This window comes from Chiloscyllium plagiosum, unplaced genomic scaffold (genome assembly GCF_037043375.1).
Source record: "Chiloscyllium plagiosum isolate Xiang-an unplaced genomic scaffold, Cpla_swu_hap1 HiC_scaffold_11, whole genome shotgun sequence".
NCBI lineage: Eukaryota > Metazoa > Chordata > Chondrichthyes > Orectolobiformes > Hemiscylliidae > Chiloscyllium > Chiloscyllium plagiosum.
In genome coordinates this window covers 73,870,188-73,942,276 of record NW_028270149.1, presented here as the reverse complement: position 1 = coordinate 73,942,276, position 72,089 = coordinate 73,870,188, and the positions used below count along the sequence as shown (strand labels likewise).

The following is a 72,089-nucleotide window of genomic DNA, read 5'->3' as shown; positions in this document are numbered from 1 at the left end:
GACAATAATGAAGGGCCCAATCACTTGTCAGCTCAAGCCTGAAAATGGACTTAGCCTGCTACAGGCTGGTATTGACAGCTCTACAAGTGGAGGAACAGTGAATGAAATTGAACACTATGGGACGGACAACAGCTAACTCTGCCGTTAACTTGGGAGCAGGAAAATACGACTGATGAAGTAACTGATGATGAACCGTGTACACTTCTATGAGTAATGCCTGGGATAATGATTGACCTCTGACAATTACAAGCATTGGTCTTTGTGTCAAGAATGTATCCAGGTCCTGGAAGATTAGACCCACCTCCGTTCACCTCAGTATTGATAGAACTTCCCAATGACCAACTTGGTTGTCTTAATTATGAGGGCAGCCTCAGTTTGAGCATTTGACCTTTACATTTTTGATCTGAACAAGGTTTTGTTAGAGTCTGGAGCCACTGGTTCACATTGAACCAAAACTTTAATGTCAGTTTGTCAGTGGGTAGGTGTCACTTGATGGCAGTATTGATGACTCAGTTCAGTACTTTACTGATGATTGGGAGGAAGTTAATAGAGTGGGAGTTTGGCAGGGTTAATTGTACTGAGGTAAAAGAATGTCGCAGAAATATATCTAATTTGATACCTTCCGCTTGGTACATCAAAGTAAAAATAGCAGACCTTCAGAACTTTGATCAAACCGCAGAACACTAATGTTACAAAACAATCATCTTATGTCTTGAAATCTCAGGCAGCTAATGGAAATGTTCATCTCTAAAAATAGTAAACTGTGAGATGGTATAGTGAATAATACTGAATTAAAATGTTGTTCAGATTTCCCAGTAAGAATGAAGAACAGTTTCAGTTTTCTCATTAAGGCATTGCCTGCAGCAGTACTGTTTCATTATATTTGTGTGATATTTATTTTTTAAAAAGTCATTTTTCAAGAGCCTGGTGTGGTTTAAAGTACAAGTGGGCTCGGTACAGAGTTTAACTGCTGCCCTTTAGCCTACACCCCCACCAAAATTACCTTGCATCACAATGTTTCTTTTTCTACCCAAATAAAGGAAGATGTGGCTGTCTGGTTTAAGTGGTTGGTCATTTGACTTTCAAACAGAACCAGCCCCTGAAACCTTTGATAGAAATTTGTTTGGTATTTAGCCAATCTGCGCAATTTAACATCATATGACAATGATGTGTTCCACCACGGGTAAAAGGGTACTGCTACCTTTGTCTGCCTCTCAAATCATGCTTCCTGCAGTCTATATGTGCAATAATTTACATCAAGTTGTCATCCCAGAGCATTGTTGTACAGATATAATAGAAGCAAAAGAAAGATAATTGTCCTTTCATCTATGAGATGGGATGACATTTGGCTGCTTTGATACTGTTAAGGGCCCTAAGTAAAATACGTTTTGACAATTCCAGAGGACTGTAGACCATAAGAGGAATGCAAGTTTTGTGTAATTCATGCATTTAACTGCTGCCAATATCAAAAACAGGGTGAAGAATAGAGGTCAGAAACATAAATATAAAAAGCACATTCCTGATGTTGACTCCTGCTGGAAATTTAGATCTCTATTAGAGCAAATGAGTGAAACAATGTCTTCAAAAATTGTGAGGTTTCTTAAAATCTGACCTTATGTACAAGGGGGGAAAACATTCTAACCATATTACAATAATCTTCAAATTAAAGACACCACATTTGAAAGCCTAACTTTTGCCAGGTAAGGTATTGTGTGTGCACTGCAAGGTATAAACAGCAAAAGCTGATAGAAATATGTTACATTTATCAACTACTGCTTGATTAGGAAAGTTATGCCACCAATCCACATTCTACTCTTTTAAAAGTAAGAATTAAACAAGTTAGACAATCCCTGATGTGACACTGTAATGAAACAGAAATCAAAGACTTCATGGAAATCTTCCTTTCCATTGGGTCTCAGAGCCAATTTGGTTAACAGTGGTAAAAGATGAATCACTCTTATGTATTAGAGTCATGGAATCATAGACATATACAGCACAGAAACAGTTTGGCAAACCTCATCATATCCTAAATAAGTCTAGTCCCATTTGCCAGTATTTGGTCCATATCCCTCTAAACCCTTCCTGGTCATATAGTCATCCGGATGCCTTTTAAAATGTTGTAATTGTACCAGCCTCCACCACTTCTTCTGGATGTTAATTCTATACATACACCAGCCTCTGTGTGAAGAGGTTGTGCATTAGGTCCCTTTTAATTTTTCCTCTCTCATTCTAAACCTATGCCCCCTAGTTTTGGATTCCCTACCCCAAGGAAAGGACTTTGTCAATTTACTCTATCCATGCCCCTCATGATTTTATACCTCTATAAGGTCACCCCTCAGCATCAAGGGAACACAGCCCAGGCCTATTCAGCCCTCCAGCATCTGGCATCATCCTTGTAAATCTTTTCTGAACCCTTTCAATTTTCACCACATCCTTCCAATAAGAGGGAGACCAGAATTGCACACAGTATTCCAAAAGTGGCCTAGCCAATGTCCTGTACAGCCACAACATGACCTCCCAACTCCTGTGCTCAATGCACTGACCAATAAAGGCAAACATACCAAAAACCTTCTTCAATGTCCAATCTACCTATGACTACATTTTCAAGGAACTATGTACTTTCACTCCAAAGTCTCTTTATTCAGCTGCACTCCCCAGGATCTTACCATAGAGTGTATAAATCCTGCTCTGATTTGCTTTTCCAAAATGCAGCACCTCACATTTATCTAAATTAAGCTCCATCTGCCAGTCCATGGCTCTTTGGCCCATCAAATCAAGATTCTGTTGTACTTGTTTGCTGTCCACAACACCTTCAACTTTGGTGTCATCTGCAAACTTACTAAGTAAAGGCACTTGTTTAACAAGCTGAAGTTTTTGTATCGTAGCAATAGGCATAGGTTACATTGGCTCATTAGGTAAAATAATTAAGATTATAACCAGATAATAATGGGACATCTTTCTCCATCAGAATCCCAAGTTAGGTGCCTCTTTTTCCTCACTAAGACAGCAATAACATCATCAGATTGGGTGGAGCTTAATGCAGGCTCAGAACCAACATGGACCCTGTCAGAAATATTACCTTATATAACATCTCCCCAAGCATTTCACCCAAAGGTTAACACTTATATATTCAGATTTGCATTTATCACAAGCCTCTGATTCACAAATTCAAACAGTCTGGCGGTCTCATTACTCTTCCAGATAGTGTTCACTTTGGACTTGGAAAATTATTAGGTCTTTAACTTGTGGACTGTTGACTGAGATTTTGATCTTTACCTTGATTGGTCTGTAAAGCATTTCTCCACCAGATGATCTTTTATTTCTTGGATTTCCTTTGCAGAGGATGCTGTTCCTTCTAAACCTAATAGTTGCTCCATTGTCCTGCCTAGAGAGAATGAATCTCTGGTCTGATCATCATGGAAGATAGCTGCTCCATCGAAATAAGGACTTCATCTTTTGTAGTATCCTGGATATCTGATCTGGGCAATTTCTTCTTAAGTAATAGCAAAATGCTGTGGATACTAAAAATCTGTACTAAAGATAGGATATGCTGGAGAAACTCAACAGATCTAGCAGCATGTGTAGGGAGAGAAAAGAAGCTAACTTTGCAAATCTCAGCAGAAGTCATATCAAGCTCAAAATGTTAACTCAATTTCTTCTTAACCATGTTCTGAATCTGTTGATGTTGGTCTCATTTCCATGGAATAATATACAGCTCATCTTGCAGCTTCCAGGTTAATATTCTTATGGTGATGGCCACGAGGCCATCATCCGCATTATTTTGCTATTTCATACCATGGATAATGTAAATACTTTTCAGAAACTATTCTTCTTTGTGAGTTTTTAAAGGTTTTCTAATTTCAGATAAATAATGTGTCCCATTATGTTGGTAATGGTAAATATTGCATATTACCAAACACCACAGAAGACAGAACGTACATGTATTTGGAAAGGCAAGGACTAATTAGGGATAGTCAACATGGCTTTGTGCTTGGGAAATAATTTCTCACAAATTTGATTGAGTTTTTTGAGGAAGTAACAAAGAGGATTGATGAGGGCAAAGCGGTAGATGTGATCTATATGGACTTCAGTAAGGTGTTCAACAAGGTTCCCCATGGGAGACTGGTGAGCAAGGTTAGATCTCACGTAATACAGGGAGATCTAGCCATTTGGATACAGACTGGCTCAAAGGTAGAAGACAGAGGGTGGTGGCGGAGGGTTGTTTTTCAGACTGGAGGCCTGTGACCAGTGGAGTGCCACAATGATCGGTGCTGGGCCCTCTACTTTTTGTCATTTACATAAATGATTTGGATGCGAGCATAAGAGTATAGTTAATAAGTTTGCAGATGACACCAAAGTTGGAGGTGTAGTGGGCAGCGTAGTGGACAGCGAAGATGGTTACCTCAGATTCCAACAGGGCCAATGGGCTGAGAAGTGGCAGATGGAGTTTAATTCAGATAAATGCGAGGTCTTGCATTTTGGGAAAGCAAATCTTAGCAGGACTTATACACTTAATGGTAAGGTCCTAGGGAGTGTTGCTAAACAAAGAGACCTTGGAGTGCAGGTTCATATCTCCTTGAAAGGGGAGTTGCAGGTAGATAGGATAGTGAAGAAGGCGTTTGGTATGCTTTCCTTTATTGGTCAGAGTATTGAGTACAGGAGTTGAGAGGTCATGTTGCGGCTGTACAGGACATTGGTTAGGCCACTGTTGGAATATTGCGTGCAATTCTGGTCTCCTTCCTATCGGAAAGATGTTGTGAAACTTGAAAGGGTTCAGAAAAGATTTACAAGGATGTTACCAGGGTTGGAGGATTTGAGCTATAGGGAGAGGCTGATCAGGCTGGGGCTGTTTTCCCTGGAGCGTCGGAGGCTGAGTGGTGACCTTATAGAGGTTTACAAAATTATGAGGGGCACGGATAGGGTAAATAGGCAAAGTCTTTTCCCTGGGGCCGGGGAGTACAGAACTAGAGGGCATAGGTTTAGGGTGAGAGGGAAAAGATATAAAAGAGACCTAAGGGGCAACTTTTTCACACAGAGGGGGGTACGTGTTTGGAATGAGCTGCCAGAGGAAGTGGTGGAGGCTGGTACAACTGCAACATTTAAGAGGCATTTGAATGGATATATGAATAGGAAGGGTTTGGAGGGATATGGGTCGGGTGCTGGCAGGTGGGAGTAGATTGGGTTGGGATATCTGGTCGGCATGGACGAGTTGGACTGAAGGGTCTGTTTCCATGCTGTACATCTCTATGACTCTATGCCTTTCTCATGACAAATGTGGGCTAGCATTTTACATTACACACCACTTATAAAAAACGAGTGCTAGTTCCTGAATGTAGACAGGAGCACTTCCTGATCAAGTTCTGTGCATTCCTGTTTCCTGTAAAACTGTGATAGTTTTGTTTCTACTGGCTATGACTTAATGCAATTTTCTCAAGTAGCTTTCAGAATTTAACTTGGACTCATGCAATCTAGTTCCACTATTTTCTGGCACAGTTGAGTTTATCAGGAGTTGAGTAGCAAAGGCATTGGATTTGAGTTTGGACTGTTGTTGCACATTGACAGCTCCCAGGCAGCAGAGGAATTCACCCCTTTCAGCTTGAGGGTGTGAAGTCATTTCCCTTCACTGTGTTCTGCCACCTTACGTGGTGACCTTCACTTTGTGTCTTGAGGAGTGGTGTTGCCACAATAGGGTTTTCATTATTCCTATATTGTTCCAGAAGCTATTCTGTGGATTTTGAGAAGTCATAGATATCCACAAAGGCATAAAAAAAGTCTCCTGAGCAAAGAGCTGATGAAGTGCACCCATTGACCTAGGATCCCTCCCCCAGAACAAAACAACTCATCCATTTGAAATGCCATAGCCTCTACTGGAACACATTTCACAATGTACAAACTGACAGCAGCCCACCCCTTAGTGGCATACTTCTTGGTTGATAGTAAGCTCTCATTCTGTGACTGTGGCCATCCTAGTTAGACCATCACCGACACACTGAATGTCTGCCCTGAGGGAACCATTGCCGCTGGCATCACAACCTGTAACAAGGTCTTCCAAGTGGACCTCATACAATATGAGTTTCCTGATTGGGAATGCTAACCTAGTCCAATCAGGGAACCCTGGCTGACAGATATAAACAGGAGAAGGTGAGGACTGCATATTCCTGATGAAGAGCTTATGCCTGAAACATTCTCCTGCTCCTCGGATGCTGCCTGACGTGTTGTGCTTTTCCAGTGCCACACTTTCTGACAAATGTAAACGGGAGTGTCAGAGGTTGGGCGGCACGGTGGCACAGTGGTTAGCACTGCTGCCTCACAGCGCCAGAGACCCGGGTTCAATTCCCGCCTCAGGCGACTGACTATGTGGAGTTTGCACATTCTCCCCGTGTCTGCGTGGGTTTCCTCCGGGTGCTCCAGTTTCCTCCCACAGTCCAAAGATGTGCAGGTCAGGTGAATTGGCCATGCTAAATTGTCCGTAGTGTTAGGTAAGGGGTAAATGTAGGGGTATGGGTGGTTTGCGCTTCGGCGGGTCGGTGTGGACTTGTTGGGCCGAAGGGCCTGTTTCCACACTGTAAAGTAATCTAATCTAATCTAATCTAATGAAGGTTCTATTTACTCTGAGAGCCGGTTCTGTCAGAGCTGCATCAGTTTCATGTATAAATAAATAAAGGGTAACTTGGTACTTTTCCAGTGCCACACTTTTCAACTCTGACTCTCCCACATCTGCAGTGCTCACTTTCTCCTTTGTAACAGAAGTAGGAAAGGACCAAGATGAAGTGGCCAATCACACAGACAGGGGAGTAAGTTTTAGAAACGGGAGTAGTCATTAAACCCTTGACCCTGTTCCATTATTCAATTGCACACCTTAGTTCCATATCCATTGATATGCTTGTGTAACAAAAATCATGATCTGAGTTTGAAATCTTGAATGAACCGAGCTAGGTCTTTGGACAAAGTGTTCCAGAAATCTGCCACCTCTTGTGCGAAGGATTGCTTCAAACACTCACCCCTGAATGGCTTGTTTCTAATTTTAAGACCTGTCCTTCAGTTTGAACTCTTCTGTCAGGGGAAATATCTAACCCCATTAATTCATTAAGATCCTCACCACAGTTACCTTAGTGAAAAATACAGCAGTTAAATTTGCTGCCACCATCTCCTTTAAAGTTGGGATCGATAAGGCCTGACTGGTCTAATCTCGAAGAGGAAAACTACTGTGTAGGCTAACGAGAAGAGCAGAAAGTGAGGACTGCAGATGCTGGAGATCAAAGTTGAAAAGTGTGTTGCTGGAAAAGCACAGCAGGTCAGGCAGCATCCAAGGAGTAGGAGAATCGACATTTCAGGCATTAGCCCTTCTTCAGCCCTTCATCCTGATGAAGAGCTCATGCCTGAAATGTTGATTTTCCTGCTCCTCGAATGCTGTCTGACCTGCTGTGCTTTTCCAGTGCCACACTTTTCATGTCTAATGAGAAGAGGCTTTTGTATAAAACACAATGTAATTCTTTGCATGATCAAAAGCAAGTTATATAGCTGTAATAGAAATTGCATCTCAGACTACAAATGAGACCTAAATGGTAGGTTGTTCTCCTTCATGACTCAAAGCTGTTTTCCCATCCATCGTCATTTTGAGCAATATTATTCATTATTCATTCAGGGGACATGAGTTTTGCTGGCTGGGCCAGTATTTATTGCTGATCCCTAACTGCCCCTTGAAAGGCAGTGGTGAGGTGGCTCATGTGGTCCAGGTACGCACCCAAAATGCTATTACGGAGAGAGTTCAAAGATTTTGACACTGAGACACTTGCAGAATGGCAACCTTCCAGGTCAGATGTACAGCTGGGAGGGAAGTATACAGTTGGTGGTGCTCTACCTTACCTGCTAACTTTGGTTATGGATTTTGAAAATACTTTCCAAAGAGTCTTGGTGAATTTCTGCAGTGCATCTTCTCAGTGGTCCACACTGCTGTACTGAATGTCAATGGTGGAGGGAGTGAATACCTGCGGATGTAATGACAATCAATAGGGTTGCTTTGAGCTGGATGGTGTCAAGTTCTTCAGTGTTGTTGGAGTTACACACATTCAGGCAAGTGGAGTCTATGATAAGGTTAGGGTTAGGATGCAAGAGTTGGACAGACTTTGGGGAGCCAGGAGGTGAGTTATCTGCTGCAGTATTCCTATTGTCTGACCTGTTCTTGTAGCCACTGTGTTTATATGGCCAGTCTGAATCAGTTCCCGATCAATAGTAACTCTCATGGGGGATTCATTGATGTTAATGCTGTTGAATGTCAAGGCGGCAATAGTTAGACTGTCTCTTGTCAGCCCAAGCATAGATATAGATGTAGAATAGGTCTTATTGCTTTTGGACATGGTCTTTTCGGTATGAGAGGAGTCGTAAAGGTGATGACCCTTTTTCAATCATCAGTGAGCATCACACTTCAGACCTTATGATAGGTGGAAGGTCATTGATAAAGCAGCTGATGTTAGTTGAGACTAGGATACTGTCCTCAATAACTCCAACAGAAATGTCCTGGGACTGAGATGATTAACCTCAAACCACCCCAAGCACAACCACAGCATTAACCGTTTCAGAGTTTGTCACATTACGCAACAAGATTCTAGATTAGAGTGGTGCTGGAAAAGCACAGCAGGTCAGGCAGCATCCGAGGAGCAGGAAAATCGATGTTTTGGGCAAAAGCCCTTCATCAGGAATAGAGCTCTATTCCTGATGAAGGGCTTTTGCTCGAAATGTTGATTTTCCTGCTTCTCGGATGCTGCCTGAACTGCTGTGCTTTTCCAGCACCACTCTAATCTAGAATCTGGTTTCCAGCATCTGCAGTTCTTATTTTTACCTACATTACACAACAAATTCATTGAGGAAATTACCTCTAAACCTTTATGCTCAATCTTATAACGTAGTCCTTTATGCCCAATATGACACTGATGAATCCATAAAGTGCTCCTTACAAATCCTATATATTTTTCCTGAGAGGCCGGGCCTGGAATTGAGAGCAGTATTTCAGATTACTGGAACCAAAAAAGGTTTTCAACTGGAATGAAATATAGATAGATCAGGAGCATTGAGGCAGAATAGCTGGAGAGAATTTGTGATTGTAGAGAGTGAATACACATTAAAATTTATGACTTGGCCTCTAATTTGTTAACAAATGTTTGGGTTAGTCAATGCCATTTATTATATGTTGTATTTATGGACTAACAATTTGCTTGAATTTCTTCAAGTGGCATGCTTTACTAGCATGATAGTTTAAACAGAGTGCTTAGCATTTTGGCAACATGTTAGAACTCACGGAATAACATCGCCTTCCACATGGCAATGCTTCCCTGTGAAACCGGTCTCTTTCCCTGAAGATGGCTAATTCTATCATGAAATAAAATCAACTGACAACAATCCACTCTTCCCTCCCCCACAGGCAAAATTCTCTCTTCATTACGTACTTCAGTCCCTTCCCGTAATCAGTCCATGTACTTTCATAACATCCCTGATGTACTGGATTTTTTTTTCTGCTCAGTAAATTCTAAATAAAGTAAAAGGCGCCAATCTTCTTTGGCTGGACACTTGCCTGTTTGATCTATCATTTTTCTGTGCTGAACCAAAAAAATCGTCTTTGTCCCTCACGTTTTGTAGACTTCCTAATTCGAACGTAAAGATTTGAAGAAGGGTCACTGGCTTCGAAATGTTAACTCTGTTTTCTCTGAACAGATGCTGCCAGATGTGCTGAGCTTCTCCAGCAATTTCTGCTTTTCTTTGTTTCTTATTTACTGCAAATTATAAACGATGATCACTGAAGAACACTGCAGTGCTTGAAGTTTCTCATAATTTTTATACACTTTGGTTTTTTACAGTATTTGTTTAATATTGTTCAATTAAATGGCATGTAATACAAAATACTGCAGACTAACTAACTGTCTGAGGTTTATAGAATCCATCTGCGCAGTCATATATAAAATATGTCTATTAGGTCCAAGAATCTTAGTACATTCCTCAAAGTACTTAGCAGCTGTTGAAACAATGTATCTACTTAGTTCAAAGCCTGAACTTCAAATGTATGAAAAAAGTTGATGTCATTGGAGATGTTTCATTTTATTGACAGGCCACAGTCCAGTGATTGATATCCTCAAGTGTTCTCAGACACTTTACTGATAAATTATAATTGTACATATAATGCAGCATGTACACTAGCACTAACTTCAAAACAGTGGAACCATGCCAACCATATGTTATTTTGATGAGTGGTTTATTATTTTGGGCTTTACAATCATTCTTCAATAAATATGTGCAGATGTTCAGTCACTGGCATTTCTGCCAATTACAGAGATCTAACAATCTCATGATACTGGCCAAACTTCTCACAGATTTAAGGGAAATGGTAGCAACGACTTGAGGATATATGGCTATTTCAGTAATTTAGCCTCCCAGAGCCATGTCACACCACTTCAATAATTAACATAGTACAACTGGACTGACGTTTGAGCTTATTTGAAAGTCCAGCATAAAAGAAGATTATTTCACATTAACTGCTTAAGCAGTTTGAATTATTTTTTTGTTTAACAAAGTATTAGTATGCTATATACATCTATTTTTCTCATAGTCTAATCGCCATCCTGCAATGTTGTCATAGTAACAAAAGTAAGTGTACTTAATTATGTTCATTATCATCAGGATTCAAACACTTTATGGCTAGGCTGGGCAGAGGGAAGATGAGCTGCTGCTGTATTAATCCACCTTTAAATAGTTCAATTGTAAAATGTATCTATAGTGTTCCTGCTCGCAGTAGAAGGAAGTTCTGTTTGGATGATCAGTTTTCATATTCAAAACACTGTACTGTAAAGGGGGATAAAAAGGCAAGAGAAGTTTCACTTGAACATTACTTTCACTTTCTCAGATGCACAATAATTACACAACAGTATCCCCCAAACTGTAAAGGAGCAATGTGAACAAAGAATGTATCTTGATGGTGTTAGTTAATTCGTAAGTAATAGTCGGGAATATAAGAGACTTACTTGACTTTGAAAGGATCATAGTACAGCTTCACTGGCACAGAACCAGGATTTCAAGAGTTAAGTATGAAAAACAGAGAAAAAGGGCTTGCATTCCTTTGAATTAGATTAGATTAGATTACATTACAGCGTGGAAACAGGCCCTTCGGTCCAACAAGTCCACACCGACCCGCCGAAGCGCAACCCACCCATGCCCCTACATTTACCCCTTACCTAACACTACGGGCAATTTAGCATGGCCAATTCACCTGACCTGCACATCTTTGGACTGTGGGAGGAAACCGGAGCACCCGGAGGAAACCCACGCAGACACGGGGAGAACGTGCAAACTCCACACAGTCAGTCGCCTGAGGCAGGAATTGAACCCGGGGGAATTGAACCCGGGTCTCGGGCGCTGTGAGGCAGCAGTGCTAACCACTTTGTGGTTAGGCAAATGGAACTATGTTACAGATCGGCCATGATCCAATTCAATGACGGAACAGGCTTGAGGGGCTGAATGACCTCCTGCTGTTTCTGTATTCCCAAGTCTCCCTTTGAATCATCCATGGAATCTTGGATGTCTACCTAAACAGGGACCTTGATTTCAAACATTATCTGAAAGATAGCGCTTCTAACAATGCAGTACTGTTTGTGCTGCACATAAGGCTTACATTATGGCCTCAGATCCACAGTGGGTCTTAAACTCATTACTTTCTGAACCCCAAGTAATAACACAGTTATGTCTTATTGGTGGTACAGAGGAACTTGTATTTTGGTGGTTAGCGTTAGATTTTCAGATTTTGCTTGACGAAACATTTGCCTAGGAAGTCCATCCACAGAATGTACCTAAAAATCCAATGATGTTTGAGGGGCCAAGTAAAGAGCATTTCTCAGAAAAGTATAACCAGACAGGAAAACCATAGCATGTGTTCCATGGAGAAAACACAGTGAGGAAAGGAAAGCAAAATTTACTTTTGATTGAGTGCAGATTCAATGTGTTAAGTAACAGTGATTAAGGTATTTTGGCCACCAATAAAGCAATGGATCCATGCTGTTTCTGAAAGAAAAATTGAGAGGGATGGAAACCTCTCAGGTTATAAATATCTGAGGTACTCATGAATCATAAACTGCACCATAAATGTCAGCGTTTTGGAAACCACTATTATGTCAAGTGTATTTTGACTTTATGACACTTTCTGCTGGCTATGTTTGAAAACTGAGAATATCTCTTGTTACTTTACATCTAATTTTAAATTTATAGAAAGAAGTGGACTGTTTTGCACAGATAAGGGCAGGTCAAATCTTATAGGGGTCTGAGTGGCGTGAGAATTGTGGCAGGATCTATTGAGGTACATTTCATTGTTGTGGACACCTCACTCCACCTTTTACACTTCTGGTAAGTAGCAAGGTGAGTACTAAGTAAGCAATTAAGAGAGATTATTGCTTGTTAAATGCCTTGTTGATAACCTAAGTTAGCTAATTAACATTCAGCTTTCTGTCTGAGCAAACTCATCAAATAAACTACACGTTGAGAAAGCTTGACATGGAAGCCAGAGCAGGTACCTGGTGAATTCAGGACATCTCTTGCTCTAAAAGCTCTCTACAATGGACACCATGCTCCATGGGCAACAGCCAAATGCACACCAAATCCTTCAACACTGGCACCCAATCTGTGCCAGCCTTATGACATATTTCTGATCCACTTACAACACACTTCTGTACTTAAATGCTTCACCTTGGGCTATCCCGGTTGCTCTCACTGTAACACTGCGGCAAGGACACTGTGTGCTCAGGGACATGCACTGAGCTCATGGACTGGGCAAGGTTCCACCTCCACTTGCTCTCAAAATGTATGCTCACTCTAAACCTACCTGGATGCTCACGGCAACCCTGGTTTTCAACACCTTACCTTGCCTTTTTGTGAACTGCTCCTTTAGTTCCATGCATTCTGTCATGCTTTGCTGTTTAACTCAGAAGGAACCTTTAATGCTTGTGAACTAGCCTCAGCTGCTTCAAGATGAGTAGGGAGGTCCCAGCACAGTAAGTCAAGGGAAGCCTCTGATACCAGTCCAGAGGCTTGGGACATGGCCGATCAGCTGCTTCAGTGTCAGAGCCCGGATGCTTTCCAGGTAAAGGAGAAGGTCTTGAGTCTTTCTGCCCTGTTGCAGGCTGGAGTGAGAAAGAGGAGAAGGTGAAGGTTGTAGATGCTGGAGATCAGAGTCAAGAGTGTGTTGCTGGAAAAGCACCTGATGAAGGGCTTTTGCCTGAAATGTCGATTCTTCTGCTCTTCGGATCCTGCCTGATCTGCTGTGCTTTTCCAGCACCCCACTCTAGACTCTAGAGTGAGAAAGAGGCAAGTATTACAGGAGATGAAAGTGGGTGGCACAGCTATCACTCGGTGCCAGGGGGAATGGGAGGTGCTCCAAGCAAGTGAGGAGGCAGTAGAAAGATCATACGAGGTTAATGGTGTCAGGGGTTGAGAGGAGTGACAGTGAGTGAGGGACGATATTCGAGGTAATAGTGAGAATGATCGAGCATGGTGGGAGGAAGGTACAGTATTAAATATGCAGTGAGCGTGTGGAGTGCGGAAGGTTACTGACCTTCTCCCAATGGTGCTGGGCTTAAACTGCATTGAGCCTCAGGATAGGCTATCACAGTCTGGTGTCGTGATCTCTACTGCTGCTACAGAGGGAAGGACAAGAATCACTTGGACACCACCCCAGCCAACTGGAATTCCAGGTTCCTGTCCACACAGGGGGCTGCTGATTTTTTTCTTGTCTGCCACATCCAGGGCAAATAGGAACCATGTGAGTCAGCTCCAGGCTGGCAGTGATTTTTCGGGTTCACAGTGGGCTTTTGAATTGGCAAGGGAGCAAGGGATGGTGCTGGTGAACCCGCTAAATTATTCTGGGGATAGCGCATGGTAAGATGGGTTTAGCATCAGTTATAAATGAAGGCAGACTAAGTAGTTAATGAGGAGAGTTTGGAAAGATTTGGTGGATATCCCTTCAAAAACCTAGACAGACTCAGACCTAGCCAAAAAAAAAATGTATGACTCAGCCCATTGATTCTGAATGTAAGCCTGCAACAGGTTTGAATTTATGCTAGCTCTCCATGAGGTTCGTGGAGTCAATCACTCCCTTTAAAATCATGAGGGTTCTGGATGGAGTCAAAAAGGATAAAAAGCTCCCCCTCATGAAAGGATTGAGAGTCCAGTGTAAACGAAAAGGATGTTGAGCTAAACTAACTATTCCAGGGTGTGAAGTTTTGATTTAATTTCATTTGATTTATTACTGTCACTGTACCGAGATACAGTGAAAAGTATTGTCTTCTGTGCTTTACAGGCAAATCGTATGATCCAAGTGCATCAGGGTAACAGAACCGAGTGTAGGATACAGGGTATAGTGTTATGCTGCCAAAAAGGTGCAGAAAGAGATCAACATTAACATTAAATAGGTCCATTCAAAAGTCTGAAAACAGAGTTTACTGTGGATGCAAAATCTAGATACTGTTCTGCCAACCTCGAACATCTTTATTCAATTTCTAAGCTATGGAATATTTAGATATATTCACTGCATCCAAAAGGTAATTGGACTGTTATCTGAGAAGGAAGAATGTTAAGGACACAGAGAATAGACAGGACAATAGCATTAAGTGAATGCTCATTTGGAAAACAGATGCTGATATAATGGGCCAAATGGCCTCGTTCTGTGCTATAACATTTATTTGATTTTGTAATTCATTTACTTCAGCCATTATTTTGTTTTAATAGATAGTTGTCTTTGTTGAAAGCAATGATTGTATAAACTAAAGCAGGAACAATAGTTTTCCTTGTGATATGTACCAGATGATTAGATTCTCCTGCATTTAACTTGCACAAAGGGCTAAAACCTTTTTTTCAGTCATTTTCAGGTTCAGACTAGTCAGCTCAAAGCACCAGATGGAGTTCTGATGCTCATCTGAAATTGGACCACAAACTGATTTAAACATGACTTTTCGATATTACTCTTCAGCTACAAGTACCTGACGCAATTCACGAGTTTGGGAGATCCCAGTTTGTTTGACTCAATGAAAGCAGCATACTTTGTGCTACTTTGTAGATTTAAATCTGCAATTTTATCCCACATGGAACCTGACTACCTTGGGATTCCTGGGCATTGTGTACACTGTATATTTATGGTTACTCCATCTGATCCTGCTTTGAATCTGCCACATCTCCATCTTTGCCTTAACTAATAATAACTCTCACTCTCTCTCTCAGTATGTCCTGCAAACCTTTTATTTGCACCCTAATATGGAGAATACTGATTATAACTCTTCAGTTAACTGTTTCCATTCCTCTCCTCTTAAAGAGTGCTGATAATTTGATTGTTGATGTCAGAGTAACATCATCGTGTATATCTTTATAATTAACATTTTAATTTCTCTTTATGATGCACAGCGCTCAGCTGGGTTTACACTCCTGCTGAGTTTAAGTAAATAATTTGGACTCAAATGAGAAATGAACACCACTTCTTAACAGCAAACTACAAAAGTTAGAAAGTCAAATGCCATCATAATCACTCCCACACTCTGCCTCCACGGCCTAGTTTCTGCTCATCAAGTAAGAAAAGTTATAGACAGAACCACCATGCTTGATAGGCAATCTTCAAAATCTCCATGCAATTTGAATTCCTAATAATTTGAATTCCGAATAGCTTTGCTGTTGGAGTCTAAAGTACAAAATGTCGATGCAAAGGGAGTGGCAACTTGAATAAAAAAATAGTGAAACTGAACTATTTTGATCACTGGTGACTCAGTAAGATATTACCCTTTGTTATGTCAATATTGTTTCAATTCCTTGTCATTAAGCAATAAAATAGCTGGAACCATGTAAAAATGTTTCACACTGGGCAGTTACTTTATTAACACATTGAACTCTGCAAAGATTCATCAATACAAAGTTAGAAGTAGGGATGTTCATTAATTACAACACAATGTTCAGTTCCATTTACAACCCTGCAGATAATAAGGTAGCTATGCTGACATGCAGTGAATTTACAATATTCAAATTTAGACTGATTTAGTGGCTAGTAATATTTATAATGGCTCTCTCCAACAAAAGAGAAATGACCCACCATCTGTAGCCATTCACCGGCATTACCATCATTGACTTTTCCACTATCAACATCCAAATGACGATTGACTTGAAATTTGACTGGAACAGGTGAGAGGCAGGGCATTCTGCTGCAAGTATCTCACTTTCTGACTTGCCCCAATCTATAAGGTGCAAGTCAGGAGTGTAATTAAACAGTCTCCACTTGCCTACTTGAGTGCAGATCTAATAACATTCAAGGAGCTCAACACCATCCAGGCCAAAGCAACCTATTTGATCATTTAAGCTACTGGATGAAGTTCCATCAATTCTCTCCAACATTGGCTACACGTGTACAACTTTCCAAGATGCACAGCTGCAATTCCATAAGTCTCCTTCAACAGGACCATCCAAACCTGTGACCACTACCATCGAGACGAACAAGGGCAGTGAGTGTTTGGTAGAAGGTTCACGTGAAAGGTTGGGCTTGCGCTTATTCGAGTTTAGAAGAATGAGAGGAGACCTTATTGAAATTTAAGATTCTTAGGAGACTTGACAGGGTAGACATGGAAAGACTATTTCCCCTTGTGGGCAAGTTGAGGACCAAGTCAGAAAAAGGGGTCACCCATTTAGGACAGAGATGAGGAGGATTTTTTTTCTTCTCTGAGTGTAGCGTATCTGTGCAATTCTTTACCGTCAAAACTTGTTGGTTAAGTATATTCAATCTTGAGATAAACATATTTTTAATTGATAAAGGAATCAAGGGTTATAGTGATAGGGCAGGAAAGTGGAGTTGAGAATTTTCAGATCAGCCACGATCTCATTTAATGACAGGGCAGTCTCAATGCGCAAAATGGCCTGCATTTGCTCCTACATCTTAGAGTCTTATGATCTTATGGATACAGAGGAATGGCATCACTTGCAAATTTCCCTCCAAGGCATACCTCATCCTGACTTGGAAATAATATCACCATTCTTTCATCATCACCGGGTCAAACGTTTGCTGTCCTAAACAGCTATACACTGCATAGGACATAGTGGTTGAAGAAGATGGCTTTCCACCATCTTTCCAAGGGCAGTTAGAGATGGGAAACAAGTACTAATCTTGACAGGGATGACCACATCCCATAAATGAATTATAAATAGTTCTGGCTGAGGAGGGAACTTGCAGAAACCAATAATGCAAAACAGGGGAACTGTGGTGGTATTTCAGCTTTAATTCGCTTGTAAGACTAAATGAGGTAAAATAAAATTGTTTCCCTGAAAGTTTAATTTGATAGTAGTTGAAAGAACTAATTGTTGCCATCAAGTTTAGAATATGTGGATCTTTTCAAATCTTCAGCATTGACAAAAATTAACAGTGGGCCAAATTTTTTGATTTAAAAAGTTAAGATTAACAGCACCTATGGCTTTTAAAATGTAAATGAGCCAGGAACTTCCATCAATGCCATATATTAAACAGGGATAAGTGGATTGATTAACTCAGTTGACCGAATGGCTAAGTTGTGATGCGGATTGGTGCTAACAGTATGCGTTCAATTACCATAACAGCTGAGGTCACCATGAATGTCAAACCTCTTCTGACACCTGAGATGTGACGATCCTCAGATTAAACTCACCACCAGTCGTCCATCTTTAATGAGAGAACAGCCCCACAGACCTCTGGGAAAATGATGCCTTTATTTATTTACTACTTAACATGGAAATCAAGAATTTTCTTTCTATGTTCCTTGCTCCCCAATTTTCTCATACTTTTATCTGACTGTGAAACTAGCATTGAAACATGTGAAAAGATGTGAGACTGAAATAATTCTGTGGCAGAAATCAATAAGCACGTTGGGACAAGTCAAGGTATGTCCATTCTGGTGTAATTACTTTTTATCTTAATCAACATAATGAGTTTTAATGATGGCCAATCAATGTTTCTGGTTGAAAAAAAATAATTTTTGTAAGTATTCTTTCAGATTTCAATTGGTTTTAAATATTTTAAGAAAAACAAACAGTTTCATTTCTTTCAAATTCTTCCATCTCCCTTTTAATCCTACTTCTCCTTCTTGGTCTGTATTTTCATTTCTCCAGATTGTTTGAGATTATATTTATTGTGAGGGTTCACTATTGAGACCTGGGATGAGAGGGGTGTCCCAGTCGGTAGTGATTAGGCAAAATGTGCCTATATTCTTTGGCGTTCAAATGAGATAGAGATGAGTTTAATGAAACATCTGAAGCGGATCGAAGGTTGGACAAGGTAAACGCAGACAGGCTGTTTCTCCTGGCTGGAGACTCCAGAACCTATGGTTTTTCATTTTACAGGGTGTTGGTGTTTCCGGTTAGGTAAGGCTTTGTTGTTGAACCTTAATTACCTTCAGAAGGTGGTGCAGAGGTGCCTTCTTGAACCGCTTCTGTCCTTGTGATGGGACTACATATGGAGCCATCTGCTATTAGCTGATTAATCAAAATCCACCATTACAACCAGATTAGACCTGATTCATTTGGTTGTGGTATCACTTAGCCCTGCATCATACACAGCTTCCACTGTTTGACACACACGTAGTAATGTGTTGTATCTTCATCAGCAGCACCCATTGCCCTGTAATCACCTTGTTTATCCTGTTTCTGGACATCATTCTGTGGTCCATCCTGTCTGGTCATGAAGTTAGGCATCATGCTGGCACAGTTCACTTGGGGCTGCACAGAGACTCAAACAGACAGGTTTGGGTGCAACACAATGACATTTATACAAATGTGAGTAAACATGTATGGATTGTTATCCATACCATGAAAGTGCCCTCAATGGATTTTCTTCTTCCTCTCCCTCCCTTTACATCTCAGTGTAATCACTGGCTTTGTAGCAGGGTTAGAGGGACTCTGCTTAGAATGGAAGTCATTGGCCCTGGAGGTTTAGTTGGGCATTGCCAGGGGTGACTGTGTCTGGGCTACCCAGACATGCTGAGGGTCTTAGAATCATAGAATCCTTACAGTATGGAAACAGGCCCTTTGGCCCAACAAATTCACACTGACCCTCCGAAGCATCACCCACCCAGACACATTCACCCTACCCTATATTTACCCTGACTAATGCACCTTACCTACACATCCTTGAACACTACGGGCAATTTAGCATTGCCAATTCACCTAACCTGCACATCTTTGGACTGTGGGAGGAAACTGGTGCACCCAGAGGAAAAACACACAGACATGCGAAGAATGTGCAAATGACACCCAGCCAGTCGCCCGAGGCTGGAATCGAATCCGGATCCCTGGTGCTGGAAAGCTGCAGTGCTAACCCCTGAGCCACTGTGCTGTCTTGGTCTTCTTGCCCAAGGCTAGTGAACCCTCCTCAGCAGTGTCAAAAAGAGGCAGGCAGGGTGGAGCTGGAGAGCCTGGCCACCTCTGGAGCTCCTGGGAGTGATTTTATGATTTTGTCTGTGTGTGGTTCCTTCTCTGTGTGGGAGTCTCCTGGCGCGATCTTGTCACTTTGTGAGGAAGGGGCACCTGGAGTGCTCAGTTGGTTCCATTCCCCCCACCCTCCACCCCACCACCATGTGTTCGGTCCTGAGAACCGGTGGATGAGGCAGTGGAGTGTCAATGTGTGCTCTTCTCCAGCAGCCACTCAGGATGCTGTGCCAGGCTCTCCGTGGCAGCTGCCAACCAGTCTATGGAGGCAGACATGGTTTCATGGCTCACTGCACTGCAGCAGCCTCAGGGCCATCAGAACCATTGTGCCCCACATCCCTGTCTGCCGCTCCTGTTCTTCCCTGTGCATGTGGTCCAAGTCCCTAATTACTGAGCCCACAGGGCCCTCTCCTGCCCAGGGCTGAGTGAGTGCTTGATCTCTGATGGTCTTCCGAGTGCGAGCGGCCTGGGCTTGGTTCTTCCTGGACCAGTGACGGAGTTGTCCCAGTGAGCTGCTGCCCACATTGTGCTCCCACACTTTGTAAAGCTGACGGTCCCTCTGGGGCATCTGAACTGGGAAGATGGTGTGGACAAATAATGAGAGTAGTGGAGCATGGGTCTTGGTGGGAGGCCGGTGCAGTAGCAGGGATGGAGCGTGCAGGAGCAAAGAGAAGTGTGGCACGTACCCCTAGTGGAGAAGGGCATTAATGTTCTTGTGACACTGCTGGGCATTCCACTGCACTGTTGTGTTGGCAACAATCTACATGGCAACCTCAGATCACGCTGCCTTGGTCTGGTGTCATGACCTCCTTTTTAACACCACTTTTAACACCACAAATTCAACTTCATCCATCATAAGCAACCTGAACTGAATGATTAAGATTGCACTGGTATGACTCTTACAATATTAAAGGTTTGAAAGATGGTACTCTTTTTTTCTCCACTATATCCTATATGCTTTATACTGCATTGCTCCAAGATTCCGAAGTCCTCCACCTCCAGATACTGGAGAGATTGATTGCTCAGTAAACCAGCTGCACACACTGAAATGATAAGTTTTGTGAATTACTAAAGATTCAGTAGTTGAGGATCACTTGGGTTCAGTTTCAACTCACATTTATATCTTAATGTGTGATTCTCTCCAGCTCTCAGTAACTGCGACATGGGGCACTTGCAGAACAGCACAGAGTTTTGCTCTGTCTCAAGAAAGGGCACTATACAACTGCAATATTGATTAGGAGAAAGTGAGGACTGCAGATTCTGGAGTACCAGAGTTGAAAAATGTGGTGCAGGAAAAACACAGCCGGCCAAGCAGCATCCGAGGAGCAGGAGAATTGACGTTTCGGACATAAACCCTTCTTCAGGAATGCTGTGCTGAGCCCTTCTTCATTCCTGAAGAAGGGCGTATGCCCAAAACGTCGATTCTCCTGCTCCTTGGATGCTGCCTGACCTGCTGCGCTTTTCCAGCAACACATTTTCAGCATTGAATATAAATGAAATTTAAAAAGTGATGGAACAAGTAAAAGGCAGTGTCAAGGTGGGCATAACTATCCCAACAAGGTTTTAAAGGCTCAAACAAGCAAGTTAAATAGTTAGTGGCATGTGCTGAGGATCTGGAGCGTAATAGTTCAATTAATTAAAAAGATAAGGTTCTGGCGGTGCTTGATAAGGTAGGTACAGAGGTTGTTTGTCCTTATGGGGGACACATTTAAGGCAGAGGAAAAAATTCTTCTGTTGGAGGGTAGTGAATCTATGGAATGTGTTTCCAAGTAAAAATGTTGAGGCTAAGTCATTAATTATGTTCAAGACTGAGATATACAGATTTCTAATCCGTAAACATATCAGGCATTATGGGGAAAAGGAAGAAAGTAGTGTTGAGGATTATCAGATTAGCAATGATCTCATTGAATGGCAGAGCAGACTCAGTGGCTTAAATGTCAAGATTAGAGTGGTGCTGGAAAAGCAGAGCAGGCCGGGCAGTATCTGAGGAGCGGGAAAAATCAATGTTTCAGGCAAAAGCCCTTCATCAGGAATAGTCCTGCTCCTCGGATGCTGCCTGACCTGCTGTGCTTTTCCAGCACCACTCTAATCTTGACTCTAATCTCCAGCATCTGCAGTCCTCACTTCTGCCTCAATGGCTTATGTGGCCTACTTCTGCCTCAATGCTTTATTGTTTTATAGTTTAAATAGGTGAAGGAAAAGGAAACCTCACGTGTGGTCCTGACTCTACAGCTCTCAATTAGGTCACGGGCAGTGCCAGCTACATGTTATTCGGTCTTCGTGTAGACAACATAATTCCGCTCCTGTCAATGCAGACTTCAACTTTGAAAAGTTATTTCATGACAGACTCTACCAGGGAGGAGTCTGCAAACATATTGCTGGTGGCACCAGAGTGGAAACAGACAATTCTTTTCTTAAAGCAATCGCTCTGATATGAAACCCCATGTAAAGATGGATTTGCATGTTGTATTGTGACTGGGATGTTTCTGAATGATTATTCATTATAGCTATCAGTCTTTTGCAAATATCTGCATGATTGGGTCCACCTTTACAACCTGCTATTAAAGCTTGACTCTCTTTATTCATTAACCACTTGGAAAAGTGAGGTATGGGCACATTTACATATCAGAGCTGCGTCTATCATTGAATAAGATTACAATGATTTGGTTGTGGCCTCAGCTCCACTATCCTGTCTAACCCACCCCCATTATCTTTCAATCCCTCGTCAAGCAAAAATCTATCCATCTGGTCCTTGAATAATTTCAGTGATCCAGCCCCTATTGTATTCTGGAGCAGAGAATTTCCTAGACCAATGACCTTATACGAGAAAAAAGATCTCTGACTCCATCTCATAAAAGGAAACCTTGTATTCCTAAACTGTTGGTTTATTGACAATCTCTGGTGCAGGTGGTATCCTTTCAGGTAGCCATTCTTTCTTCTGAGGATTGGAGAGCAATTCCAAACGGAAGACCCATCACTGACTGCCATGGTTCTGGGATAAGAAAAGGTGATAACATTAGCTGAGAGCTTAGATATCAGATGAATAAAAGGTAAGGAAAATGGGCTTCCAAATGACTTGTTGTTACTTGTGACTCGTTAAACTTATCTCCTTGTGTTCCGCAGCATCCCTGGATGTCCAGTGATGGGGTCATCTTGATGAAGTATTGTCAGCTGAAACCATAGGAATGCAGAGAAGCAGAGACAGTCTCACAGTCCTCCCATTGGCCTTCAGCACATGAAGATAAAGCAGTGGGTCATTTCAAGCAGTAATCTCCTCCATCGACGAAAGGGGTGAAGAGTCGTCAATAATTCCTTTTATCTTGCCTCAACATTCTGTAAGAAGGTATGGCTGAGACGAATGGGCCAGCCTTGTCTTAGCGGGAGCAGCATTGTCTCCAAGTCAGAAGGGTAGAGGATGTTCAAGACACATATCAGAAACCTGAACTCAAAGATTAGGAGAAAGTGAGGACTGCAAATGCTGGAGATCAGAGATGTGAATGTGGTGCTGGAAAAGCACAGAATGTCAGTCAGCATCTGTGGAGCAGGAGAATCGACGTTTCGGGCTTAAGCCTTTCATCTCAAGATTTAGCCTGATGTACTAGCCCAGTATTGATGGAATACTGTACAGCCAGGTGTGCAGCCTTTTCAACAAGACATTAAAACTGTTCAGAGAAGTTCCCTAGACAACTACTTGAAGCAGTGCAGTGATATTCTGTGTGACGTCCTGGCCAATGTTTATCCCATCGCCAGCACCATTAAAACACATCACTCGAAACTTTTGCCAGTGATACCACACCCTACCTCTCTCCAGAAGTAGAGGTTAAAGTTGGGTGGCATGACAGGTTCTTATTCCCATCACCTATAAGCACCTGCTGGAATTTTACCAGAAGAGGGGTTAGATGGTCTACTCACCCTGGGGCAATCAAGGTAAAATCTGGCACTCTGACTGCAGGCTGGTTAAGGGAGGGCGTGGGCTGCCTGGTTAGCAGCCAGCTGTTAAACCAGGGTTTCCTGAGTATGGACCCTAACTTTTCACCAGTTGTGTAGGGCCACTTCCTCTGCTGAAAACTCTGACCATTGTCAGAACATTATCTCAGTCGGGGCATGAAAATTGACTGCTGAGTTTTTCTCCGACACAACGGTGGCTGAAACTACCGAAAACAAAATGTGCTGGAGATGACAGCGGGTCAGGCAGTGTACGTGGAGAAACAGCAAGCTAATGTTTTGCGTCGAGATGACTCTTCATCAGAGCTGACTAAAACTACTTCTTTGTAAAATGCTGCGAGGTGGTAAGGTTATGAGAAGTCCTACAGGGATTAAATCCTACACTGAATGGATGAACAAAGGGAGATGGGGAAAAAAAAACTTAAGGTGAGAAGGACTGAAAATTTAACCTGAAAGACTTTATGGCACCACTTGTGGGTCAGGATTTGCTGAGAGTGCCTCAGTGCAGGCCCAACAAACTACACAGTGATTCCCACTCCTGAAGTGGCTGTCTGTTACACCATTTAGCACTACGCCATAGTCAACTTTCCCCATTGTCCCTCCCCCTGACCCAACTACATGGCCACGACTAGAGCTTTCCTATTGTGAATATCAGACCATTTCCCACAATCAAGGTGGCTCCCGCGATCTTCCTTCACATGTGGCCCCTGCACTCTCACCCCATCCCAATGGCCTCTGTCACTCATAGAACATTACAGCGCAGAACAGGCCCTTTGACCCTTGATGTTGCGCCAACCTGTGAACTAATCAAAGCCCATCCCCCAACACTATCCCATCATCATCCATATGATTATCCAAGGACTCCCTCAATATACCAGCTTTCATTGATTTTGGCACCCAGATATATTTAAAGCAGACCTGCAGCCAAATATCCTGATTACAAAAAATACACCCTAAGTTACCACCTTCTCTCCCCAAACCCACCCCAGTCCAAATAGAACTCACCTGCAAACTAAAACCCAGTCCCCGGTCCATTTAAACTTTGTTTATGTTACAGATGTAAAATCAGCCCCTACAATCGCTCAAAGTTGGGATGTGAGTCAATTCATGATCATAGGGGAGGTGACCTGTTACACATTAGGACGTTTCAGTCATCATTGAAACATACTAGACCAAGCTGGCTTTAAAGTAGCCAGAGGTGCTGTATTGAGCTAACACCCGACTTAGAATCTTGTTCCTTGTGTCAGTCAGCCAGTGCTTTAATAACATTATAAATATTATCGATATGATTTATCTGACAGTTGACCATTCAAAACCATATCTTCTACTCTAGTATCTTTAACTGGAAAAAGTAGAAAAAAAACCTCAGGATGAATGTGTTCCAGCATTTCAGTGTGCTTAACAAGTGTAGAGTTTAAACCAATTTGTCATTGTGCTGTGAAAGAATTCTTATCAGCAGGCAGCAGCCACAAGCTACATAAACAGAGACACAAACTATTGTTTGACCAACTTAGCTCAATGTTCTTATGCCAATTAAGTTGCACTGCAAGTTAAACACTCTCAAAATAGCCACTTTGAATCTGTGGTTTAGTAGATTATTTTGTGTTGTTATGATCACGATGAAAATACACTATCCCATTTTAACTTCCGTCAGCTGATTGTTATCCCTGTGTTTTTTCATGGACTAAAGTAGTTTTTACAAAGGTGGAGAACATGGACCTAAATAGCTGACCATAGATTGAGGCAAGTTTCAGGAGATGTTTGTAGAGTAAACCAAACCGAATTTCAGATTTTTAATCAAAATACGTCAAAGCCAGGCAGTTGAATCAATGTTAAGAAATTTGCACCTTGTCTTTAATTCCCACATGTATGGTAATTTCAATTATTGAGAGAGATGAATGCCTGGCAGTTAACCAGCTTGGAAAAACAATTAAGCTAGACTCTGGAATACACACAAAACTATATTTCAATAGCTGCTTTTTGAGCAGCAGAGCAGAGAGAAGCAAAAATGATTTTGTGGCAAAAGTCTCTTTCTATCCTCCTGTTTACATGTCAGCATTTTGGAAAACAATGGCCAATAGAAGAGTAACTTGGGAAAACAATCTCTCACCAAGAATTTGAAAATATCTTTAAACTTCAGTACACTAAGGATACAAGCCAACTATTTAACAATTGTGTTCTCAAGTTAACATGTCTAAAACTCTAAGGATTGTTTAAATGTGTAACCTGTATCTCCTGTCTCTGCCACAGTCTTATTTTAATTACTAGTATTTGGGTGGATATTTAGTTTTTTTTCCTGTGTATGTATACAGGGAGTGGGAACTGAGTGTGTGTTTGTATGTGGGCAGAGGTAATAGCCTGTGTGTGTGTGTATGCAGGGGGTGGGATCTGAGTGTGTGTTTGTATGTGGGGAGAGGTAATAGCCTGTGCGTGTGTGTATACAGGGGGTGGGAACTGAGTGTGTGTTTGCATGTAGGGAGGGGTAACAGCATGTGCGTGTGTGTATACAGGGGGTGGGAACTGAGTGTGTGTTTGTATGTGGGGAGAGGTAACAGCCTGTGACTGTGTGTATACAGGGGGTGGGAACTGAGTGTGTGTTTGTATGTGGGGAGAGGTAACAGCCTGTGCGTGTGTGTATACAGGGGGTGGGAACTGAGTGTGTGTTTGTATGTGGGGAGAGGTAACAGCCTGTGCGTGTGTGTATACAGGGGGTGGGAACTGAGTGTGTGTTTGTATGTAGGGAGAGGTAACAGCCTGTGCGTGTGTGTATACAGGGGGTGGGAACTGAGTGTGTGTTTGTATGTAGGGAGAGGTAACAGCCTGTGCGTGTGTGTATACAGGGGGTGGGAACTGAGTGTGTGTTTGTATGTGGGGAGAGGTAACAGCCTGTGCGTGTGTGTATACAGGGGGTGGGAACTGAGTGTGTGTTTGTATGTAGGGAGAGGTAACAGCCTGTGCGTGTGTGTATACAGGGGGTGGGAACTGAGTGTGTGTTTGTATGTAGGGAGGGGTAACAGCCTGTGCGTGGGTGTATGCAGGGGGTGGGAACTGAGTGTGCGTTTGTATGTAGGGAGAGGTAACAGCCTGTGCGTGTGTGTATACAGGGGGTGGGAACTGAGTGTGTGTTTGTATGTAGGGAGAGGTAACAGCCTGTGCGTGTGTGTATACAGGGGGTGGGAACTGAGTGTGTGTTTGTATGTAGGGAGAGGTAACAGCCTGTGCGTGTGTGTATGCAGGGGGTGGGAGCTGAGTGTGTGCATGCACGGAGAGGGAAATGCGCGTGTGCGTAAGCATACAGGGAGAGGGTACTGTGTGTGTGTATGTTTGATGTCCTGCTTTTTATTATTTTTCCTCAGGGTTTGCAAAGTTCCTTGCTCTTACCTTGAGAAAACCCTGATCATTGGCTCCTTTATTTTCCAGTGAGCTACATTTTCGTTAAAGTGTAAGAGCTTCTTCCTAAAAGGGAATTTTTAAATTTAGTTATTACCAGCTGAGAGGGGTTGAAAAAGAGTGGAGCAAATTGTGCATCAACCTAAGCATAACTATGCACAGAATGGTTCTAGAGTAATGGTAAGGAAGAGGTTAGGAAACTATGATTTCTGCCTTAGTGGTCCAGTGACATTCTGCATTATGAAATTACAATGAATGCACTGCACAGGAAGAGGCCATTCAGCCAACTTACTCTCTGCCAGCTCCTGTCATTCATTGTTTCAAAACAACAACACATTTAGAAAGGAAGTGGCAAGACTGCAAAATCTTTAAGGCTCTGACAAACAAAGCTCAAGTTGAACAGCCCTCCAGACATGTTCTCGTAAACCACAAGTCTGAGTTGCACAAAACATGAGCCCACATGCTCCACCTGGCTCCAACAGTGTTGCGACAGCTCTTCATCATTCAGTCTATCAGATAATTCAAGGGCTGATTTAATTGAAAATAAAATGAAAGAACTATGGATGCTGCAAATCAGAAATAAAAACAGGAATTGCTGGAAAAACCTCAGCAGGTTTGGTAGCATCTGTGGAGAGAAGTCGGAAATAATGTTTTGAGTTTGATGACCTTTCTTCAGATCTGAGTCTGAATTAGATCTGAAGAAGGGTCACTGGATCCAAAACATTAAGTCTGATTTCACTCCACAGATGCTGCCAGACCTGCTGAGATTTTGTATGAATTTCTGTTTATAGAATCCCTACAGTGTATGAACAGGTCATTTGGCTCAACACGTTCACACCAATCCTCCAAAGGTCATCGCACCCATACCCTATCCCAGTAATCCTGCATTTCCCATGGCTAACACACCCAATCTACACATCCCCGGACACTATGGGTGATTTTGCATGGCTGATCCACCTAGCCTGCACATCTTTGGACAGTGGGAGGAAACCAGAGCACTCGGAGGAAACCCATGCTGACATGAGGAGAATGTGTAAACTCCACAAAGCCAATTGCCCGAGGATGGAATTGAACCAGGTCCTTGGTGTTGTGAGGTTCCGTTCAGATTTAATTGAAGCTTGATGGTTTTCCAAACATACCCAAAACATTTGCTTTGGAACAGTTGCTTTAGATGTACAATGTTTAACATTGCAAGAGGACTTCAGCAAAAGCAAATACATTTGATAAAATGTGCAAAAGAGAAGTTGGAAATCTGAATCAAAATAAAATGTGTAGCAGAAACACTCAATGGGTCAGATAGCATTTTGGAGAGAGAACTTGAGTCAAAGGGTAGAATTTTATTGAAATAAACATACTTCCGGAGAGGAAGGAGGTGGAAAGCCAGCTGTTCCAGGATCCAGTTATTTGGAGATGCAAGATTCACTTTGGTTATTTAACTCAACCAAGATATTAACGTACCCACTTTGGGTTTCCTGATCAATAACAGTTTGGATGTGTTGAGAATCTGCATCCTGTCAAAGGAAGGATTCAAGCTAAAGGGGCCCTAGTAGGTGATGGGAAAGACAATGCTGTCTTTCTTCCTGTGGTCTCAACAACCAGTGGAATGAAACGGAGATGTGGGCATGTTTCCTCTCCCTCCATCACCCATCTCTCAGGCCTCTTACTCTTCCCTTTAGGTTCTGGTGCAGGCTGTGAGGGACTGCAGTGAAATACCGCTTCCCCCAGATGAATAAGGCCAACTTTTCAAACCAAATGGGCAAGGTTGGAAGTGAACAGCAGAAGTGTGATCCCTCCAATCTGGATTCAGTGCTGCAAGCTGTACAGCGATCTCAAAAGGAAGTGTGAGAGGCATCTCACTACCCAGCACCAGCCTTCACAATCTAACTCCCCCAGCATTTTCCTGCATAACGTTCTTCAGAATATATCTTGCAGCTCCACTCCTTCCTGTCTTTGCAAGCACATTCCCATCAATCAGCTCTCACACTCTCCCTGTTCTCATCACCATCTCACACTAGTCCCTCACACCGCAGACACTGTCATGCTACCCTCTCCACAGCGATTCTGCCTCCCAGGTTCTTAACTCTCTGCTTTGTCACTTTGCAATCGACAACGCACAGCTCTAGAGAAAGGCAAGGAACTGGTGTTGGTGGGCTTGAGCCTCAGTCAGAGCCAGCCAAGGTGGTCAGAGGCAGTGAAGGTAGCTGCAGACATCAGCAATGACCTGCCAGGTTAGCCTGAACCTCGATGCAATGGCACTCAAACTTATCAAGAGGGCTTATCCTCTGCCTGCATTGGAGCTAGATCCCCTTTGTGTTGGGGGGAGGGGGCTATGTGTCTGAGGAGATAGCAGCCAGTGCTGCTGCTCGTGTTATGTTTGCTGTGTCTGATATTAGACTGGCTGTTCTTCCTGTGCCTCAGCAGAGCTCCACACTGGAGCTAGATAAGCTGTTCCAATGCTACAGTGAACGCCAACATCTGGGAAGTGCAGCTCAAAGTCAGTACAGTCCATCATGGGTGAAAAGACTCCTAGAGAGTTGGAAATTCCTGGTGAACCATTGAAGTTAGGCTCTTTCCCACATGCAGGCCCTGTGCTCCTGAGGCCTTTTAAAGATCTCGGAAAATTCCTCTCGGCTGGCTGCTGAATCCAGAATTCAGGTTTAATGATTGAATTAACTGATTAGCCACAGCTTTAATAACCAACACAACAGCTCTAGGGTGGGGAGGGCTGTACTGCTCTTCACCAATCATTGGAACTAGTAGGGAGTGGAACTTTGGAGGTTTCTGGATTAGTGGTGCTGGAAAAGCCCAGAAGTTCAGGCAGCATCTGAGGAGCAGTAAAATTGACGCTTTGGGCAAAAGCCCTTCATCACCGTATTCCTGATGAAGGGCTTTTGCCTGAAACATTGATTTTACTGCTCCTCGGATGCTGCCTGAACTGCTGGGCTTTTCCAGCACCACTAATCCAGAATCTGGTTTCCAGCATTTGCAGTCATTGTTTTTACCAACTTTGGAGGTTTTCCAACCCGCCAGCATTTTCCAAGGATTTAACCCATGTTGACAATGAACACAACCCCTTCTACCCAATCACCACCACCATGGCAGTTAAATTCTGTTCAATGTTTGGGGTCATGGACTTTTGGTTAGATTGATTAGTCACTGAGATTACACTCTGCCCCTCCACATCTTTTCTGTGCAGGAATTTGAGAAATTACATATCCAACCTGTCCAACCATTCATTTGGATCAGGGCTGGTATGCATCCCTACTCCATTTATTCACCTCAGCTCCATATTTCTTGATAACTTTACCCCAAAATACTTTAGGAATGAGGAAAGTGAGACACTCATTCCTGAAGAAGGGCTCATGCCCGAAACGTCGATTCTCCTGCTCCTTGGATGCGGCCTGACCTGCTGCGCTTTTCCAGCAACACATTTTCAGCTCTGATCTCCAGCATCTGCAGTCCTCACTTTCTCCCAAAATTCTGAGTCCTGAAAGCTCCAATTGTCCACATTGTCACTGACCTTTGTCGGAGAGAGCATTACAGATTTTCACTTTTGAGTAAGAGAAAAAGCATTCCGATTTCATTCAGAAATGGTCCAACTCTCATTTTAAAATGATGCCCCCTTGATCTCGATTTCCAGTTCTGCTCTATCTGCTTTATTGAATCCTTTTGGCATCTTAAACAGTAGGATTCAGATCACCTTTCACTTCCTGAAATTTCAGACTCAAAATAATAAAATACTTAAAACATGACCTGAAATTATGAAGTGTGGAACCTACCTGTGACTGTGAAGCACAAAGTGAGACCAAATTCTTGTTGGTTTGAGTGGGAAGATGGTGGATAATGTATGAAATAATATTCAATAGGTTCATTCTTTGGATGTAAAATCAGCATTTCAGGCAATTATTGCTATTCCTGGGTATTTCCAGACAGACCCTCCATAATAAACTTTTTAATGGAAGCTTTCATCTTATACTTGCAAATTGTTCTGAAAAGTGTATCAATTTAAAGGGAAAAGTGATACTTATACTGCATGGCAGGAAGGTGTTGGTTTGTTATCAGATGGACTCCTGGTTTCAGGTATTCCCATAGAGAAGCACACATTAATGCGGATTGACAGTGAACTGTCAAGCTTTGTTTAGATTTTAAACCAAATAAGTTGGCTCCACTCAGTTAGAGCACTGCCATAGGAAATGAATCAGAAAGTGACTGTCATCTCTATTGAGAGTTGAAACAACCTCAGTGCATGTACATGTTCTTTCTCTCTGCAAAGAACAGGGCTCAGTGCACTTGGTACACAAGCGCATCATGCTGTGACCAATCTTAAATCAGTTGCAAACACAGGCTTATCCAGCAAATGCCGTCCAATTGCAGAATCACATCTAATGTTGGACACTGTATTGTGTGCTTTTGCAAGCTGGTCAGGTATAGTCACAAGCAACAAACAGGTCATTTGGTATAAACAGCCAAAGGGATATGCTGTTGATACAATCTACCAAACTTTGGAATTTATAGCCTAGAAACACGGAATCTCACTGGCACCAAAGTTCACATCTCATATTTGTTTGATGATTGGAGAATGCACCTATCAGAATCCACTATCAGCACTCTCTTCTCATGCAGTATAAATGTCAATATTTCCCTTAAGTTGGCATTCTTGCAAACTGTTCTGATGAATGCAAGATGAAAAGCTTTGACAAAATGGGTATTTTCTAATACATTACTATCAAAACTGCACAGGAGGCTTGTGCTGTTACACTACGTACACTTTGGATCCGGTTTCTAATTTTTCACCTCCTCAAAGAAGAAAGCAACCACGTGCTTCAATGTACTGTCTTCATGCAGGCCAAATGTGTCTCACGACCAATGTAGGCTATTTTCGCAGCCAACTGATACACCAGGAATTTCAGCAAATGAGATGAATGGATAATTGATCTGTATTTTAGCAGTGTTGTTTGCTGGATAAGAATTGTTCAGTAGGACATGAGGAGAACTCCCTGCTCTTTTTCGAAAGTGACTTTTTACACACTAAACAGGCAGGTGCTTGATGTATCCTGATAAAAGAATGCAAAACCTCCAATCATAAACCATGCTTCAGTGCTGCACCATACTGTTATAGACTGTGTGATTAAATCCTCATGTGAGATATGAACCCACAATCTCCTGTCCTGAGATAAAGCGAACAACTAATGAAACCACGCTGATCAAAGCTAAGTTATAAACTCAAATTGATTAAAAACTGCCACAAATTGATCATGTTATTGATTACGACATGAGATCACAATGTTGTAATTAGAGCCATTTTGTTAAATTTGTTTCCAGAAAGTATTTTTTATGCAAGTGTTTGATGGAAGGATATAAAATGCAGACTATATCTCTCCAAGAGACACGGAGGGGGGTGGGATTTCATTTTCCACTGTCAGTGTGGGCAGAGTCATATTGAATCCATATCGAGTGGAGTGAACCTCCCCAACCCTACCACCACTTTACCATTGACTGGGTGGCATTGGGTTGCCTGGTAGCCTGAGTCAAATGAGAACTGCAAGTGGTCAAATCACATGGCAGCACGAGAAATCCACAGCAAGTGGCCAGCCTGGCAAGATTGTGCTGAGTGGGGAGCAGAACACCCTCTTCCAAACTGGGCTCATGGAAGGACCGCTCCTGCCCAGGTATAGCCCCTTCCAGATTTCTCTGCCCCCATGGCCTCTGAGACCAGACACCCACCTCCTAAAGCATTTACAACATTCCAATCCTCCTGTTGCCTCAGGTGCAGAACCAGCAGTGACTACTGCTCCTCCTGGTGCTGCTGGTACAGGAGAATGCTACCTTTCTGTATGACAAACTGCTCTTTGAAGTGGGGCTTCCTGTCCATGGAGGGGCAGAAATCCTGCCTCCAGCCAGTTACCAGCCAATAGGTCAGAGGTTAGGAATAATGCGACGAGTACTTCACCTCCCAAAGCCTGTCCACCATCTACAAGGCACAAGTCATGTGTTTGATATAATACTTCCCACTTGCCTGGATGGCTACAGCTCCAACAATACTCAAGAAGCTGGACACCATCAAGGGTAAAGCAGTCCACTTGATTGGCACCATATCCACAAGCATCCACTCCCTCCACCACTGAAGCTCAGTAGCAGCAATGTGTACCATCCACAAAAAGCACTGCAAAAATTCACCAAAAATGCTTAGACTAAACCAATGACCACTTCCATCCAGAAGGACGAGAGCAACAGATACATGGGAATACCACCACCTTCAAGTTCCCTTCAAAAGTACTCACTATCCTGACTTGGAAATATATCACCGTTCTTCCATTGTCACTGGGTTAGAATCCTGGAATTCCCTCTGTAATGGCTTTGTGGGTCAACTTACAGCAGGAGGACTGCAGCAGTTCAAGAAGGCAGCTCACCACCACCTTCTCAAGGGCAACTAGGGATGGGCAATAAATGCTGGCCCAGCCCAGCAATGTCAACATTCCACGAGTGAATAAAAGAGTTACTGAACAGTTGAGGGGCAGCCTTTTGCCTCTTAGGCAAGTTCTCTATGACATTTTAGCCAGGGGTGGGGAGTGCTATCAGGGTGCCTTGTCTAATTCAGCCTGTATATGTCTTACTTCAGAAGTTGAGCTATTTAGTTTTGTGAGCTCGAGTTAAAAGAGAGATCATCAACACTGCAGAGTCAGCACTGTGGATCACGCATCTCAATGCTAAGTAAACAGTGCTATTATGAATAAGTTCTAAATATTTTGCAGAATGAGAGACTGGTCATTTAATTATGATGTAAATGATCAATCCTTCAATCTAGTTACTCAAAATATTCATGAGGTCTTCAGTGAACACAGCTTCTGAGAAATTTGGGCTTTTAACAGTCTGTCTTTAGAAGAAACCTAAACTTTTGGGTTTGAGTTTTTTTTCTTTTGGTTGTGATGACTCATTAATAAGCAATGTCAGATACTACAGCTGGAAAACGCTCAATAGGGAGTAGCAGCTTTTCTCCTGATACTGGACATATTACCAGTAAAGGCTCATCCTTTTAATGGAGTCCTCATTCTCAGCTCTACGATTCTGAAACTGATCCTGGTTTAAATATTTGCATACTCACATCAGAGCACTGTATTTATATTAGCGTGCATAACAATGATTTCTGGAGCCTAACCATTGCTTTATGAGAGAATGCATTGCATCACAATGGAAAAAAAAAGTTTGAAAGATGCAAAGACGAAAATAGATTTCTTTTAAAAAAAAACAAAGATTTTATTTTAGTTACCTGGGCTTAATTAATTGGCTGGAATATTTACTTATTTTGAATGACTTCTTAACCCAGTTTACTTTCTCATCAGTCAAATTAACATCAAACTTTAATGTGTGTTTCCCCTACGGTTTGACATTAATACAGCAACTTACAATGACCATCATGACTGAAGTAGGAAGTGGAAATCTCACCACAGAACTGAAATGTCACTCTGCAAACCTATTTAAGGCACATCACTGGGCAACAGAGGGATCACTACATGTGATCTCCCGACTCTTTGAGCCCACTTGGCTTTCCTCTGAAAAATTCTCAAAATAGAACACTCCACATAAGTATTTTTAAACTCTTCACCATTGTAAAGATTCACATTTCTGTAGAAAAAAACCCCAACATATACAAGTACATCATATAAATAGGCTAAATAACATTGAAAAATAAAAATTACACCATGGCGGTCAGGCTGACACTTGCTGACCTTTCTGTGTCGCTTATGTTCAGTTTTGCAAAGCAGCTGAATATTGAACGTTACCCTTAGCACTTCCTTCAACCATATTCCTTGGAGTTGAGCTGAATATCGTTTTCACAGATTTCTTGCCGTGACAGTCTTCTCCTGAATTCTTCTGTTGTGAAATAGTATATGACTGGATCCAGGCAGCAGTTCAGGCTGGCTAGACAGAGCGCAATGGGGTGAAAGGTCAGTATGATCTTCCTGGTGAAGCAGTCTTCAATACGACCAGTTATCGCCAGAAAATGCAAAGGGAAGGTAATGTGATATGGTGCAAAGCAGACCAGGAAGACCATGCTGCATGTCAGCACCATCTTCAAAGCTTTCTTCTTTTCCCCACTGTCTTGTAAAACTGGGTTCTTCTCTCGCAAGGTCATGATGGTTTTCCAAGAGCAGATCAATGTGATGGCTAGAGGTAGCACAAAGCCTGCTAGTTCAGCCAGAGTTACCATGACAACAGAGGTAGAGATGCCAATTTCAGTTATCGGTAGGTCTGCAAAGCAGCGAGTGAAGTTGCTGGAGCTGTTTTTTGTGTCGTGCCTCACTAAGGGGAAGGGCAGGCAAGCAGCACCCACCAGGAGCCACCCTACAATACTCACATAGACGTCGTACCTGCGCTTACAATCATTATATTTGAAAGGTTGGATCAGGAAGAGGCACCGTCGGATACTGATGCAGACCAGGAAGAAGATGCTTGCATACATGTTCACGTACTTAAGGTAGAAACAAAACATGCACAAAAAGCTGCCAAAAGGCCAGGCCTGGTGCAAGTAGTAGAAAATCCGGAGTGGTAAAGACAAGACCTGTGCCACGTCAGCAATGGCCAAGTTAATCATGAAAATCACTGCCCGCTTTGTCTCCTTAACATAAGCATGGAACACCCATAGCGCCAGGACATTAGCTATTAAGCCCGGTACAAATATGACAGCATACATGATGGCGTACAAGAAGTTAGTTGTACTCCGATCATCGCTACAGCTGGATGAATCGTTCGACATTTTTCAATTACCTTTGTTTTTGAGAATGAATCAGGCGGAGTCTGGGTGTACAGGCTATAAACGTGAAAAAAATGGTTCCTTGGTTTGGGAAGAGAAGAAAGTCAAAGGAGGGAATTCATAAGGGAATGCCAATTCACAGATCTTTGAATACAGCAATATCAACTCTTCAATTTGCTTTGTCTTTCTGAATCATTAAACTTGATTTGAAGCTGAAAATAATCCAATACTAACTCAGGCTGTAGACATTATTTGGATGTGGGATTTGAAAACCCAAAGTGAAAATGAACGTACAGAATTTAATGAGTCCTTGCCATTGGCTTGGTGTGGATGTCTAAGAATATCCTTCAATGTACCCCCACTGTCGCTTAATGCTGTTTTTCTCGCACCCATTTTCCTCCTTGGTTATCTCTTGGTGACATTTCAGACGACTGCTCTGTGTTTTCTCTCTGGTGATATTGTTGCTGGCGAAGCTCACTTCTGCTTTATGCAGCGAGAACTGTGTTGGGTAATGTCGAGAATCGTTTCCTCTGCCCCACTCTCATGTGCAGCTCAGTTGATGGTTTAGATAAGAGAGAGTTATTCAACACATTTCAAAGTCTCTTCTCAGCTTTTCTGTCAAGGGTTGATCCGAAGCTAGCTTTCTGGAAAAGTAACAGATTTAAAACAGAGATTAAGCTCAAGCCAAGTGATCATTGCTTGTCTGAACAGAAATTATACTAAACATTGTTGTTGCATTTATGGGCTTGTTGAGTGTATGTATACACATAGATTACTGCAACACCAGGAAAGGCTTCAGAATCTGAAAACATCATTACTTAAATGATCATATAGGCTTTATTCAGCTTCGAGACTCACAATGATTGTCCTACACTAATTGTCCTACACTAAATAAAAAGAGCATATATTTCTTTAATACCTTTCATCGCAGTAGACTGTCACTTAAACAGGTTACACTCAATGAAAAAGTTTTGAAGTACAAAGAAAGATTTACTGGAAAGCATCTGTGAACTGCAAGCTCAGTTAATGTTTCAGGTTTGTACTTTTTTACCTGCAAGATCATAGATTTATCAACTGTAAACAAATGTAAATCAGAGGGCAAGGTAAGAGCCTCAGGAGGGTTCGGAAGGCAGCAGTGATGGAAGGGAAGACAAAAGAAAAGAGTGGATCTGTGATAGGACGGTGAAATAACTCCATAGAAGCCGATATCCTGTCACCAAGTCACCCTTTATTTACACATATATAGTACTAAATAATGTCCATCTTCCTCAGAACCAAATATCAGAGGTTCGGTTCACTGGCTATGAGAAAGCTAGCCCTTGTCAAGTAATATGTATGTGTAAATAAAGGGTGACTTGGTGACAGGATATTGGCCTCTGGAGTTATTTCTGTGGTGACTTGAGACATCAAAAGAGTCCGTGGGCGGCACGGTGGCACAGTGGTTAGCACTGCTGCCTCACAGCGCCAGAGACCCGGGTTCAGTTCCCGCCTCAGGCAACTGACTGTGTGGAGTTTGCACGTTCTCCCCGTGTCTGCATGGGTTTCCTCCGGGTGCTCCGGTTTCCTCCCACAATCCAAAGATGTGCAGGTCAGGTGAATTGGCCATGCTAAATTGCCCGTAGTGTAAGGTAAGTGGTAAATGTATGGGTGGGTTGCGCTTCGGCGGGGCGGTGTGGACTTGTTGGGCCGAAGGGCCTGTTTCCACACTAAGTAATCTAATCTAATCTAATCTAATCTACTAAAACTGAACTGAGCCCTTAGGCTGGTATCCAGGAGAATGCACACCCTGGAAAGCTTCCCTACATCTGGCTTGGAACAGTCAATTTGCTTAGCAACATCCAAATCAGAACCAAAATAAATGTCTGGTTAAATGATCCCCGGTTCTAATGCAACTAGCCACGTTGTATGACTGATTGTAGAACCAGTGTATGACGAAATTCGCTCTGGACTCCAATCATCGGTTTGCATAACACCACCTCAGCTAGACTGAGAACCTGTACCAGGGAACCTTCACAGACTGGCTCCACATTTTTCGATTAGAAAATGGCTGCCAGAGTGAAGTCATAATTAAATACCTGGAAGTTTTTCCAGGAAGGTATAGGCTCTATCAAAGAAGCTAAGGCCACCTTGCACGTTAACCAGGAAGCAATTCCATATTCTGCAAGGCCCACCCAGTGCTATTTGCCTTATGGGAAAAAGTAGAGGCAGAAGGGCAGCAAGGTGGCTCAGTGGTTCGCACTGTTGCCTCACAGCGCCAGGGACCTGGGTTCGATTCCAGCCTCGGGCGACTGGCCGTGTGGAGTTTGCACATTCTCCCCGTGTCTGCATGGGTTTCTTCCGGCTACTCCGGTTTCCTCTCACAGTCCAAAGATGTGTAGGCTGGGTGAATTGGCTGTGCGAAATTGCCCATAGTGTTCAGGGATGTATAGGTTAGGTGCATTAGTCATTGATAAATGCAGGGTAGGGGGAATAGGCCTGAGTGGGTTACCATTGGGAGGATCGGTGTGGACTTGTTGGGCTGAAGGGCCTGTTTCCACACTGTAGGGATTCTATGATCTATGAAATCAGGAGGCTGGCAAGTGAAGGAATCATCAAAACAGTACAGTTTAAGGGTCATACCGATTATGAAGCCCAATCAGTTGGTTCGCCTTTGTGGGAATTTTAAACATATCGTAAACCACTCCTCACAACTGGATAAACACCCAAACCCTCACATACAAAATCTACACACAAAGCTAATGGGGAGAGGGGTGCTGTCCTTCACAAAGCTGGACATGAGCCTTGCACACTTGCAACTACAGTTAGGTAAGGATTCCCAGATGTATGTTACAATTAATACCAGAAGGGTTTGTAACAAAATATGAGACTGCCATTTGGGGTATCATCAGCTTTTGACATTTTTCAGTTGACAATGGAGAACATTTTACAAAGTCTACCCAGGTTCACCATTTGTCTGGATGATGTGCTTATAAAAGGGAAGACCAATAAACAGCACATAGTGAACTTGACATGGTCCTCAGATGTTTTTCCAAGGTGGGCACATGCTTTGGAAGGGAAAAATGTGTGTTCCAAACACCCCAAGTGACCCAAATTGGCCATAGGGTTGACAAGACTGGGTTACACCCATTGGATGGTAAAGTGAGGGCGATCAAAGGTACCCTGGCTTCACACGTCTGTACCAGAGCTTAGGTCTTTCCTTGGATTGGTGAATTATTGTGGAAAGTTCATCCGTGACTTGCCTGCATTCTGGTACCCTTACACCTGCTATTGATAAAGGGCCAGCTTTGGAAAACGTCGTCTCGCCTTTCGGGAAGTGAAGAAGCAGCTATCATTGTCTAACGTATTGGCACACTATGATCCCAAGCGAGATCTGATCCAGACATGTGATGACTGGTCACCACGCAATAGGAAGAATAGACTGGAAAGATTTACTTACAAAGAGAGTCTAGGTAGTCTGGGGATTCTTAAAGCAGAGAAGGCTACAGAGGGACCTCTATGGGGTGTAAAACGTTATGAAGGACAAATATAGGGTAGATAGGGTGAAATGTTTTCCCCTTGTACAGGCGTCAATAATCACGAGGTATGGATTTAAGCTAGGAACAGGAGGTTTCAAGGATAATTCTTTTCACTGGAAAGATAGTGGGTCTCTGAAACTCAATTCCTAACAGGCAGGAATGTTTAAGATGAAACCAGGAAATATTAGAGGCTTATAAGAAAGGTACGTCAATAACCGTGGGTGATGGGATGTAGGTTTGCTTGCTGAGCTTGAAAGTTCACTTCTAGACATTTCATCACCCTACGAAGGTAACATCTTCAGTGGGCCTCAGGCGAAGCGCTGCTGAAAATTCCTGCTTTCTATTTATATATTTGGGTTTCTTTGGGTTGGTGATGTCATTTTCCTGTGGTGAAGTCACTTCCTGTTCCTTTTATCAGGAGGTGGTAGATGGAGTCTAACTCGATGTGTTTGTTGATAAAGTTCCGGTTGGAATGCCATGCTTCTAGGAATTCACGTGCAAGTCTTTGTTTGGCTTGTCCTAGGATGGATGTGTTGTCCTCATCGAAGTGGTGTCCTTCCTCATCCGTATGTGAGGATACTAGTGAGTGGGTCATGTCACTTTGTGGCTGGTTGATGCTCATGTATCCTGGTGGCTAGTTTTCTGTCTGTTTGTCCGATGTAGTGTTTGTTACAGTCCTTGCATTGTATTTTGTAAATGACATTAGTTTTACTTTTTGTCTGTATAAGGTCTTTCAAATTCATTAGCTGCTGCTTTAATGTGTTGGTGGGTTTGTGGGCTACCATGATGCCAAGGGGTCTGAGTAGTCTGGCAGTCATTTCTGCGATGTCTTTGATGTAGTCTCAAAACTCGTTAATCGTGGGTGATTTTAACATGCACACAGATTGGAAGAATCAAATTGGCAAGGGTAGCCTGGAGACAGAGTTCATTGAATGTATTAGAAATTATTTCTTGCAGCAGTATGTTGTGGAACCAACCATTCAGGGAGCAGACTACTCTGGATTTGGTACTGTCTATTGAGGAGAGATTAATTGATGGCATCATAGTCAAGGATCCTCAAGGGAATAGTGACCATAATATGATAGAATTCAAAATTCAGTTTGACAGTGGGAGGGTGCAGTCCCACAGTAGTATTTTGGAATTAAACAAAGGAAATTATATAGGCATGAGGAAAGATTTGGCCCCAGTAGATTGGGCAGGAGGGCTGAAAGGTAAGACAGCAGATGAGCAGTGGCATTGTTTAAGGAGTTACTTAATTCCTCACAACTAAAATATATCCCAGTGAAGAAGGAAGATGGTAAGGGGGAGTAAAACAAATATCCAGGCTTAACAAGGAAGTCAAGAACAATATAAGGTCAAAAACTAAGGTAAATCATATTGCAAAGGCCAGTGGCAGGCTGGAAGATTGGGAAACTTTCAAAGATAAACAAAAGGATAATAAAAAAATTAATAATAAAGCTAGGGTAAATTACGAAAAAACTGACACAAAATATCAAAAAGAATAGCAAAAGCTTCTATAGATATATAAAAAGGAAGAAAGTAACAAAGGTAAATATTAGTTCCTTGGAAGATGAAACTGGAGAGTCAATAGTGAGGAACACTGAGATGGCAGAGATGCTAAATCAATACTTTGCCTCAGTTTTCACAGTGGAGGACAACAATACCATTCCTATTAGAAAGGGTAGAACTTCGAACAATCAACACCGATAGAGAAAAGGTACTCTGCAGACTATTAGGATTGAGGGCAGACATCCTAGGATATTAAAGAAAGTGGCAGCAGAAATAATAGATCTATAGGTTACAATATTATAAAATTCCCTCGATACAGGAAAGGTTCTGGTGGATTGGAAAAATGCTAATGTAAAGCCCTTATTCAAGAAGGGAGGGAGACAATATGTGGGAAATTACAAACATGATAGTTTAACATTTGTTGTTGGGAAAGTGTTAGAATCAATTATCAAGGAAGCAATATCAGGACATTTAGAAAGTCGAGGTGCTATCCATCAGAGTCAGCATGGTTTTATGAAGGGCAAATCATGTTTGATTAATTTGCTAGAGTTCTCTGAAGATGTAGCAAGCAAATTGGATAATGGGGAAGCTGTAAATGTAATATATCTGGACTTCTGGAAGGCGTTTGACAAGGTGCCGCACAAAAGGTTAATTCACAAGGTTGTTTCATATGCGATTAGGGTTAATTTATTAGCTTGAGTAACTGACTGGCTGATGGACAGAAGAGTTGGGATAAATGGTTTCTTTTCTGGATGGCAAGAAGTATCTAATGGGGTGCCACAGGGTTCGGTCCTTGAATTCCAGCTATTTACAACAGACATTATAGACTTGGATACAGAAATAGAAGGCTTTATGGTAAAATTTGTGGATGACATAAAAATAGGTGGGATGGTAAATTTCAATGAGGAAGTAAGAACCTTACAATTGGATAAAGACAAGTTAGCAGATGGAGTTTAACGTGGATAAGTGTAAGGTCGAAAAAAACTTGGTCAAAATAAATGGGAAGGTGACCTAATATCTGAAAGGGGAGAGACTTTGGGGTGCTCCAGTCCAGAGGGATCTGGTGTCCTCATTCATGAGTCACGGAAAACTAGCTTGCAGGTACAGCAGATAATAAAGCAAGTGAATGGATGGTTGGCTTTCAAAGCTAAAGGAATAGAATGTAAAAGGTAAGGATGTATTGTTGCAACTATACAAGGCATTGGTGAGACTGTAGCTTGAGTATTGTGCACAGTTTTGGTCCACTTATTTGAGGAAAGATGTAGTGGCATTGGAGGCAGTTCAAAGCAGGTTCACTAAATTGATCCCAGAGACGAGGGGTTTGTTGTTTGAAGAAAGTTTGAACAATTTAGGCCGATGGTCTCTGGAATTTAGAAGAATCAGGTGAGATCAATTGAAGTATTCAAGATGATAAAAGGTGTGAATAAAATAGACATGGAGCAGATGTGTCCTATTGTGGGGTATTGTAGGATGAGAGGTCATAGTCTTAGGATAACTCTGAAGATGGACAAGGGAGATCCAGTGGATGTAGTGTACCTGGACTTTCAGAAAGCCTTTGATAAAGTCCCACATAGGAGGTTAGTGAGCAAACTTAGGGCGCATGGTATTGGGGGCAAAGTACTGACTTGGATTGAAAATTGGTTGGCTGATAGGAAACAAAGAGTAGTGATAAACGGCTCCATTTCGGAACGGCAGGCGGTGACCAGTGGGGTACCACAGGGATCAGTGCTGGGACCGCAGCTTTTTACAATATATATTAATGATATAGAAGATAGTATTAATAGTAACATTAGCAAATTTGCTGATGATACAAAGCTGGGTGGGAGGGTGAAATGTGAGGAGGATATTAGGAGATTACAGGGTGACCTGGACAGGTTAGGTGAGTGGTCAGATGCATGGCAAATGCAGTTTAATGTGGATAAATGTATGGTTATCCACTTTAGTGGCAAGAACAGGAAGGCAGATTACTACCTAAATGGAGTCAAGTTAGGTAAAGGGGTAGTACAGAGAGATCTGGGTTTTCTTGTACACCAGTCAATGAAGGTAAGCATGCAGGTACAGCAGGTAGTGAAGAAGGCTAATAGCATGCTGGCCTTCATAACAAGAGAGATTGAGTATAGAAGCAAAGAGGTTCTTCTGCAGCTGTACAGGGCCCTGGTGAGACCGCACCTGGAATATTGTGTGCAGTTCTGGTCTCCAAATTTGAGGAAAGACAATTCTGGCTATTGAGGGAGTGCAGCGTAGGTTCACGAGGTCAATTCCTGGAATGGCAGGATTACCTTACACTGAAAGACTGGAGCGACTGGGCTTGTGTACCCTTGAGTTTCGAAGACTGAGAGGGGATCTGATTGAGACATACAAGATTATTAAAGGATTGGGCACTCTGGAGGCAGGAAACATGTTTCCGCTGATGGGTGAGTGCCAAACCAGAGGACACAGCTTAAAAATATGGGGTAGACCATTTAGGTTAGAGATGAGGAGAAACTTCTTCACCCAGAGAGTGGTGGGTGTGTGGAATGCTCTGCCCCAGAGGGCAGTGGAGGCCTAGTCTTTGGATTTGTTTAAGAAAGAGTTGGATAGAGCTCTCAAGGATAGTGGAATCAAGGGTTATGAAGATAAGGCAGGAACAGGATACTGATTGAGGATGATCAGCCATGATCATAATGAATGGTGGTGCAGGCTCGAAGGGCAGAATGGCCTACTCCTGCACCTATTGTCTATTGATAAGGGGTAGCAAATTTAAAACAGAGTTGAGGAGAGACTATTTCTTCCAAAGGGTTGTGAATCTGTGTGGTGGATGCTGAGACAGTGAGTAAATTAAGGAAGAGTTAGACAGATTTTTAATTGGTAATGGGTTAAAAGATTAAGAGGGAAAGGCATGAAAATTGGGTTGAGGAGCACATCAGCCATGATTGAATGGTGCAGACTCAATGCAACGGAATAGTCTAATTCTGCCCCTATATCTAATGGACTAATGAACATATGAACATTTGGACTGTAGCTGCAAACAAGGCTACAGGCCACATGCTGGAAAATTGGATTAGAATAGATAGATGCTTGATGACTGGTGCAGACACAATGGGCTGAAGGGCCTTTTTTCATGTGATAAGACTCTACATGTGGTTGCAGGCTCTCAGCATTGTGGCATACTCTTGACCAAAAAAGCCAATCAGTTCGTTGGCAATTGGGGATGGACAGCAAATGGCAGGCTTTCCAGAGACATTCACAAAATAAATGCTGGCTCTTTGACTATCACACCAGCATCTAAAATTGGACACTCTTGATTTTATACACTTTCCATTTTTGGTGGAAACGGCTGGGGAAATTCCCTTCTACTATAATGGGTTACTGAGGTTCAGACATCATTTACATTTGATATGAGTAATTTGCAAGCAACTAATTTTGGCCAATTCACCAACATTTCTTTTCTCAAATTCAAGACAAAACTGTTATGGCAGTTATGATCCATAAGTTAAAAAAAAAAACAAGAATGATATCACTGCATGTTTATTTTCATTAACTATAGAAACATTGGTGAATCACAGTCAGGAAATTCCAATTATCAATAAAACTTACTTAGTATTGATTTGGTTTTGTTGACCCTGACGTTCATTGTTGACTCATTTTACTTCTTAGTCATCAAGACCATGGATTTAATTTTACAGTGTTCTTCGTGCTACCACCGCTAGGATATCTATGGGAATGTCAGAAAAGAGAAATGTGTTAGTTAAATATGAACAAAACTGTGTCTTTCAGCTACAGTCCTATCATTTCACTTTATACCGTTTTGCTTTCTTTACTTTTCAACTTAATACTGAGAAGGACTGTAATGTTTAACAGTTAACTTTATTTCCTTTTTTATACTATTCTAAGAGTGATTGTAATGGTTAACTTTTAACTTTGTTCCGTATTCCTTTCTACCTTATTCTTAAGTTTTTGTATCTTGGTACTTGTACCTAAGATGGCGCTGTGTGTGGCAAAATTGAAACCTGTGCTTTTGAACTTGATGACGTGACAATAAAGTCTAAATCTAAACCTAAACTTGCCACCAGGGCAGTCACATTTTCATTGTATTTTATGGCAAGCATATATCTAGGGATGAATCTTATTTTACAACAATTGCCTTCTTGCACACAGATAATATGGTTAAGGCATTTATAGTAACAGTCCATTTGGCTGATCCATCTGAGTGATTCTGCTCAACTTGTTCCTCTGATGCTAATCACCTCTTCCCAGCTTGCACTGACTCCCTCTAACTCCTTCCCAACTTTTCTTACATCAATTCTCTTCTTAAATGAATCAATGCTACCTGCTTCAGCCAAACCATGCAGGGCCAGGGAGAAATGTCACTGACCTTGGCTCGTCATTTCCACCCCTCACACCAACCTTGAAGCTCTCCCTTCAACCTTTGTTATTAGGAACATTGAAATTGAGAGTTGGAGTCGGAAATTCGGCCTACTGGAGTATTCGGCCAGTATTGGAATAGTGGTCAACCCCTTGCAGTCCTCTTGAGAGATATCCATTGATTTTGAGGCTACTATTTCATTCTTACTAACTCATTTATTAAACAATGCAGGTACATAAGAACATCTTGTGTTTGCATGTTGGTACGTAGGGTATTTGGATTCACACAGAAGCAGAATTAGAAGAATTTGTTCATACCCTCAATAATCACCAACACTCCATTAAGTTTAAAGTTACAGGACAAAATGAAAGCATTAATTTCTTGTAGCCCACAGTATGCATAATGGCACAAGACTAAGCAACAAAGGTGTTTTTCAAAGTACTGGACATACTTCTACAGACAAAAATACATCACGCTCAGCACATCTCCTGCAGACTGGTGAGGTCACAGTTCATGTGTCTCTATCATATATGTCCAACACTTGAAAAAAGTTTAGCCAAGCAATTACTACTCTGTTCACTGTATCCCAGATTTAAATTGAAGAATTGACACTATGATCATTACAATAGTATCTGATAGAGTTCCCTGCCATCCATTTTGCAGCTATTGGAAATATACAGCCTTATCGAGACATGCCATATTCATAACATCATCAATTTCCAACTTTTCCAACACCTAGTTAGCTACGTATTCCTTTGGTGACAGAGTTAAAATTATTCACTCTCTTTTACAGTCTTCCTCTCCTTGTGCCCTACCCTTGCAGCCCCCTTTCACTCCCCTGTCCCCTTGCCACTTCCTCCCCTCTCCTACATCCCCTCTCAGTTCCATTCCTTGCCTTGTAGCCTCCCTTTCCCTCAGCCCTTAGAAACCTCCCTCTCTATCCATAGTCTTGCAGCCTCCCTTTCTAACTGTGTAATCTCCTTTTCTACATATTAGCAACCTCCCTCTCTCACCCACCTTGAATCCACCCCCTCTCTCTCTCTCAACTGCCCCCATCCTTGCAACATTCCCCATCCCTCTCTCTTAACCCTTACCCCCTGCAGTCTCCCTGTCTCATTCCCCCACCCTGACCACTACAGCTATCTTCCTCTCTTGCTTCCCCACACCAATTCCTGCAGGTCCTCCCCACCCCACACCCCCATTTTCTCTTGCCCTTTCCAGATTCTGACAGTCCTCCCCCCTCACCTCCTGCACCAATCCCTGCAGATCCACTCTATTTCTCAAGTGTCCCACCCAATCCCTACAGCTTCCCCATCTCCAACTTGTCTAGCTGACTGATGCAGTCTTCCCCACGTCTTTCAATTGCCACCACCCCCCCCCCCCCCCCCCTATCCTGAGCCCTGACAACACCTGTCCTACTTTTTAACTGCTCTTGCCATTAAATAAATGCTTTTTGAAATAATTTATTCAATCTGTTAGTAGTTATCTTACATTTTACCTAAATGTTTCTGGGCAGAATTATAAGTTAAAACAGTTTCTCTAAATCCACCTTGTCAGACCAGTCATAATTTCAAAAGCCTTCATTAGGCTCATTAGGTATATACAAGGCTGAGATTGACAGACTTTTAATCAGTAACAGAATTAATGGGGAAAAGGCAGGGAAGTGGAGTTGAGGACTATCAGATCAGCTAGGATCTCATTGAACAGCAGAGCAAACTCAATGGACTGAATAGCCTACTTCTGTACCTGCATCTTATTATCTTATTTCAGAAAAAATAAAACTGGATTTTTCAATCTTCATATGTACATTAGCAGATAAATTCATTATATTTAACATATATATTAGCAGACAAATTCATTATATTATGTATATTAGCAGATAAAGTCATTATAATTAATATGTATATTTGTAGACCTGTTCAATAAGCGACAGCAAAGTGACAAAAATTATAACCTTACCCTGTTCTCATAAAAGACTATTTTTCTCTTCCCCTAGTTTGCAACTGTCATAAATTCTGCTGTTAAAAGCAGTCAGATGATTTTACGTCATTACACATGAGCTCTATCTATAAATTAGTGGGGAAATGCATGGCAAATTATTCCACAGGAAATCAATGCAAGTACCAAGCAAGCAAACTGTGATGCGTAAGTGCAAATGCAGTGTTTATTTGTTTATCCAATTCACGCACATCCTATGGGAAAATGTCAGTGACAAAAGGAGGTTAGGAGAGATGGAAATTATAACAAACAGACTAATATTCAATAACTTATATCTGTGTTGTTTGCCTCTTCTACACTAAATGAGAAAAATAGATTTTTGTAGTAATGTGCACCATGCTAAGACTCCAACCATTTCATGACTTAAATCAAAGTTGTTTTGCTTGTTTGCTTTTTTTAAAAAAAAAATGAACTGGAGGCTTCCCACCCTTCAAGGAACTGAGTCTATTACGCAAAATTCTGTTGTCTCTTAATGGCTATTCTCATAGATCCAGCACTATATGATTTAAACAGGGGTCAGCCTGTGCCTTCAGATAAATAAAACTGCACGCATCACAATTTGAGCCAAAATGTGACTAGTCCCATTGTCTAAATGGCTGCACCCACAACTATGTCACAACATTACTGCCAGCATTTCACGCAAAATACACATACTGCAATTTACAAACCAATCCTTGCAAAAAGCAGAACTTTGGCCTTAAGCATTTTGCAAAGACAGGATGTTCATATTTTGCATTTTACCATTAAAACTAGAGATCCATTATATTTTTCAGAATGCGACAAGGTATTTTCTGCACCATTTCTTTGAGTTATCAAATATAAATCATTGAACATCAACTACCATCCTGCATTATATCTGTACAGTTATCAATTCCACACATTGATAACACTATAAAAAGACATACTTGCATTTTGACTCTACAGACGTAGTTGATGGAATGTGCAGAGATACAGACTTAACCATCAAAACTTAAGAATTCGGACTTTAACGATGCAAAAGATATCTTAGCTTTAAGACATAAGCCTGCATTCTTAGTTCAAATCTTTATTTAGAAGTAAGAATTCCTAAGTAATTCAACAGATGAACATTCAAATTAGGAGCAGGAGTGGCCATTTAATTCCTTGAGCTAGCTTCGCTATTTAATTAGATCGTGGCAGATCTGAATACAGTCTCAACCCACTTTCCTATCCTATCCCCAATAGCCTTTGAGCCCCTTGTTAGACAAGAATCAGTTTACCTCTGCCTTAAACACATTTGACGACCCTGTCTCCATTGCTCTCAAGGGCAGAGACAGTTCCAAAGACTCTCAAATCTTAGAGAGAAAATAACTCTCTTTGTCTCAGTTTTAACTGTGCATCTCCTTACTTTGAAACTATATCCCATGGTTCTAGTTTCTCATTTCACACTGAGTGCCTTCAGGATGTTAAATGTTTCAATAAGATCACATCTCATGCTTTTAAACTTCAATGGATGCAAGCCCAGCCCAAACAAAGCTAGCCTCCCACCATCCTACTGCAGGCATCCATTGACTAAACATTATAGAACATAGAACATAACAGCGCAGTACAGGCCCTTCGGCCCTCGATGTTACGCCGCCCTGTCATACTAATCTGAAGCCCATCCCACCTACACTATTCCATGTACGTCCATATGCCTGTCCAATGACGACTTAAATGCACTTAAACTTGGCGAATCTACTACCGTTGCAGGAAAAGCATTCCATACCCTTACTAATCTCTGAGTAAAGAAACTACCTCTGACATCTGTCTTATACCTATCTCCCCTCACTTTAAAGTTGTGTCCCCTCATGTTTGCCGTCCCCATACTTGGAAAAAGGCTCTCCCTGTCCACCCTATCTAACCCTCTGATTATCTTGTATGTCTCTATTAAGTCATCTCTCAATCTTCTTCTCTCTAACGAGAACAACCTCAAGCCCCTAAGCCTTTCCTCGTAAGACATTCCTTCCATACCAGGCAACATCCTAGTAAATCTCCTCTGCACCCTTTCCCAAAGCTTCCACATCCTTCTTATAATACGGTGACCAGAACTGTACACAATACTCCAAGTGTGGCAGTACCAGAGCTTTGTACAGCTGCGGCATAGTCTGCTGGTTCCGGAGCTCAATCCCTCTATCAATAAAGGCCAAAATACTGTATGCCTTCTTAACAACCCTGTCAATCTGGGTGGCAACTTTCAGGGATCTGTGTACATGGACACCGAGATCTCTCTGCTCATCTGCACTCCCAAGAATCCTACCATTAGCCCAGTACTTTGCATTCCGATTACTCCACCCAAGTGTATCACCCCACACTTGTCCACATTAAACTCCATTTGCCACCTGTCAGCCCAACTCTGCATCCTATCTAAGTCTCTCTGCAACCTACTACATCCTTCGTCACTATCCACAACTCCACTGACCTTAGTGTCGTCTGCAAATTTACTAACTCACCCTTCTAAGCCCTCATCCAGGTCATTTATAAAAATGATGAACAGCAGTGGACCCAACACCGACCCTAGCGGTACGCCACTAGTAAATGGACACCAAGATGAACATGTTCCATCAACTACAACCCTCTGTTTTCTTTCAGAAAGCCAATTACTGATCCAAACTGCTATGTCTCCCACAATCCCATTCCTCCGCATTTTGTATAATAGCCGACTGTGGGGAACCTTATCTAATGCCTTGCTGAAATCCACATACACCACATCAACCGGTTTACTCTCATCTACCTGTTTGGTCATTTTGTCAAAAAACTCAATAAAGATTCGCTAGGCACGACCAACCCTTCATAAAACCATGTTGACTGTCCCTGATCAGATTATTCTTTTCTAGATGGTTATAAATCCTATCTCTTATAACCTTTTCCAACACTTTACCAACAACTGAAGTGAGACTCACTAGTCTGTAATTACCAGGGTTGTCTCTACTACCCTTTTTGAACAAGGGAACCACATTTGCTATCCTCCAGTCCCCAGGCACTATTCCTGTAGACAATGATGATTTGAAGATCAATTCCAAAGGCTCGGCAATCTCTTCCCTTGCTTCCCAGAGGATCCTAGGATAGATCCTATCCGGCCCAGGGGCCTTGTCTATTTTCACACTCTGCAGTATTTCTAATACCTCTTCCTTGTGACCCTCAGTCTCTTCTAGTCTCGATGCAAGTATCTCTGTATCTTCCTCGAAAACATTTTCATTTTCTATAGTGAACATTCTCTGAACTACGCCTAATGCATTTACATGGTCTCCTTATTTAAGGAACAAAAACTGCGCACAGGACTCCAGACATGATCTCAACAAGCAAAACTTTTCTTTTTTCATACAAAAACAGAAATTGCTGAAGAAACTCAGCAGGTCTGACAGTATCTATAATAAGAACATATATTAATGTAAGATTAGGGAGAAGAAAGATCACTGGACTTGAAACATTAATTCAGCTTTCTCTCCACAAACGCTGCCAGACCTGCTGAGACTCTCCAGCAATTTCCGTTTTTGTTTCAGACATTCAGCATCCACAGCACTTTGCTTTATTTCCTTTTTCTCAATATTACATTTCCCGTGCACTAAATGTCAACATTTTATTTGCCTGACATGTTGTAATCACTTGTTGTACTTAAATATCTGCAAATTAGAAATCAGAGGTATGATGATGAAGGCAAAATTGTTGTTTTAAAAATGAAATACGTTGCTTGGAATAATTGGAATGACTGGATCTTATAGCACAGAAGGAACCTGTGGCAGCTCTTTGTGCAGGATTTCCCCAATTAATCCTATTCATCCACCTTTTCTCCATGACACTGCAAAGTTTTGTTCTTCAAGTAATTATCCAATTCCCTTTGTAAGTCATGACTGAATCTGCTCCCACCACTGCAGATCATCTCACTTCATAAACAAAAATCTCATCTCTCCTCTAATTAGAGGCATCTTCAGGGACCCAACATCATGGTAAAAAGTTAGAAGGTTTGTAAGCAACAGGTAATCTCCACATATCCAATTAGCACGGAATCTGGTTTCGGAATTGGTTTAGGTTATTTCCTGAAGAAGGGCTAATGCCCGAAACGTCGATTCTCCTGTTCCCTAGATGCTGCCTGACCTGCTGCGCTTCTCCAGCAACACATTTCCATCTTAGGTTATTTCCCTTCTGTTTGACAAGATTCCATGAACCAGTCATTAAAAAAAGTCTTGTCACCTTTCACTTACATCGTGCCCACAAGCTCACTTTGCAAGTTAATATATTGAAAATTGGATTTTAAATCTCCAGAATAACAAATGATGTCTGTGCTACCCTGTACCCTGTAGATCCTACTCTTCATCTCCAGACTTGTAACATCTGTCTAACTTCAATTGTCTTTTATATAAGACATTGCTCCTTACAACTGAGCTTTCTCTCCTCCTGATCTTTATGTTTTCTCTTTGCTATAAACATTAAGCTGCAGCTTCAGTTTCTGTTTGTATTATCATGTTTTTGAAAGGGTCAGAATGTTTTTTCTCTATGATTTAATTGAATTGAATTTTTTTTATGACCATAATTATGGGAGCATGGGGGTGGGGTGGAGTAGGAGGTGTCACAATCATGTTTTTAAAGCCTGGACCAAAATTAAATTGCTAGACTATAAACAGTTAGGCAACTGAACCCTCATAGAATTATCAAACGCAGGGAACAGAAGAAAGTTATTCAGGGTGTTAAGACAGTGCTGCGTCTTTTAATGAACAGTATATGTTCCACTCTGCCACAATCTTATCCCCATATCCCTACAATTTTTTTTCTTTTAGTGTTTATCCAATTCATTTTATAAATGCTATTGTTGAATCTTTTCCCACCACTCTATAGTGGAGCACATACCGAACCTAACTTACACTTTGCATAATAAGAGGTTCACATTGGCAAAAGGACTGGTGGCAATCAGCTTAAATTGATGTCCCATGCTTACTAATTCTTCATGATTTTTAACACCTCCATTAAATTTCCTCTTCACCTTCTCTGCTGTGAGGAAAATAACCCCAACCTCTCCCACACTTCCACGCAACTGGAATCCTGAACTTTTTGAACAATTTTTTTTCCTGCAGCCCTTCTAAAGCTTTCAGGTTTTTCCTTAAGTGTGACATCCAGAATTAGACATAATCCCAGAAGGAAAATCCTTGCAAGTAAAGCTCACAAGTCACTCATACTGCCCTAACTCATCTTATTACTTGAAACTGGAGTCACAGTATGATGAGTCCATTCATTTCGAAGTTTATTCATTTCCCTCTTTGGGCTTTGCCAGGTAGGCTGGAGATCCTGAGACAGGAAGGAGGTGCTGCTGCCGCTTTGCCAGGCCAGTGACCCGGAGGATCCAATATAATGCTGGCTGGCCAACTAACTGGCAGCAGACGGAGTGGTCAACCAGTCAGGAGGGCAGAGAAGCAGAGCATGAAGCATCATGGGATGGTACAAGAGGTTCTGGCACTTCTTTGACAGGGTAGCCAGCATTCTTTCAATGTGGTGTCATAGCTGCTGATGCAGGAAATCTGCTGCCTTCAAACAACGCTGTTTCTGTAGAAGGTCCTGCTCCTGACTACAGCAAGCCTGCTGAGGGCCTGAGGAATGAAACTGTTTGGAGGAAGATCTCAGGTGGCCCCCACAAGTTTCCCTGCTGGCTTTACTCGAGCCCGCTCAGGAAAGATGACATGTCTTCTTCCTTAGCTTTCTGTGTTTTGCACTTAAATCCTTGTGGCTCTCCAGGACGTTAGGATTCCCTTGACTTACAAGTTGGGAGGGACTGTACAACTTGGATTTCCCCATGCTGGACACTCCTGGTTTTACTGGGGGCAAATGGGGAGGAGTTGACAATAGTCAATAGTGCAGCAGAAAGGCTAACACTTTATTGAAATGAGAAAAGCAGGTGGCAAGTGGTGCCTGCAGCGTTCAGAGGTTCTGCTCCATCCATCACATCACTCCTGAGTTCCTTAGTGAGGTGTTGGCTGGCAAACAGTTTTCTCCATATCCACAATATCAAAGGAAGCATTACTTTTCTCTACAAGGTCATAGTTCAGCAGCCTAACCCGCTGTAGTGCCAGGTTGCATCGTAAACCACGATATGCAAGGGGCCTACTGACATCTCCAGCCCAGTTGATTAAGGCATCTAAATCACAATATTAAGAGAAAAGTGGCCTGCTCAGTACTCATGTCCCATGCCAAGCGTTGAACCTGTCATCAACACCACGTGGGATCCTCACAGTAGGAAGGAGACACCTTTTTACTGGGTCGCCCTTGTTTCCCAGTGTCCAGCCTTAAACGTGTGCAGCTGTGGGGTTTGACAAGGCTGGCACTTAGAATGACAGCTGCTTTTAGAAACCGCGTACACATTAGCAATAGCTGCAGATGAAGACTGCTGGCTAGCCCAGGGGATTGGAAATTTCCACAGAATGCACCAGCTCACATTGAGAAGCTGCGGCAATCCAGCAACAGCCCTCTCAGATTCGTGTTCTAATAATAATTGCCTGACTATCTCAAAGAGGGCATCAGTCACTGCCTTCATCCACCAATATACAACAGACTGGGAGATCACACCCAGGCTTCCAGTAGGTTATTGGATGATCAAATGGTGTAGTAATTTAGCAATGCAGTAACTGTTAGCACCTCCAACATGGCACACAGATTTGTAATGGCCACCCAGAACTGTGCAATCCTCAGTGACCCTGCAGCTTTAGTATTTGAAGACAGCTTATCCTCCGATGGTAGATGGAGGGCACTGCTGCCTCACATCACCAGGGACCCGGGTTCATGTCTAGCCTTAGGTGACTGTCTGTGTGCAGTTTGCATGTTCTTCCTGTGTCTGTGTGGGTTTCCTCCAGGTGCTCTGGCTTCCTCCCACAGTCTGAAGATGTGCAGTTTAGGTGGATTAGCCATGCTAAATTGCCCCAGAGTGCTCAACGATGTGTTGGTTATGTGGGTTAGCCATGGGAAATGTGGGGAGGGGGTGGGACTGGGTGGGATGCTCTTTGCAGGGTCGGAGTGGACTCAATGGGCCGAATGGCCACTCTCTGCACTGTAAGGATTCTATGATGTAGTATTCTAGGAGGACGCTGTTGGCAGTGCCCTCTGCACCCTTCTGCTTCATCCCTTCTCCAGTTGGCTTTGAGATTGCTGCCTTCCTGCTGCCTGTGGCTGCAGCATTCTCTCACTCACTCACCACCTTGCAATTGGCTCCTCCTATGGCAATGGCCTTGGCAAGTGGGCACTCTCAGTTGACAGAAGTTATTACCAAGCAGCTTCTTTACTCTACCAAAGCTACACCCCCTTCCGTGCCATTTGAAGCAGTTCCCAGATGGTGACACACCCCACACCAACCCTGTGCTGGCACCTTAGCCCCCCACCCCTGGCACTGAAGTCCCATGCCTAAACTGCTCTATCCTCCCATCCAAGGCAAGCTGGCTAACACGATGATCACCAGCAATTGCTGGCTGCCCTCAGGTATCTGGCAGAGCTTTGGTTCTGAACTCTGCACTTCTGGCAAAATTCAAAATAAACCCTTAAAATTGGCTTCAAATGGCAAATTCATTAGCTCAAGTCACTGTTTGGATTATCATGGCATACCATCCTCCTATCAGGTATTTGTGAATCTAACTTCAATGCCTTCCTCATTAAAGGGCTCAGAAAACACCAACAGATATACCATGTGGTCCAAACAAATTAATGTTTAACACAACCTCCCGATTTTTGTATTCAATGCCTCAACTTGTAGTATCCAGGATTCATATGAATCATAGAATCCCTACCGTCTGGAAGCAGGCTATTCGGCCCATCGAGTCCACACCGACTCTCCAAAGAGTACCCCAAAAAGCAATCTCTGTAACCTTGCATTTCCCATTGCTAACTCACACAGCCTGCACATTCCTGGACACTATGGGCAATTTAGCATGGCCAATCCAGCTAACCTGCACATCTTTGGACTGTAGGGGAAACCCATGCAGACACAAGGAGAATGTGCAAACTCCACACAGACGGTCGCCAAAGGGTGGAATTGAACCCAGGTCCCTGGTGCTGTGAGACAGCAGTGCTAACCATTGTGCTGCCCATATGCTTTATTAACCTGTGTTGTCACTGTCAAAAAACTGTATATAAATATGTCTAGTGTCTTCCACTCCCTTTAAAAATGCACCATTTAGCCCAGATTGCCTCTCCTTACTCTTTCTAACAAAGCATGTCTCCACACAGATTCCAGCCTCGGGTGACTGTTTGGTGTTTGCACATTCTCCCCGTGTCTGCGTGGGTTTCCTCCGGGTGCTCTGGTTTCCTCCCACAATCCAAAGATGTGCAGATTAGGTAAATTGGCCATACTAAATTGTCCATAGTGTTCAGGGATGTGTAGGTTAGGTGCATCAGTCAGGGACAGTAATAGGGTAGGGAAATGGGTTTGGTTGGGATACTCTTCAGAGGGTTAGTGTGAACTTGTTGGGCTGAAGGGCCTGTTTCCACACTGTAGGGATTCTATGATGATCCTAGTGCTGAAGTAAAGGCAAACATGGCTAGAGATCTTAAATTGAAAGATAGAGTGCTAGAGAAACTCAGCATGTCTGGCAGTATCTGTGAAACGAGAAACAGAGTTAACATTCTGGGTCTAACTTTGAAACTTGGAACCCAGTTTTGAAGCAGAGTCACATAGGATTCAAAACAGGAACTCTGTTTCTCTGTCCACAGATGCTGCCATAAAAGTGGAGCACATTCTGTCCTAGTACCGTAACTTGGGGAACTCCACTGTATATACCCCTCCAGACCAAAAGCAGCCAGTCACCTCAACTCTGTTTTCTATCCTGTAGCCAGTTCTGTAACCAAACTGCTAATTACACCTTCGTATCTTGGGTTTCAATTTTACTAAGAAGCCTAATATATATCCGGGATCCATCTTGAATCAAGATATAATCTTTGTAAGCTTTGGCTCACATACAGTTTTTGCTATCTCTTAATTGTCTCCTTCATTTTGCCTAAACCAAGCAGCTTGAAAAGAGTTCATTGCAACGGATTCACAGGAACAACTACACTGGGTCTGAACCATTGGCCCAGTTTGGTTTTAGTTCAGACAGCTAACTAGACTTTGGAACTATCAAAGATGGAGCTCCATGCAGTGGAGACAACTTAATGTTAAAGTTTTGTAAACATTGCCACCATTACCAGGTTCTCAGCATTATCAATAGGAAAGACCGCTAGTTGAGGAATTAATTGAGACACCTGAAACAACCTTCCAATGGTTCTGCTTAACCTGTCCCACTGATAGCAAAATGCTGAAAACAGTTCCACTCTGAGATATGTGGTGTGTCTAAAATTCAACCTGATTGAATTTTAATTTGAATTTATTGTCACATGTACCGAGGCACAGCAAAAAGTTTTGTCTTGCGAGCAATGCAGGCAGATCACATAGTTAAGTAGCATAGATAAGTAACTAGAAGGTAAACAGCGGCAAAAACAAAAACACAGGTACAGGCGAATGTTAAGAGTTTGTGAGTCCATTCAGTATTCTAACAACAGTAGGGTAGAGACTGCTTTGAAACCACTGGTACATGTGTTCAGGCTTCTGTACCTTCTCCCCGGTGGTAGAGGTTGTAGAAAAACATTGCCAGGGTGGGATGGATCTTTGAGAATGCTGGTGGCCTTTCCTTGACAGCGGGCCTGGTAGATGGATTCTATAGAAGGGAGGTTGGCCTTTGTGACTGTCCGGGCCGAGTTCACCACTCTCTGTAACCATCTCTGATCTTGAATGTACAGTTGCCATACCAGGTAGTGATACATCCAGACAGAATGCTCTCGATTGTGCACCTATAAAAGTTGGCAAGGGTATTCGCCGTCATGCCAAAAAGCCCAAGCTTTCTAGACATCCACTCAGTCTATTGAAGCAGTGGCAGGATCTTTGTCAGCACTGGTCAGGGTCCCAGCTGAAAATCAGGCCATTGCAATATCTAGGGTGGGTGGCGGACATCTATAAATTGTAACCAAGACACCCACTCTGCTGACAGGCTGGAAATTTGATCAAGTGCCTTGCCAACCTGAGGGAGGAAAACTCAAGTCCTCATTTCTCCCCCCTTTAGGAAGTGATGCAGGAATTCCAGCCAGAATTGATTACCACTATTCTCTTGACAATTTGAAACCTTCAGCCATAAACCCACTGAGTGGGGATGCTGGGTGGACAGGGGATCTCCCAGACAGTCAACAAATGTAAGCTGTTAATGGGAGAGGGGTGAGTGGGAGACCTCACCCACTTCTTCTGGTATTTCTAAAGTGGTTAAAATCAATACTGTACTTATAAATTCACACACCAATTTTACTCTCCCCTCTGCCCACAAAAACTTTGGAATTTCAGCTTATGCTCTGAAGCAGGAACCATTCTAGTTTCACAGAAGATTGTGCATAAATGCACCCTTAATTATAAAAAGGAAGACTGAAAGATATAATACTGCCCAGAGAACCTATTCAATGTGTATGGTGAACCATTTGTTTCAGGCTGTGATTACAAAAGGAACATTAGTCAAACTGTGCTTGAATGTTGGTGCCAATGTTATCATAACCAGGTCCTGACTTCACTGATGTCTTCTTGGGGCTTTGCCCAGTTGCTGCGAAATTTAGGTTATACAACCTTGATAAACATATCTTTTCTTGATCAATAATAAGACTACGATGAAGGTAGACTATGGAATGAAGACTTTAAAAATATGATACTCTAAAACTTGATTTTTGTTGACATGGTTTCAAATTTATTGGTTGAATTTCCCCACCCACCTTTAATGTGCTAATTCATTTTCTTTATATATTTGACACAACCTTTGATGTGGAAAATAAGCCATAGATTAATACCTTTACAAATATCATTCTGTAACTGATCAATTATAAAGAAAAGTTGCAGATCAGCATCTCTGGCTGGGTCTTCTCTCAATTCTCTCAGTTCCTGAAATAGAAGTGTCTAATTTTTTTCACTTTCCTTCCTTTGACAACATGCCTATGATCTGAAATTCAATGGTATGTGAGTCTGCATAGTGACATAACTTTCCAGCTTATTGTATCCAATGCTACACAGTGTGTTTATGAAGCTATGAAATCCTATGCATGCTCAATATGGCTCTATTTAAACTCCCATTCAACTGTTATTGTTGTTTTCCATTACCATTAACAGTTGAAGTCCAGCTGATTTGTTTGTGTTTACTGTCATTCCGCAGGGATAAGTAAGCATGTCCACTATCTGCCAAATGTTGAACCCTGTTTTAGCTTAGCTCTAAAGCACTTTTTTTTTTAGTTTTGAATATCCAGTGAGAAGTTATTAATTTGATAATGACCCTGTTCTCTCCATGGTTTAAGATTGTTCTACTCAATACAAACTTTATGTACATTAAATCTGTGCCAGTCTGACTGGAATACTAATATACTTTATTTCCTTTTATTCAATCAGCTGATGAAGAACTGTCAATGCTGTTCCAAAAGTTATTTTATTAAGACAGCAGTAATGAGTCATTTGCATTCATTAGATTATTAGATATCTGCATCGTGTAATTTTTTTTTGTCCATAATCTTTATTTTCAATCAGAATATCCATTATGTTTGTAATGAATAAACTGTCCCCTGATAATTCTATTTACACGGATCTTGCTCTTTGAAGCTAGTTTGAGTTATTTTCTCCAATTCATGCGAACATATCAAATGAGTAAAATGTTGTACTGACAATGGTCAATACTAATCTCAGTATTGTGGCATGAAGAACATGTAGCTTAGAATAATCATAACAGAAAGGAGTTCAAAGGGCTAAATGTTTAAAGAGAATTCTGCAAAATAAAACAACCGAAAACAGTCTTTCCATCTTTGAACCCCATGCATGATTAAAAGATGCGCTTCCAAGAAACCAAACATTTTCCCACGGAGTGTTAGTGACATTTTAGCATTGTAGCATTTCCAACCCTGATCTGTTTTGATTTGGCAGAATTACTTTTACATCAACCTTAAATGAACATTATTTCAGCATTATTGACTTACTGAACTGTACTTTCTTTTACATGGTGAAGCTTATCTAAAGGCAGTTTTGAGAGATAATGGGCTGCTATTTAGTCAGCTCTCTTAACAAAATTTGAACCAAGGTGTCTCATTCTCTACTTTAGTTCTGAAAGATTAAATGGTTTTGACAAAAGGTACTTCTATTTCTGTTTATCAGCATGCCTGTCTGAATGCTCAATGTACAGGTATATGTGGATTTTTGAAAAAATCTGTACAGCATAGTGACAGGAATAGGTCATTCAAACTTTTGAAAGTGATCAATCATTCAATTAGGTTGTGGCTAATTTCTACCTCAGCACCATTTAACTGCCTTATCACCAGATTCCTCAATACCCTTACTTATTGCTAAATTTCTAATCAACCAGTTTAGCAATGTTATTACATACTTCCAGAGCAGGTGGGGCTTGAACCCATGTATCCCAGCACAGAGGCAGGGTGCAGCATAGGTGGTTGAGGGATGGCCTTATAGAGATTTATAAAATCATGAGGGTACAAATAAGGTGAATGGTAGATGTCTTTTCCCTAGGGTGTGGGAGTTTAAAACTAGGGGGCATATTTTTAAGGTGAGAAGAGAAAAATAAAAAAAAAATACGAGGGGCCATTTTTGTTTACAGAGAGTGGTTCATGAGGGTAATAAACTTCAAGAGAAAATGGTGGATGTGGGTACAGTTATAATGTTTAGAAGACATTTGGATAAGCTCACAGATAAGAAAGGTTTGGAGGGACATGAGCCAAGCCCAGGCAGGTGGAACTTGTTTAGTTTGGGATTACGGTCAGTGTGGACTGATTGGACCAAAAGGTCTGTTTCCATGCAGCATGACTCTATGACACTACCCCTTGCCACAACAGCCCTCTCTAAACAACATAGCTTTACTTACACACAGTCTATCACACAGAAATCAGCCACTCCCCATCAGGGAATGGAAGGCTGATCTTCCCCACAGTGGTAAACAGGGATACTAATGACCATGCTAAAGAGGAGTTTCCTAACTCCCTTACTTAGTCGATCCTTTTTAACACAACCTGGCTCAGATCATACATCAATCTTTGAAAGAATACCGAAGAGAATACATGACTGCTCAACCTGTCCTCACAACTAACTCCTCAACCCCTGGTGTCATTCTGCTGAACCTGTTCTGCCAAGGCCAGTGTATCCTTCAACCCGAAAGCAATATTCCAGATGCAACCTGACCAAAGGTCTAGGCCAAGCTTTGAATTCAGTCGGGGGTGGGGAATTATTGAAGGGGATTCAAGGATCACCCTCTTAACTTCAAAATAGTTGTACTGTCCAACAAAAGGAACTTGAGCCATTTAGATTAGATTCCCTACAGTGTAGAAACAGGCCCTTCGGCCCAACAAGTCCACACCGACCCTCCGAAGAGTAACCCACCCAGACCCATTTCCCTCTGACTAATGCTCCTAACACTATGGGCAATTTAGCACGGCCGATTCACCTGACCTGCACATCTTCAGACTGTGGGAGGAAGCCAGAGCACCCAGGGGAAATCCATGCAGACACGGGGAGAATGTGCAAACACCACACAGTCGCTCAAGGCTGGAATTGAACCTGGGACCCTGGTGCTAAGAGGCAGCAGTGCTAACCACTGAGCCATCGTGCACATTTACTACAGGATGTGTTTCAGTGCCACAAAGCTAAGATGCACTGTACAGTACATAGAAAAATTAATCTATTCCACTTAATGATTTCAGGAACTTTTTAAATAACAGTATGATGTTGCCGTGTTCAATAACCCTGGTCTCTATACAAGATGCTCCTCAAACCTGCCCTCAGCCAGTTGGGCTATTCAATTGCAATCGAACCAGGCTAAATATAAATTTTAGGTAAATTTTGAACGATAATTCAATGATCTCAACATCACTTCTTCGTTATATCTTACTATGCGAAAGGCAACATTTAATTTGAATCAATTTGATGGAATAAACTGGATATTTCACACACGGCATGCTGAATTTCTTTTACCCTTGGCATTAGGCATTAACCATTCAAAGTTTGCTCTTGATAAACCTGGAGTGACTCCCAAACGACGCGATTCAGGAGCTCGGTTGGTAATTAGTTACTTATTGGAGTGGGTACTATTGGACGGGTTTCACTGCAAAGCGTGGACCCCATAGTTAACTATGTGCGGCAGTAACCTTCCTGAGGTAAACAATTAGATTTTCAAATCCACACCAAGGCAAATCCAGGAAGGAGCAAACTTGCATCACTTAATTAAACGCGTTACAATGCCTAACCTGGCCTCCTTGAAGAGCACTTCATTCAAATGTGGCTAAGATAATTCCAAATCTCGAGGCTTCCTCAATGTTTAAAAATAAAGGCACTTACCGACCTGAGCTACAGAGTGAAAGGTTCACCATACGCCTGACATGCAGTTTGCAGTAAACGCTGTGGGATTTCAACTCGACACCAGCAACAAGGGTGGCTGTGGTTCTGTGAGGTGCAGAGCCGAGTGAGTTGTGTGAAGCCTGTACATTTCACATTTCCTTTTTTTTGATGTTGTTGGCGTTTCACTCGGCTCACACGAACAGCGGTTTTCATGTAAATGAAGCAAAGAAGCGGCGGGGCTTTCATTCCACACGGGGGGGAGCCGCCAGTTTCACTCGCTGCTAAAGTCCTCGGCGGAAAGGGGAATTAAAAAAAAAATTCTCTCTTTTTGACACGAGATGTCTTCAATGTCTTTTTTTTTTGCACAGGCACACAGGTTCCTCCGCCCTTTTTTGTGTGTTAGTTTCAATGTGCAATGGACGTGCGGTTGGATGGAGCTAGATTGAAAATAAAAGACAGAAGGGAAGGGGAAAAAAAATCCCCAGCATTTTTTTTTCTAACAGATTTCCCTAATTCAGAGTAAGGGGGGAGGTGAGTGTTGCAGAAATAAACAGGAGTTGGATCAAATAAAATGTGCATCTTGCCCATCAATGTGCACACCAAAACTTACCAGTTTATGAGTGAGGCTTGTTCATCAGAGCCACTGCTTCTATATGTAACGGTATCCCATCTCCTGTTATTCCCGGTCACTAGTCTCTGTCTGTCTCTCGGGTGCTGTCAGTCAGCAGACGGTCAAATCCTTGGAGCACCTTTTGCCCTCCTCAACCCTCTGAAGAAATGCGTTCGACTGACAGGTTGGAGCTGGGGCTGGATAGTTTCACTTTAAAAACGGCACAAGGTTTGTTTTTTGCGCGGGCGGAGAGAGAGAGAGAAACAGAGTTGGAGCTGTTCTTGTTAAAACTCCGTGGGATGTTGAATAATGCATGAGTAATTGCGAGAATCTGCAAAGGGTTTTTTTTCTCTCTCTCTTCGCCTTTTCCATTTAATACGATTCTCAACGAAACATTGCAGCTGACCAACAGATTTAGGAACAGCGGGGAGGAAGGGAGGGAGACTATCTGCATTGATTAAAGTTGACATAATAGCAGTATAAAAGGATTTAATTGACGATAAGACAGATACAGAATCCATATGGATTGAGTTAAAAGAAGGCATCCCTCTTCCTGACATGTACAGTAGTGGACCAGCTTAAGGCGCAACTACCACAGATAAGTAGCAGTAATAGTTATGAGACAGGGCTCTTGCGGTGCAGTGGTAACGACCCTTTCTCTGAGTCAGGAGTTCCAGATTCAAGTCCCACCTGCTGTAGAAGTGTGTCATAACATCTCTGAATCGAGCTATTAGAAAATATCCAAATAGTTACGAGAGATTTTAACTACCCCACCCCACGAATGCTCAGCAAAAAAAGAATTGAGTTTTAGGACATAGAATGTTAAATGAAGACCTGCAGATGCTGGAAATCTGAAACAAAAAAATAGAATTTGTTAGAGAAATTCAGTCGGTCTGTAGGCATCCTGGAGAACGAAACGTTGAAATGACCTTTTGACCTGCAACATTAACTTTGCTTTCTTTCCACAGGTGCTGCCAGACCTCCTGAGTTTCTCCAGTTTGTCTCAGATCTTAAGCATCTGCAGTTCCTTGTTTTAACTTTTGAGTTTTAATACTGGGGGTGAGGGCTACCTTTCTAATTAAGTAAGATGCCCACAGCGGATGTGGGCCAAATGCTGGCAAAAGGGACTAGATCAGTTCAGGAAAACTGGTCAACATGGACGATTTGGATGGAAGTGTCTGTTTCCGTGCTGTATAACTCCATGACCTCATACATAAACGGACCACTGCTGCAATTTCTACTGGTTAATGAGCCAGAACAGATAGGGGAAGCAATAGTAAGGGAGCATGTTAGTAATAGCAATCACAATATACAGGTCAATCTTCTATTACATGCATTTCATTAATGCAAATTTGCTGTAGTACAATTGACAATTGGGGACACTGTTTCTAAAGTGTGAACTTTTAAAATGTGTGTTGGCTGTAATGCAATTATGTCACCAATGCTTTAAGCGCTGTTTCTAAAGCACGATTTTTCTATGATAGGGGGATTACACTGGAACACAACCATCGTGTTGTAAAAGAACTACCTGTAGTAAGACTCAAGGTTAGATTGATGATTATCACAAGTAGGACAAAGACTAGGGTGCGAAATTGGAGAAGTTCGATTTATGTGGTTTGATCTAAAGAAGGTCACCGGAGAAAATCTTTTTTAAAAAGGCAAAGAGTGAGAAAAATGGTAGAAAATCTTTAAAAGTAAATAGTTACAAATGTAATATATTCCACAAGAGAATCAAAAATACGTGTTGCGATGTTCAGTATTAAAAATCACACAACACCAGGTTATAGCCCAACAGGTTTATTTGGAAGCACTAGCTTTCGGAGCATTGCTCCTTCATTAGGTGGTTGTGGCTGAATAAATATTGCAATTGTTAAGTGTAGGTAAAAGCATACCTGATCTACTGGATGGTGAAAGATTGGGAACTAAAGTGAGTATGAAGATTCTAGGCGGATAATGCAAAGCTCAGTAAGTTATGAAAATAATACCCAAATAATGCATAAATAAATATGAAAATCATCTCTTGTCACAGAATTAATGAAAGGTAAAGATAGAAAAGTAGGCCACCAAATGGATGAGGAATTTAAGCTTACAAGAAATGACAGAGAAATAGCAAAAAGTTGGATCATTACTTCACTTCAGTTTTTGCTCAAGAAGGTTATGGAATTCACGCCACTCGATGGATCCACCATGTTACCTCCGACTGTACACTGTCATCACCAAGAAGTGAAACTATGTGACAGTGGAGGTTGCCAGAAGTGGTTCTGAGTGACAGCAGAACTTCATGTTTGAAACAGGACATCAGCAGATGAACCTGCACACGGTAGCTCAGTGGTTAGCACTGCTGCTTCGCAGCACCAGGGTTCAATTCCAGCCTTGGGTGACTGCCTGCATTTTCTCAGTGTGTCTGCATGGGTTTCCTCTGGGTGCTCAGGTTTCCTCACACTGTCCAAAGATGTGCAAGTTAGGTGGATGGCCATGCTAAAATTGCCTATAGTGTCCAGGGATGTGTAAGTTAGGTGGATTAGCCATGGGAAATGCAGAATTACAGTGATAGGGTGGTGCGGAGGGGGGGGTGAGTCTGGGTGTGATGCTCTTTGGAGAGTTGGTGTGGACCTGTTGGGCCGAATGGCCTGTTTCCACACTGTAGAGATTCTATGAGAGGGTGAGCATAGTGGGAGTATTAGCAGAATTGAGATTGAGAGGGAGGAATATAATTAACAAGTTAGCACAACTAAAACATGATAAAACCCCAAGTCTAGACACACTGAAGATAATCAGACAGAAAGCAATATAGGTGCTGGGTTGCATACAGACAAGTCAATTGAAGAGTGCTTAGTGCCAAAAGACTTGTGGACAGCTAATATTTTGTATATACGCAAGGTAGGTAGAGTAAAACCTGGCAATTATAGGTCAGTTGGCTTAATATCAGTAAAACTGGAAATTATCAGTGAAGAAATAGTGGAAGAGACATAAAACAAAATATTAAGCCAAACAAAGAGAAGTGCTAACTGTGCCTGGAATTAATTTCTAGGGGTATAGATTTTAATAGTAGTGAAATTACATTAAACTCAAATAGACTTCTGGTCGGAGTTCAGAAGAATATATGCACATTTCTGGTTCACAGGCTATATAAAAGGACATTGAAACAGTATCGAAGTTGCAAAAAAGATTCACAAGGCCAGCACAAGAACTGGGAGATTTTGGCTAATGGGAGAAATTGAATAAGCTGTGGTTTTTCTTTTCAAAAGGTTTAAATGTGATTTGATGCAGGTCTTTAAAATCCTTAATAGGTTGGACAGGATAGATGTGGAAAGAAAATTTCTCCTTACAAAAGACCATAAAATTAGTGCCACAAATAAATAAAAAATTCACAAATAAATCCAATGCGTAAATAAAGAGAACTTCTTTGTTCAGAGAATAGAACAGCAAAGTGGTTGCGACTTGGATGCTTTCAAAAAGCAAGTAAATGAGTGCGTGAGAGAAAAATGAATAGAAAAATATACTGAAACATTCCGATGATATTGATGGAATGGGCAGAGACTCATTTAGAACAAAAGGACAGAAAGAATGAGGAACTGTCAAGGAAACAGTAATATCTGTGTAGGTCATTAGAACTGCTCATTGCAAGAAATAGTTCACACATAACAAATGGCTCAATCGCTTGGAAAAGGAGAGAATGGTACCAAGCAGAAAGATGATAAATGGTACAGTAGCTAACCAAGTAAGAGAGCAAATAACGATAGTCTTGAAGGATGTTTTTTGAAGGCTATTAGAGAATTGTGACTCAAGTATCAAAAGGGTTGAGGCTGTGCTCTCACTGGTGAGTTGAAAGGGAGGGTGAGCTCAGAGGGGTACACAGTGTATGCACTTGAAATGCAATGGGTTCCCACAGTTACAAAGGCATGTCCATGACAATTATTAGTTTTCAATTTGTCTTCTGGAGACAAACATTGGAGTATTTATAGTATTCAGCTGTGAAAAAATGAACCATTTGGAAGTTAATTGCCTTGACAAAATACCTTGATTTTCTGAAGATGATTGCACAAACATGAGCTAATGGAAGCTACTTTTGGAATATACAATATATTTTGGAACTTCTGATGACAAAGAGGAAGTCATCTGACCAAGCGAGCTTAGTGAATGTTTATCTAAAAGTTCGGAGATCTCCAGCAGCTGTGAGAAAAAAACCCTGCTGTTTTGTCTCTCTCCACCTCCATCTCAGATAACACCCTGTTTAGTTGAGTTTGACTGGGTCTACATCCTTGCATGCAGAGAACTGTTAAAGGAAGCATTTCCTCTACTGCAGTTCTAGAAGAAGTAGAAGACATCAACCTTAAACTGCAACTTAAGGACCAAAGGCACAACCACTCCAGACAAACAACGGCAGCCACTGAATTTTTTTCTTAATTTATCGATTGAATTTAGTTTGGCTCCAGTTAATCTCCATTAGTCTCAAATCTGTGACCTTGCATGTTGTTTGAGTGTTATGGGCTTCTATGTACATTGTGGAAAGCAGACCATTTCTTTACCTTTTAAGTTGTTAAATACCTTTACCTCTGAGGGTTTCAGCAAAATAAGTGAACCCATTACTTTTTTTAACTCAAGAAATCCTGCCTGACTAATTCTTTATCATGAAACAAATGGGAGCACAATGAATTGGCAAAAAACACCCTTTTGGTATTCAAACTCTCTGTTAAAATCAGACAAGTGGGAAAATAAGTGAACTATCACACCTCTCCTTCGCTGGTTGTAACACAGTGACCAACAAAGGGATATGGTGAGGTGATGAGAAGCAATATTTCCTGTAAAATGTTGATATTGTGTGGCACCAGTTTTTCAATGCATGGTACCTTTAAATTGGTCAGTGCAGCCATGCAAGTGTGATACTTAAGACAGAGGAAGACCTATGCAGTAACTTTGTGAATGGCACAAAGCCACACATGCAGCTTAGCCCATACATTTGTATAGATGTACCGTGCAAAACATTCTATCTGGATGCACCACAGTGTGGTATGGCAACTACGCTTCCCAAGAATGAAAGAAACTGCAGAGCTGTGAGCACAGTTCAGTCCATCCCGCAAACCAGCCTCCCATCCACTGACTTCACCTATACTTCCCACTGCATCGGAAAACAACCAACATAATTCAAAACTCCTCCCACCCCAGTTATACTCTCTTCCACCCTTTTCCATCAGGCAGAAGATATAAACGTTTCTATACACATACAAACAAATTCAAGAACAGCTTCTTCCCCGCTGCTATCAGACTTTTGAATGGACCTCTTCAATGTTAATGTTGATCTCTCTCTTCACTTTTTCAGTAGCTGTAGCATTGTATCCTGCACTCGGTTCTGTTATCCTAATACTTGTATAGTATGATCAGCCTGTGAAGCAAATAAGACACTTTTCACAATACCTCGGTACATGTGATGGTAATAAATCAAATCAAACATTGATGAAAAGGAATTAGCATAAGATAACAGCAACAGTATTGATATTAGCAAAGATAAGTGGGAAAACAGAGGACTGGGAAGCTTTTAAAGAACAACAGAGGATTACTAAGAAGGAAATACGCAGAGAAAAAATGAGGTACGAAGGTAAACTGGCCAATAATATAAAGGAGGATAGTAAAAGCTCTTTTAGGTATGTGAAAGGAGAAAAAAATGGTTAAGACTAAAATTGGGCCCTTGAAGACAGAAACAGGGGAATATATTACGGGGAACAAAGAAATGGCAGAAGAATTGAATTGGTACTTCAGATCTGTATTCACTGGGGAAGACACAAGCAATCTCCCTGAGGTAACAGTGGCTGAAGGACCTGAGCTTAAGGGAATTTATATTTGCCAGGAATTGGTGTTGGAGAGACTGTTAGGTCTGAAGGTTGATAAGTCCCCGGAGACTGATGGTCTGCATCCCAAGGTACTGAAGGAGGTGGCTTGAGAAATCGTGGAGGCGTTGGTGATTATTTTCCAGAGTTTGATAGATTCGGGATCAGTTCCTGCGGATTGGAGGGTGGCTAATGTTTTACCACTTTTTAAGAAAGGTGGGAGAGAGAAAACAGGAAATTATAGACCAGTTAGTCTGACCTCAGTGGTGGGAAAGATGCTGGAGTCTATTATAAAGGATGCAATTACGACACATCTGGATAGTAGTAACAGGATAGGTCAGAGTCAGCATGGATTTATGAAAGGGAAATCATGCTTGACTAATCTTCTGGAATTTTTTGAGGATGTAACTCTGAAGATGGACGAAGGAGATCCAGTAGATGTAGTGTACCTGGACTTTTAGAAAGCTTTTGATAAAGTCCCACATAGGAGGTTAGTGAGCAAAATTAGGGCGCATGGTATTGGGGGCAAAGTACTAACTTGGATTGAAAGTTGGTTGGCTGATAGGAAACAAAGAGTAGTGATAAACGGCTCCATTTCGGAATGGCAGGCAGTGACCAGTGGGGTACCGCAAGGATCAGTACTGGGACCGCAGCTTTTTACAATATATATTAATGATATAGAAGATGGTATTAGTAATAACATTAGCAAATTTGCTGATGATACTAAGCTGGGTGGCAGGGTGAAATGTGATGAGGATGTTAGGAGATTACGGGGTGACCTGGACAAGTTAGGTGAGTGGTCAGATGCATGGCAGATGCAGTTTAGTGTGGATAAATGTATAGTTATCCACTTTGGTGGCAAGAACAGGAAGGCAGATTGCTACCTAAATGGAATCAATTTAGGTAAAGGGGCAGTACAGAGAGATCTGGGTGTTCTTGTACACCAGGAGAAAGCGAAGACTGCAGATGCTGGAGATCAGAGCTGAAAATGTGTTGCTGGAAAAGCACAGCAGGTCAGGCAGCATCCAAGGAGCAGGAGTAGGATGATTCCTGAAGAAGGGCTCATGCCCGAAACGTTGATTCTTCTGCTCCTTGGATACTGCCTGACCTGCTGCGCTTTTCCAGCAACCCATTTTCAGTTCTTGTACACCACTCAATGAAGGTAAGCATACAGGTACAGCAGGTAGTGAAGAAGGCTAATAGCATGCTGGCCTTCATAACAAGAGGAATTGAGTACAGAAGCAAAGAGGTTCTTCTGCAACTGGACAGGGCCCTGGTGAGACCACACCTGGAGTACTGTGTGCAGTTCTGGTCTCCAAATTTGAGGAAAGACATTCTGGCTATTGAGGGAGTGCAGCGTAGGTTCACGAGGTCAATTCCTGGAATGGCAGGATTACCTTACACTGAAAGACTGGAGCGACTGGATACCCTTGAGTTTAGAAGACTGAGAGGGGATCTGATTGAGACGTATAAGATTATTAAAGGATTGGACACTCTGGCAGCAGGAAACATGTTTCCGCTGACAGGGTGAGTGCCGAACCAGAGGACACAGCTTAAAAGTACGGGGTAGACCATTTAGAACAGAGATGAGGAGAAACTTCTTCACCCAGAGAGTGGTGGGTGTGTGGAATGCTCTGCCCCAGAGGGCAGTGGAGGCCCAGTCTCTGGATTCATTTAAGAAAGAGTTAAATTCTCTCAAGTATTGTGGAATCAAGCGTTATGGAGATAAGGCAGGAACAGGATACTGATTAAGGATGATCAGTCATGATCATATTGAATGGTGATGCAGGCTCTAAGGGCAGAATGGCCTACTCCTGCACCTATTGCCTATTGTCTATTGTCTAAATGCAGTTTATGTAGGCCAAATATTGAGAAGAACAGCATTGCTGGTAACACAAACATACACAATCTTTTCCTGCATCCTGAATTACCGTTGCACATGTTTTCAGCCCCATCTAAGCCTTCAGTTCAGGGATTCCCTCTTCACTGCTTTCTCTTTGCTTTTTAAAAGCGTCCAAAACCTGTCTGAAAAATTTTCTTCTTTGATTTGATGTCCACTTCTGCTGAGTGTTTGAATACATTACAGGTGTGTTGCTTTCGGTGCCTGCAGGGATTGCAAGAGGAATGAAAGGGTCATCCTGAAGGGTTTTGAGCTTATGATGTTGTATGCTTTTGTCAAATAAACTTGCAGACAGATGTGGAACAACAGCGAATGGATATTGGATAATGCGTGTGGCCACACAGAGGTTCTTGTGAGTAGAAGCGATACTGGAAAAATAGAATTGGTGGTAGAAGATAATCCAGCACGCACACATAATATTGGTGAACATCCTGGGAAGCAGTGGGGATAGAATGCATGCATCTTCTGAAAGTTACTATGTGGGAGTGAAGAGTAACCATCACAGGAATAGCATTGGCTACATTAACACTGTTTAAGAAGTGATCCAGTGGGGACAAAATTATCAATCAGTGTGGCCAAGATGTAGGGTATAAGAAGGGATGGTGAGTAACCAGAAGGGATATCTTTGGGAATTTCATTAGATGCTCTCAGAATCTTAGCCAGTACAAAATAGTTATGAAAGGAGGAATAGTGGTGGAAGACAGTGATATGTTTGTTGATGAGAATGTATTCATGCACCTTAAAGTATTAAACGTTTGAGAATGATACTGGTTACTAAAATATAACCTAAAGAATATCACTGGGAAATTCTGAAGAATAAATTCTCTCCGACTACAAAGAAAGATGAAACTGGTTGAGACTGGGAATATTGTGTATGTTGTGATTATAACAACAAGGTCAGCCAACTGGAATTCATAGAATAAGAGTTCCCTGACTAGGGCTGTTAATCTGGTCCAATCAGGGAGCCCTGGCTGACAGGTAGAAACAGGAGTGTGAAGGATTCTGTTCACGCTGACAGCTGGCTCTGAGGGAGCTGGATAAGGGTCAAGGACTCTCCACATGTAAATAAAGGGTGACTTAGTGACGGGATACCAGCCACTATGGAGTTATTTCAGTAAGTTGAAAGATTTGAGATTTGGGGTCGCCAGTCAAGTGTGAGCAATTTTAAGATGATTTGGTATGAAGCAGGAGTTTGGATATGATACACAGCCTAAGCAGACAGGAAAATTACACAACCTGTGACAGTTTAAGGAGCTTCACTGATTCCTGACAATGAACAGATGGTTGATAGACAGTGTGTTGACCTCAGTAGTTTATGAAGGCAGTATCCTGTTCTCTGTCCAGACTGATAGGGATCTCTCCATGGGTCTCCTTCCATCTCTACTGATCCACCTGCCAGTTAGAGAAGCCAGCTGTCCAATAAGCACTGCCACCTGAAGAGGGAAACAGAACCCAGGTCATAGAGTCTTAAAGTTGTACAGAAAAGAAATAGACCCTTCAGTCCAACACATCCATGCCAACCTGATATCCCAAGTTCACCTACTCCCATTTTCCAGCACTTGGTCCATATCCCTCCAAAACCTTGCGAATCATATACCCATCCAGATGCCTTTTAAATGCTGTAATTGTACCACTCTCCATCACTTCCTCTAGCAGCTCATTCCATATACGCACCAGCCTCTGTGTGAAACATTTGCCCCTTAGGTCTCTTTTAAATCTTTCCTCTCTCATCTTAAACCTATTATTTTGGATTCCCCAACCATGGGGAAGAAACCTTGACTGCTCACTTTATCCATGCCCCTCATAATTTTATAAATTTCTATAAGGTCACCCTTCAACCTCCGACATTCCAAGGAAAACAGCCCCAGCCTATTCAGCCTCTCCCTATAGCTGAAGCCCTCCAATTCTCACAGCATCCTTATAAATCTTTACTAAACCATTTCAAGTTTAACAACATCTTGACTCTAGCAGGGAGACCAGAATTGAATGCAGTATTCCAAAAGTGGCCTAATGAATGTCTTGTACAGCCAGAAAATGACCTCTGAACTCCTAAACTCAGTGCACTGACCAATAAAGGAAAGCATACCAAATACCTTCTTCACTACCCCATCTACCTATGACTGCACTTTCAAGGAGCTATGAACCTGCACTTCAAGGTCTCTTTATCGGCAACATTCCTCAGGACCTTACCATTAATTGTATAAGTCAAGCCCTGACTTTCTCTACTAAAATGCAGCACCTCACATTTATCTAGATTAAACTCCATCTGCCACTCCTTGGTCCATCGGCCCATCTGATCAAGGTCTCATTGTACTCTCATTGTACTTCCTCACTGTTCATTACACCTCCAATTTTGGTATCATTTGCAAACTTACTAACCATACCTCCTATATTAACACCAAAATCATTTATACAAATGACAAAAAGCAGTGAACCCAGCACTGATCCTTATGGCACACTGCTGGTCACAGGACTCCAATATGAAAAGCAATCTT

The 72,089-nt window shown here is 42.0% G+C and overlaps 1 protein-coding gene across 3 annotated transcripts; it reads right to left on the bottom strand.

Annotated features, from left to right (window-relative positions):
* Nucleotides 1–34,016: 34,016 nt before the first annotated feature.
* gpr174 (G protein-coupled receptor 174) lies at nucleotides 34,017–62,001 on the bottom strand. 3 transcript variants are annotated; one of them, XM_043704445.2, is made up of 3 exons: nucleotides 61,870–62,001; nucleotides 44,140–44,257; nucleotides 34,017–36,183 (listed from the first exon to the last, which is right to left on the bottom strand). In XM_043704445.2, the coding sequence occupies exon 3, from the start codon at nucleotides 35,540–35,542 to the stop codon at nucleotides 34,583–34,585; it is 960 nt and encodes a 319-aa protein (XP_043560380.1). In that variant the 5' UTR covers nucleotides 35,543–36,183; nucleotides 44,140–44,257; nucleotides 61,870–62,001; the 3' UTR covers nucleotides 34,017–34,582. The 3 variants fall into 3 exon arrangements, with proteins under 3 accessions (XP_043560380.1, XP_043560379.1, XP_043560381.1); XM_043704444.2 differs by lacking the exon at nucleotides 61,870–62,001 and adding an exon at nucleotides 61,260–61,567; XM_043704446.2 differs by lacking the exon at nucleotides 61,870–62,001 and adding an exon at nucleotides 61,264–61,567.
* Between the last annotated feature and the right edge of the window lie 10,088 nt (nucleotides 62,002–72,089).

Bases quoted from the DNA above. Each gene is read 5' to 3' on its own strand.
- gpr174 (XM_043704445.2), bottom strand. From the start codon at position 35,542: ATGTCGAACGATTCATCCAGCTGTAGCGATGATCGGAGTACAACTAAC.